Genomic DNA, 72,089 nt, shown 5'->3' on the forward strand with positions numbered 1-72,089 from the left:
GCCCCGACTCCTCTAGTCCACATGTCAAAGTATTGTTGGGCAAGATACAGAACCCCAAATTGCTCCCAGTGGCAGTTCCAGTGGTAAATGGTTACAGAGTGGCTGGTGGTACCTTGTATGGTAGCCTCAGCCACCAGTGTGTGAATGGGTGAATGTGACATGTTGTGTTAAAGCGCTTTGAGTGGTCAGAAGACTAGAGAAGCGCTATACAAGTGCAGTCCGTTTACTATTTACATTTTGAATCCTGCTGACAGTCATATCTCCAGCTGTACCGACACAACTGCTAACATGACTAGTAAGCATGCTAGTGAGAGTGGATGTAATAACCGTGTCAGGGCCCGTTGACCTTCCAGTGTAAGTGACATAGGCAGGAATAAAATCTGAACAAAAGTGGTCAGCTGGAGACGCATGATAGACACAAGTATGGCGATGTGTCATCCACTTGTGTTCGGATCACTGAAACACATGTTAACACCAGACATAAACAGGCTCTGCGTCCCATACCAGTTGTGACCAGTACAACAAACCTTGTGGTAGGTCCCGACCCCCAAGTTAAGAACCACAAGAACACGAGGGTATAGCGGGATTTACCTACAATCAGGACATGTGAGGGACAACCGCTGTGGGAACCCATGAGTCAAGACATGAGCAGCTAACCAAGGGGGAAGCCCAGCCTCACTGTCCTCATTACAGGCAACAGACCGTTGTGATGATGAAGCGTGATGACTCCTTTTATGTCTCATGTCTAATGGCCCTGTCATTACTGGAGAGTGTAAACAGGAGAAAACACTACATACAGACATGGGATTAGTCCTGGAGTAAGTGTTTGTTGTGGTTTGGAAAACCACAGGTTCATGTGTGTGTTTAATGTGTGTCTGAGCGAGTGTGTGCCATCTCTGGTAGCAGTGCTCCTTCTAACGCCGTAAATGCATTTGTTGTTGTGAGCCCCAGCGCGGAATCAAAGCGAGCTAGAGCACACGATCGCAGGTGTTCACGCTGGCCTTGTAAAAACTTGCAACACGCTTATTACAGACAAATGACAACTTGTTTCGTCAATCAGCCGTCACTAAACACATTAAGACTGATGGGAGAAAGCATGACAGGTGGTAATAATCCTTCTTCTGAGCTGTGACAGAGCAAATACTTTGACTGTAGAGGTTACTGTAGATGTACTCACAGCTCACACACTATGCTACATCAGCACAAAAGAACTTTCAAATGACTTAGAGGTGCACAGTGCAGCAGAAGTGCAGCAAGTAGTGTTACATAGTACTGTGAAGGCAAAGTTTATACTAGTTATGTAGTGGAATTCAAGAAAGCAAGCTTAAGATCTGCAACGTCATACTTTGATTTAAAACTGGAATAAAGAAATATCCCTGCTGGTTGTAGCCCTGAAGGTGTCTTTGAACAGATTATAACTTGCTCTTTTGAGGAGGAAGGCAGCATTACTCGGCTCCAAATCACAATAGTAACATTTCAGTCCAATCACAGGAAAATACTGTCAAAATGTTTCATCCACATAAACCCAACGACCCACTCCTGCAGCGTAATTTACCTCTCTGTTGGTGATCCGTATGTTTAGCAAGTTCCAAACAATCCTTCGTTTCACCAGTAAATGCCTTAAACACTACTTTCAGTGGAGCTTGAGAACTACAGTATGAGTAGGCAACTATGTGGTGAGAAAGTTGTGCATTTCACTATGTTGTGGGGAAACCCCACCAGAAGAAGTGTAATTTTTGATTTATCTGGCAAAGACACAACTGGAACTTATTGAAAATATGAATCAACAGAGCAAGTGGTTTGAGACATTTCTGTGGACGTTTTGATATATTTTAACACAATTTTTGTGGTCACTTCGGCTCTTCAAAGCCACTTCTCAGGCCTATAGGCGAGCACTGAGGGAAATTCAAGTGGAGTAATCCTTTAACTGTTTTCACATCCATTACACTCAGTTTGAGCTTCTCCAATCTAGACCCTATGCCATACAGGCAATGAACACAGAATGACTGTATCAGGGAACACTACTATTTCTATAAGATGTACTCTCTTTTACTATCAGTATAACTTATTGTGTTTAATAGTGTATTGTGTTATGTCTGTATGTACCTTTGATATTTTGAGAGATGCCAAAGACAAATTGCCACTGAGGTGGATAATAAAGTTATCTATCCATCCATCCACACATCTACATGTGTAGCAGTTTCAATAGCAGTAAGAAATAGGGCTGAAACAATTGTTTTCATCATCAATAAATCGCTTTGCCTATGTATAATGTAAGAAAATGGGGGGAAATGCATTTTACAATTTCCAACAGCCCAAGAAGATGTGCTCAGTTGCTCATTTAATGCACCCCAAACCCAAAAATATTCAGTTCACTATCATCTACGATTGACAAAAGAATCCAGTCCTCACATTGGACCCTGCAGATGTTTGGCAACTTTGCTTGAAAAATCACTAAAATTATTAATCGATTCACAAAATAGCTGCTTATACAATCAGAAGGGGATCAGAGGAAATCAAGACTCTGCAATATTACTGCATTCAGCAAAGACTGATGAATGATCTCTCGACATTTACTAACCCATCTGCATTAAGGAAGGTTTACTTCATTAATCCCACAAAGGGAAATTATGTTTTTTCCACTGTTGTATATACATTAGGCCTATATCCACAAACAGGTCCAAATGTACACATGAACAAACGGGATCTATTCACATGCATTATGTATGGAGAGAGTGAGCCAGAGTGAGGGGGCTTCCTAACAGACAGTAATGTTTCAAAATTTCACACAAAACCTCCTCTGGGAACCACGAATGTCAGCACAAAATTTGGAGTCAATCCACCTGCTAGATGCTGTTATGTTGATGTTGAGATATTCGATAGAATAGGTGAAATCTTTGACCTTCTGGTGGCGCTACAGGAAAAGTCAGGAGATCACAAAGTCAGTGGGATTCAACCTCCGGGGAGCATGCATGTCTCTACAAAATGTCATGTCAAACCATACTGTAGCTGCTGAGATATTTCAGTCTGAACTGAAGTGGTGGAGCAACTGACAGACAGCCACTGCCATCCATAGAAATTTTCTCTAGCAAAGATGAAAACACAACATTAATCTAACTGTTTGCAAATGACAACAGGCTCAAAGTACGGCACTAATGCGTTGGACATATAAGCACTGGTATTGTAAGACGTAAAGACGCAGGAAGAGTTTTGCAGACAAACACCTTGTTTGTTTGCTTGCCATCAAAACATGTCTGCCTCACTCTAGTCCTGACTTCTAATTAACCAGCGTCTGATTGGTTCTGGCACCCATGCCGCCTTTTAATGACGACCACTGATTCACAGCCCTACTCTGCTTCTGACTTACCACCTGGTGAAATAAACAAGAAAGTCATGACAATCAGGACAATTACCTTTCTTCTTTTCTGTCTCTTTTCTTCAATCACCTTAAAACCTCCCCTCTTCTCACCCATGTGATATACCTCTTTCTTTTTGTCTCTCTTTAGCTACATACATGTCTGGACTGTGACTGTGGCCTGTTTTTGCTGAATGTCAAACTTCATTATGGTCACGTGGAAGGTTCTCACTTACATGATGTGGTCTAGGAGTGCAGTCTTTTTTTTAAGATGAACATGTCTTAGCGCTTTGAATTTTCTTTGCATCTTAGAAAAATAAAAAGTTTCAAACACCTGCTCAGAACATACACAATCCTATAAAATAATCTGTCTTGATTGATTTTTTAAGTGGAGCAACCACTACTGAGACAAGTGCTTAACAAGTTAATTCAAGTGCATTTCAAGTGCTTCAAAGTGCTTTCAAAGATTTTCCAGCTCAACTATTTTTGTTCTCATCTCGTCTACTGCACCAACAAATGTCTTCATCGTCTCTGCATGGACTCTTTCTGCTTTGGTTTGTTCGCGTGTCTAGACAGAATGCATTTTGCGGGGCTTTGAGTCGACTGTGTATTGTGAACCTGTGTACCTGGGGATGGTTGGATGGCTGCACCACATCACAGGGCTTTGTCTGCCTGAGTTTGTTCTCTCATCAGAGACCACACATAATTGCCTTTCAACTCCCGTCGCCCTCTCTTCGCCTCCTCACTAATGTGTCGTGCGGGGGGAGGTGGAACGTCTCTACCTGCCGCGCTTCTATGTAGAGGATAAAGCTACGCAGGTCACCTGCTGACTGAGCGTGTGCAGAGAGGTTAGCAAAGGGGAGGGAGGGGGTTATTGGCCCACTTAAATCTGATACCTGAAATTGAACCTCAGGACATGGAACAGGACAGGTGTCTGGTTCCAACCATGGCCAAGTAATGGACGCCAGTGGTGGTGGTGGGTGGGTTGGTGTGTGTATGTATGTGTGTGTGTGTGTGTGTGTGTGTGTGTGTGTGTGTGTTAGGGCCTGGTGTGGGAGGTTACAAAATCCTCATTAACATTAGGAAGGAGCTGATGGAACTTCCCATGTCTCACTCTTTCCCCTGACCTCTCACCCTCATCTGACCTTTATGCAAATGTGTGTGCATGTGTGTGTACATGACAGTGTCCGTGTGTTTGTGTTTATGTGTCAGTGAGTGTGTGAGGTTGGAGGTGCATGCATTTGAGGCAGGTCAAGAGAGCACCAGAAGCTATCTTTAAAACGAAGCAGACTGTGAAGTCTAAAGCAGGTCTAAAGCAGGATGCTCTTCGTGCTTGCTGGATCTGGGAGCATTTTAGTGAAACAACCCTCGAGCCTCTGTTAACACACACACATGCACACCTGGCCTCCATTTTACCTCCTGCCTGACGCAATCCTGCACGTCATGGCAGCCGCTTCATAGATGTATCCCCTGCAGAGGATTTCTCAAGTGAACTTTGATTAATATGAGCCATGGTGGCATGGATCGAACCAAATCAGCAACTATTTCTATAATGGTTTAATTGTTTTAGTCATTTTTTAAGCAAGAATGCCAGATCAGTTCACTTCTACCAGCTTCTCAAATGAGGTGATTTGATGCTTTTGTTGTCATATATCATAGTAAACTAAATCCTCTTTGGGTTTGGACATTTGGTCAAATAAAACAAGCTACGTGACGCAGCATCTCTGGCTGTTTTTTAACCAGAAATGAAAATAATCATTACTTGCAGACCTCATGAAAGCAATGTGAGAGCAGGTGTAGACGTCTTTTAGTCAAGTGGATACATTTCAGCTGTGCTTCAGATCAGCAACAGACGACCTTATTTATCCCGTCTAGTAGGGCTTGGTACCAAATGCGGTACTTTTAAGGGTTCCAATCAAATGACGTCAGTACTACAGGATACCAATTTGTGTTAAATCAGTTGGTGCCAAATTCTGGTACCTGAAAGCACATCTGGGTGAGAGAATATGTGCCACGTTTCAGCTGCTTTGCAACCACCGTGGCTGATCGCAGTCACTCTAGACCAGTGGCTCCCAACTGGTGCAGCCACAGAGTTTGGATTTCTCCTTGGCCAACAGTTCAAGGTCTACCCAGTTTAATATATTCAACGTCATACTTGTGTTTGGCCATACCTTCAAGTTGGTTTGCTGTCTCTGTTAAGTAGCTGTCCATCAGTCACTCACTCTACAGGAAAAAACAGCACTTCAAAATAAAAGCTCACATGTTTGCGAGTCACTTAACTTCCACTAGTTGGGAACCACGGCTCTAGACAATAGAGGACGGAACAAAAGTAGGTCTCAGACGGGATGTGGCACAGCGATGCCAGTTAGAAACCTTCCCTATGTCTAGACCGCAAGCGTATCAGGCATGTTTTTTACTTGCACGTCTCACACAACAGATTCACACTCAGATCTAGGCTCACATCTCAGCTGTGTCTCATAGGCGTTTCATTACAACTTCATTACACACTCAAACTTATTTTTTTTACAACTGAAATTAAGTTTTTGTTATTATAGATTGTGTAAATTAACAAAAAGAAGATAACGTTGGGTACTAGTGCTGAATTCCAGGTAAAAGTACCAGTCACGTGAACAGTACTCAACCCTACTGTCTATAGTGATTAATTTATTTATTTAGACCCCCATCAGTCACTACCAAGGTAGCAGTTACTCTTCCTGGGGTCCACACAAGCAAACATTACCTCAGAGTCGACAAATATATAATTAAAAATCCAAGGCAAAAAGAAACAAAATACAACCCACAAATAGGAAAACTACAAAACAACAGATGAACCACAAAATAGTCAGAAATTGTCAGGGAAAAAAAAAAAGATAATAATAATAATTTTACAGCTCAAAGGTAACTGTAATACTACTAAAAACTACATATGCAGTGATTGAGAGTAGAAAAGACCGGGAAAGATTCACATTAAAGTTTGTACAGTTGATGTAACAAATGTAACAAACCCTATCTGCAATGGGCTGGTGCTCTCCTGAAAGTTAATTAATTCACTCACTTAAAAAGTTGAATCCATTATAATGAGTGTTTACTACAGACATTAGTGGACAGATTAAGCATAGAAACAACAAGAGCCTACAGCTACACGTGTAAACAGTTTTACAGACTTAAACACCTCTCAGAAACAGACAACGTGTCTGCCTCACGCTTGTATCGTCCTCTAATGAACCAGCATCTGATTGGTTCTGGCACTCATCCCACCTTTAATGATGACCACTGATTGGTCACAGGCCTACTCTGCTTTCAACCTCCTGCCTGGTGAAATAAACAAGAAAAGCCACAAGAATCGTCAGTCATCAAAGACCATTATCTCTCTCTCCCTGCCTCTCCTTCTTCCTTAGTCCTCCAGAAAACCTCCCCCTTCCTCACTCGTGCTGTATACCTTTATTTAGTCTCTCTTTAATTACGTACACGTCTGGAATGTGACAGATGTGCCAGTTTACACTGAATGTCAAACTTCATTATGGTCACTGGGGGTGGAGGGGGGGGGGGTGGGGGGGGGGATAATCGATTCTGAGATGCAACTTGATTCTCTCTTAAAAGATGACATCTCCATGCAGAAAAGTCACTAGTTGAAAATGAAAGAAAATAAAAATCTTCTGACACCTATAACAATTCTGTAAGACTGGGCTGTATGTTTCTTATGACTGAACCAACTGGGTGGTGAAATGAAGTGGACCTTAACATGTGTATCATGTTTACATTACTCTTTTTGTTACCAGTAATAATAAAAGATCGTGGAAGGTAATTCATTTGTTTATTTTAAGTATAGATATCATGCATAGAAGTCAAAAATTCAAATGCTTCAGGATGCATCAATAATCATTTAGCATTTAAGTCCCCCTGATGTTGCTTCCTCTGACATGTGCCTGTGTGTTGTGTCTCTAAATGTGTGAGCTGTGCACCTGACAGTTATGTTGCCTTTTATGTATGTGTTTTTAGCGTCTTGCTCCTTTTGTACAGCACTTTGGTCAACGTGAGTGGTTTCAAATGTGCTTTATGAATACATTTAAGATGAGCTGAGTCTGAATCAGAATTAAATCGTGAGGTGTCAATTAATTCCCACCTTGATGGTCAACTATAAGGTGCTCATTTAAGTAATGATGAATGTAGCATAGCAAATTATTGCTGGGCCTTAAACTACACAAGATGAAGATGTAGATTTACAACAACAACAACATATGCTAAGGACAAGTCATGTCAGTTTTATATGCCTTCAAAATAAAGCCACAAGGCCCCAACTGCAACAAAAACAGTACGTCTAGATTTTAAAGAGTTACTTTGAATTTAAAAGCATCCATTTCTGTGATGTTTGAGTGAGGAACTAAACACACATTTGTGTGACTAGCATTTTCTCTTCTTCTCTTTTCCCCTTTTTTGCCTTTAATTCTTTCCGAGAGTCGGATGGAAGGAACTATAATCATTAATTTATCCATCCGCTCGCTTTCTCTGAAACCAGAACTAATCCACCTGTTGCATTATTCACCCGGAACCAACACTCCCAGTCCCTCCATCAATATTTCAGTGAAGACCATGCACCTCCACTGGACAGTGTGATGAGATAGATGTGGAGGTTGGTATGGTGCATGGTGGACAACATATAGCTCACAGGCTATGATTCTTTATGCCCAAATACAGCAACACTTGAGTACCTGTGTTTAGCATTCATGAGCAGTATACAAATATTTAAGACATTCTTTACGACACACAGTAATGTGTCTTTGTGACTACATTTTTAAAGCTGTAAATTAAAGTTGAGATTAGATAATATCTTCTTTTTTTTGTTTTTTTTTGGCGAAACAGATATTTTTTAATTTGTCTTAGGTTAAAAAGACTTTCCCAGCAACAGATAGTGAAGACGGCCACATTCATGTATCTGAAAGGATCTATCCTGGTCAGTGAGTTCATTTCAGCGACACTCAGGTGGCTAACAGCGCGTTCACAGCCAGCCAAGTGAGGGAAATTACCCTTGCCTCGGTGAAATGTAATTTGTTATCGTGGCAAATGCATCATGAGAATTAGCATTCCAGTGGCAGTTGTGTTGAACATTTCAGCTTTCTAGTCTCCTGCATGAGGCCACATGGTAATTACTTCCATGTAGTTATTAAAATATGGAAGCTATCTCAGCATGTGGAAGCACTATTAGAAGAAGCTGTCAGTGGAGCAACATTTCAGAACTTCAGGTTTACATTTCAAAATGTAAACTCGGTCGCAGAGGCGGCACCATCTGATATGAGGAATTATATTTGTAATTTAAGCCATTAGCTGACAAATTAAGTATGAAAGTGGCTGCAGACGGATGCGATGAGGTTTTCTGATGTCAGACTTTGAACTGGTCTGATGTAGAGTACGCTCTTCGCTTAAACATGGCGGTTACTGCTTCTCCACATGTGCCATATAGAAACCAGGGCCAGTTTCATCGATTTAAAATCTCTGACTGCCTTGTTGGCCCTGCCACTGACAGTAATTCTTTATCCTCAACCACATCCAGCATCAGCCATGATGTTAGTTTACTCTGACCTTACAGAGCCAACACACAAAAGAAGCAACAAATACTTCCGATCGAGGTGGTCTGCAGCCATTAATAAAATCGACACCTGCTGCACACACTTCCTATGTCCTCTGTGAAGTCTGTGTTTCTGATTGTTGTTTGACTGTATAGCTCATTATGGCATCAGTGCTGTTGGATGTATCTGTAAGGCAGATGTCAGAGGGTTATGTCTGTTTCGCAGATGCACTGTTTGGTGTCTAAAAAGCAAAATATGGCAGCACTTTCCTTCAAATGTATAATTAGCTCCGTTATGACTTCATATTGAGTCATAATTTTCAACATGGCCCTAGGAAATAAACTATTCCTTCTCACTGTCGATTTTTACAGGACAGTTGTGGATGAAGAAGAACAGGAGGCCTTCATCAGACTGCTCTCTGTGTTGTTTGTTTCCATTGGTAGTGACCCTTCAGTCCTCTGACCTACACAGGTGCAGTTACTCGGATGGATCAGAGAGTCTGTTTTGAAGAATTCCCTGGTTCTGATATCTTTATCTGATAATCATTTAAATTAGTGAAACAAAAATGCTTTTGTGGTTCAAATGATGTTGCTTAATATAACCCTGTATTCATGTGGTGTCGGAATAATTGGGTAAACAAGTTCCTGACTGGAAAAATTCACGTGGCTGCCCCCTCAGGTCGGAACAAGTCATAAAAAATTAAGGTACATGAGTTCCAGAGTTGTCATAAACATGGTGGACGAAAGTTAATGTTCCATTGATGTTAATGAACTTCATATTGCAATTTTATGCTAACATGTAATTTGTAATATGGCATTAGGTTATATTGGTTAGTTGCTGTCCACACAGAGTAACCTAAATAAGTTAGAAAAGCGTATTTATTAACATCAGGTACAGCAATATTTGAGTAGTTTAAGGTAGCAAGCAATCAACCCCCCAATCCCCACCCCCCACCATAAGTCTGGAAGTGAACATCAAAGACAAGTAATTAATTAATAAATCTGGAAGTAAACATCAAACTAACCATAAAAAAATCTAGGTTGGAGTGATTTTTATTTATCTATTTATTTATTTATGGGCCATTCTTTTTCCTCAAAGTCAGCCTGAGATTCTCAGGTACACAATGACATCACCTTGACTTCATGTATGTAGCCTCCATGCAAAATGCTTAAGAGAAAAGGGCAGTGTATCTGTTACTTGGATTTGGAACATGAGGCCTATTTCAATTACTTTTGAGCGTTTTGTAATTGGTAAAAAAAAAAATCAAATGTATTTTGTAACAAGATACTTTACAGTGGAGTAATTTCATACTTGAAAATCCCCAAAATACTTCCTCTGTGATTCATAAAAGACAAAAACCAAGACAGGTCTGTGTATAAAACACTAGAGGGCTTTTATTTTGAAACAGAAGCTTATAATTTGTAACAGGAAGTGGCAGCCTTCACTCATGGACTCTCGGAGTATAGCTCCAGCACTAATGGTACTACAGCACTGGACCAGCTGTTGCGATCCAGGCAAAACCTTAATGTAAATACATGTTAACACGAGGAACAGCGAATTCTCCAATGATCAGTTCCTTCATTCATCACAACCCTGCCCTCTTTAGCTCTTGTCAGTGATACGTCCCCTCGTGAATGGTGGAGGCTGCACAGCTATCAGCCATGATCAGAGGCAAGTTCAGTCGATAGCAAAGTCGATTAACTGGCCAAACTACCTACCTATGAAACAACAAGTCTGGGACAAAATCACTTTGTAATATACAACGTTAAACTGATATTAACCTGCTGACGTTGCCGTGAGCAATAAAATACAACACATCTTCTTTGCAGTGTCCATGTTGTTTCCACATTACAACTTAAAGCTCATGAACACACTAAAGTCTGAAGAATGACTCGGGAAATTGGACCATCCGAGGAGCACATGCACGCAGCATACTTTAACAATAAGACATTCCTGTGAATGACAGAAACCAGATCGTCAGGACTTTAATATGTGACAATCGTGACGTTAACTGAGAGACATTATTACGTGAAGACAGAGCTGCCTTTATGTGTCCTTTGTAGCTTTAGGAGAGACGTGTTCGTGATTATAAACCTGACTATTTTTAGAAAATCAGCATGAGGAGACCATCAGAAATACTGCAGTGTGTGAATCATAAAATACCCTTAAACCAGAGCAACAGTCTTATTGTTCTGTGTCACCGTCTCAGAACATCTTTGTTTATGTGATCTGAGGGTCATGTCTCTTCGCTCAGGAGTCTGGCATACCTTCTGAGGCGGCCTGAGAGGGAGGTGTTTACTTGTGTTTCTCTTAGTGCTGCAGTTAACACGCTGATCTGTGTTTGTTTCCATTTCAAGAGTAGTACATTCCAAGGGAATGACAAAAATAATGCAGTCGGCGGGAAGGGCAACAGCGCCGAGCTTTAAAAGGACTCATGTTGATTAATTTAAAATCATGACATCGAACTGGAAACAGATCACAATCAAAGTGCTCCGCGTTATTTAGATCGTCACTGATGTTTTGCGTTCGCTGAGAATTATCTATTCAGCAGCTTGACCGTAACTGTAATGGATCTGTACGTTATCGCAAGACCTCCTTTTTGTCTGTAAGTGCTTTAATGTGTCTGTAATTAAAGTTAACTGCCAGGGCCATTTCTGCAGAGCTGGTTTGAAGACCATAATGCGTTCAAAGCCACCAGCTCAACCGCAATGAAACAATTAGAATCACTGAGCCGAACTGCTGGTCCCTAATGGCGTTCTCCTCCTAGGCATGAGCAATCAAGACTTATCCAAGGCATGACCAGCGGAGCCAGAGGGGACCCTGTGTCAGCTCATCTGGGCCACAAAGCCGCTCACAATCACTGATCTCAAACCCGCGTAGTTCTCTTGGAATAAATAAGATCATAGCCATTTGCTTTGGGTGCTGACCCCGGATCAGCACTTCTACTCCGCTCGACTTTGAAGTTTGGCCTCAGATTGCAACGGCAGTTTAAGCCAAAACCACGAGACAATGAGACTGACTCATTTCTTTCCTACAAGGAGGGGGAAAAAAAGATTTTGAGAAATGTGGCCACATCTAAAAAAAATGATATATTCATCATTAGAGAGGCAGTGCTGTAGCGTCATGACGTAAATATAAGAGACCCTCAACTATAACTATGTATGTGCAGCATCGTAGCTATGGTAACTCAGATGTGTTTGTACTCCTTAGTTAAAATTTTAAATCTCTTGTGAAACATTTTAAAAATATTTTTCAATTGCTGGAAAATAAACGGTCGTAAAATCATGTAATTCAATTTTGAGCTTTGTGTAAACTTTTGTCGAGCAACAAACATTTGAATCACAATCCTTTCCAGAGAGGGAAGCCCCTACAGCCTTCTTAAGTAGTTCAGGGGGGAAAAAGACGAATATGCGGAGCTTCGCTGCATCCAACAAATTGTTTTCTGGTGTGACGAAACATTTTTTCCCTCACGGACGACTGACTTCCAACATCTGAGACTTGTTAGGACTGTTACACAGAACAACAAAACTGCGGGGCGAAGCAATGAAGAGATCAGTCGGTAATTGATCAGCAACTGATAATTAGTCCAATAGTGATTCGTGCTTACTATTACAACACACCAGAGATTAAACTGTTTTTTAAATTTCAGCACAATAAAAGAAGGGTCAGAGACATAACTCTGTGTATTTGTTTTTGTGTTTGTGCATGTGTGTGGGTGTGTGTTGTGTGTGTTGTTATTCTACACCCCAAATTCAAGCCACAGAGCCACTGACCAGATGTTCCTTCTCTCTCTCTTTCTTTCACTCTATCTCTTGGCATTTTCTGTCTCTTCTTTGTCACTCCTTTGTTCTTTCCCTGAGAATTTCCATTTTTCCCCATTCATTCATTTAGATAGTGTCATGCCTTTATCGCCACATTTAGCATGCTAGGCACTATGTGTATCCTCAGCCCCAACTAATAATATATAACTACTTACAAAGTTCAACCAAAAAAATATCACGTCAGTGCAGCAACTAATGAGTATTGTCTGTTGATTATTTTCTAACTACTTAATTGATAGAATGTCAGAAAATTATTAGTTCATTACCTAAATACTTGTGGATTAATTTCTGCCCAGGGCCTCATTTAATCAACTAACTAGACTTACAATATATGAGAGGATGTTTTCATTTTACTGCAATAAGTTACATCATCTGTGATGACAGCAAAATTACTTTTAAAACTCAATTTTAAATCATTTTAATCTTTATCATCTTTTCATCTGCATGTTTGATATTTTTAATGGTGACTTTTTTTTAAAAAAAAAAATTGTACATATTTTAGTCATTAATTTGATCTTTTTATATCTTTTATTGCAAATCTGTATCCTTTATTATGTTTATATATTTCATTGCTCTGTAAAGCACTTTGAATTGCCCTGGTGTATGAAATGTGATGAACAAATAAAGCTGCCTTGCCTTGCTACACATCAGCATAAATGAGATATGGATGTGAAACAGAAATCTAATTTCCAGCTTTTCACACCATCTTAAATATCAAATTCAAGGACTTTTCAAGGTGTTCCAGTCCCAATTCCCTCAAATTTAAGGACCCTATATGGCATAGTTTTTAGACATGGATCAAAGTTAATTACTGTCACAACACTGAACATTTTTATGCAGAGAACTAGCAGGATCTACAGAAGCTTGTAGGCAACAATAAAAAAGAGTGCATGTACAATGTTAAAAGTATACTATGCAGGATTTTCAGTTGCTGTTTGTCAGTCAACCCCCGATTCACTCTCACCTCACTATATTTGTATTTTTCTGAGCTGTGTGTCTTGAATGCCTGCTGCTTACAGTCTAGCACCTGCTCGCTACCTTTTTATAAAGGCGTAACCTCACCTGAGCGCTGTGGGGTACATGCCCATAAACGTCCCAAACACAGAAAATAAGAAAATAAAGGCACAGGGTGAAATCTCTGCAGAAAATATAGCGCCAGACACTTCTAGTGGGTCATAAGTGATTATTCAGAGGGATTCCTTCTGTATGAGTCTGTATAGTATTTTTTGTTTGTTGAGAAAATCCTGCTTAGTATATCTTTAAGTAAAGACATATCAAAAGAACTTCAATTTCTGCACAAAATATATGAATGTAAGCACTTTCAATGATCCATGTCTTTTTATGTTTATTTTCAAAAACTTTAGGGCTGTAAATTTTTTCACATTAAATTCATAAATTTTAATGATTCAAGGACCCGTGGGAACCCTGTATACAGCGACCAAAATGCAGCACGGCTGGAGGCTGTTTTTCTTCAGATAGTATCATGTCTGCCTCAGAGAATCTTCTTATGGCTCACTCAACCCAAAAAATGTCTCAAAGCGTGACAAATAACTGTGGAAACTTTACGATATCTTAAAGCAAGGATGTTTGAGTACATACGGGATGGTGGAGAACTACATCGTAAAGTGCTGTCCGTGGTGCTGAACTTACTCTGCAGGTGTTGACCTGAACAAGTGCAGCACATGTATTCTCCATGAATCATTTGCTTCATAAAATGTCAAACCAGCAGTCTAAAACTAAACTACTAAAACATGAGAGAAAAATGACAAAATCTCACAGCCGACAAGCTGGAATCAGAAAATGTTTGCTACACGTTGACGTAAATGACAGACTATAGGCAGCATCCAACAATCCTAGTTAAAATTAACCACTTTAGAGTGCTGTGTATACTTAAGACATAAGACATAGTTCTGTTGGTGCATCGCCAAAAGGAATTATTCAAAAATCCCAAATCACTAATGCACGATGGATTGCCACTGAGGGGTTAAAAGAAGGAAGAAACCCAGCGGACCGTGATAACTTAAATCTATCTGCTGCATACTTTGGATAGAGGTTAGTAGTTCCAGTCATAACCGACAAACTCATGAGGAGAAGAGAGAGGAGGAGAAGCAGGGGCGGAGATATGGCTGTTGTCTGACAATGTGAAAAGGAAATTAAACAATGCTGAAACCAGACAGCAGACCTAGATTCTTGAAAGGTGAAACGCAGCAACACACGTAAAGTACAACTTTTTCCATCCAAACACGAAGAGATGTTTATCTAAAGATTAAGCTCCAAGTAAAGAAATCACTTGATAGGATCTGTCAAAATAGCTAAGGGGGACTCGACTCAGCTCAGAGTGGGTCTGTGCATCTTCACAGGGAAGAAACTTTGGCCATTATCAGGCAGAGGTAACTATGTGTCATGGAGGGTGGAGGATTCATAGCTTTCTTTAATACTGTCACAAACACTACAGGAGATAATTTTGCTAATGAGCATCCCTTCAACTGGAGAAGAGGAACTAATCAGGAAAATTAGTCAGAGTCACTTGTGTCAATAAACTAAGCATTTACAACAAGTTACATTTGGCAGAAAAGGCTCTGCTCTTTGGCTGAATGAACAGCAGTTGTAGTGATGGGGGGAGACATAGAGTGAGGTGTCAGGTTAAAAATGGCCGCGCTGCACACCTGCATGAATATGATTGGATGTTACGAGTCAGCTGGCAGCCGCAGAGCTCTGAATGAGCCAGTGATTGTGAAGCATGAATGAAGGAGCTGATGCCAATCAGCTAATGCAAGCGCAACTTCAGAGCTCTGCCTAAAGTAACGCTATGCTCATCTTTTATTTATGGGTGAACTATGAACTTTAAACTGCCATTCATTTGGGTTACGACCCTGGCAATCATTATGTACTGAAAACTAGTAGAGACTATGATATACACCTTATAATAAGGTAAGATATGGAGAATATCATGATATACCGGTACTTTACTTTATACTTTGATATCAATACTGCAATGCTATTTTTAGGTTGACTCTTGGTGTATTCATGAAATATTTACACAATGAAAAGTTTGATAAATAATCATCAGTAATGTGGATATAACAGCCTGTTAAGTTCAGACAATGACATCACTTCACTGTACTGCAGCTTTTAAAACCAGGAAAAGCCAACACAACATGATGATATCCAAAATCGAAGTTGTCACAGTATTGATATAATATCAATACATTGCCCAGCCCTACTTATAATAAGGTTCAATATTGTTCTGGTATTGACCAAAATATGTCCCAACACAGCCTGTAGAAAAAAAAAACACTGTTCAAAGGTGTCATTGAATTAGAGCTGCAACAAAAATCGTTTAGTTATCAACTATTGAATTAATCGGCAAATTCACTTTTCAAGGAAAAAACGTAACAAATTATCTGAATTCTCGTCTTAAATGTGAATATTTTCTGGCTTCTTTAAAAACTAAAAACTGAATATCTTTGGGCTGGGGACAAAACAAGGCATTTGAGGACATCATCTTGGGCTTGGACATTTTTAACCACTTTCTGACATTTTATAGACCAAACAGCCAATTGATTCATTGAGAATTGAGATTAATCAACAATGAAAATAATTGTTAGTTGCAGTCCTAGTCCTAAACTAACCTAGAGAATTCAAAACTGTCCAAAGGTGTCACTGAATGGATCACAGTCATTATCTTCTTCAGTTTGTGCCTGATTTTAAATAAAGCCAGTTTCAGACGACTGTATTAAAGCAACATTCTTGTAATGCACATTTAACATTTCAGAGCTTTGGATTTATTTGTTAAATGAAAATAAAAAAAAAGTTTTGTATGGAAACAGCAATTTGGGACCGTATGTACCAAAACTCAGATATCGTATCAGCGCTAGTATTGAAAAATTTCAAACAATACACAGCAATAATTGGGAAGACAGAAATGTTAGAACGATGGAGCTGAGAGCAAAAGGAGAGCGATATGAAGAAGGGTTTTCTGCCGGACCTGCTCTGCTCAACTGGTGGGGTTTTGTCTGGGAAGGGGAGGAGACAGAGAAAGGAGGGAGAGGGAGGGAAAGAGAAAACGGGGTGGGACAGGACCCCCCCCCGTACACACACACAAACACACACACGTACATGTGCACATGCACGCACACAAAAACGCACACAGCTCTTCAAAGCCAAGTGGTTTTCATAGACATCCAATTACACTAAGAGATGACATCTGGGGAACTGCAGCAGATAAATAAGGTGAAAGGAAAGACAAGATTCAGTCACCTCAGAGAAACTCCAGATAACCAGAGAGCGCACCGCTGATAGAGATAGGAGAGAGGGAGAGGCAAAGGAAAGAGGGAGGGGGCCAAAGGAGAGGGAGCCACACACAGGAGGAAAGAAGAGAGGCAACGCACTGCTCCAGCGCTCAGACTCCGAGAGGACAGAGGAGAGATAGGGAGCTCAGCTCACTGACAAGACGCGCGACAAGAGAGGGGAGAAAGACGAGATCTGCCGGGGCTCAGTTACACACTCAAGTAACTTCAAACCAGCTCCAACAAACCAAGAGAAACAAAGAGAGAAAAGAAGAGAAGAAAGTCTGGATTCTGTGACTCTTTTTTTTTGTGTGTGCCCTGCCTTGCGTGGATTTCTCGGGACATTTTATGAGAAGCAGCATAAATCATTGTTTTGACTTCCTGTTTTTATTTATTCAATTTGTTCTGAGCAGTTTGGCATCTTTTATCCAGGACTCCTCCGCCTTCCTGTGATCCACCTCCCTGGACTGGAGAAGATCAGTGGTTTGGGACATGTGTGTGGAGTAGATTTTTAGCAGTGTATATGAATGAACTGTGTGTGTTTGTCTTTGGATGTGAGAGAGTAGGTGTCTATTCAAACTTTTAAAAGGGATTTTGAGTGTGTGTGAGCGCGTGTGCGTGAGCAATCAGGAGCAAAGAGCGGCAGTTCTGGGAGGAGACGGAGGAGGTTGTGAGAGGTCTTTAAAGGCGAACCCCCAGTTGCTCCCATTGCGAGGTGATCTGAGTTATGGATGTTGACGCATTCCTGCGGCGCTTGTGAGGAATAAACAGCACCGGGGACTACAGCAGAGTCAGCCACAACACTGCAGGCTTCACCACCGAGAGCGGCTGCATCACCATCACCACCAATATTACCGATAACGCTGCATCACATCTACTGCAGCCAGCCATTCCACAGGTTTCAGCACCTACAGTCCCAGTGAGGTTGTGGGTCCCCAGACAGAGGAGGTGCAGTCGGTCGGTCAGGGGGAGTTTCTCCCACTCTCGTTCCCTCTCCCTGCACCCAGCTCAGCATGCCCCAGCCCCTGAGCACATCCACAGCTCTCCCAGCTCCACTACCATGTGTAGATGGACAGTGACACAAGGTGCACCGGTCGCCTGGTTCTCCACCTGCCCCTGCTACAGACCTCCTTCACTCATCCTCTCCTTCACCTTCCTCCTCCTGCTTCTCCTGCTCGGACCCTCCTCGTCCTCACCCCTGTCCACCACGCCGTCAGACTCTGAAGGGGACCACAATGCACCGCATGGGACTCCTCCTCACGCCTTCATCTCACGCCCGCCGCCCTCCTCATCGCCCGCACCGCTGCACGCATCCTCTGCGAGGTTGCCACGGGCGACCAATGTGTCATCGTCCTCCGCAACGGTTGTCGGGCGCCATGTGCGGAGCAGCTACAACCATCTGCAAGGAGATGTGCGGCGGAGGAAACTGTTCTCCTACCAGAAATTCTTCCTTCGCATTGACAAGAAAGGAAAAGTTAATGGCACCAAAAGCGAGGACGATCCATACAGTAAGTCCACTGAAAAATTATGTCTATCATTGGTTCCTTATATTTTAAGCTGGTTTTACGCATGAAAATCGATTGTGGGAATTTGAGGGTCATCTGGGAATTTTTTTAAACTCTTACTAGATGTTGAGTGATTTAATTTCCTCTTTAGACTTTTTACTTGCACTAAAAACTGACAGAAGAGCGCAAAGGGAAGTCCACATTATGAAGTCTGCTATGAAACGACATTTTTATGCCCGTAACCACCAAAGAGAACACTGCAGCAAATTATGGACTGGTTTTCTCCCACTGCGTCTCGTGTGTTTATCTGTAGAGAGACATGTTTCTGGTTTTCCATCCTGGGCAACCATGCACATTAAGACAGGTGACTGGGCAAAAGAACAAACAACAGAGCTGCGTGCTTTGCAGCCCTCTCACCATGTGCAGAGGTAGGGCCAGACTACAGAGAGTTAGAAAAGGGGGGAGCATGACAGCGGGAGAGGGGAGGAAAAAACAAAATGAGTAAGCCAGGAAGATAAAAAAGAGAGATGATCCACTGGAACCAATTAGAAATTGCCCAGAGAAAGTTCTTCGTCTTTGAGGAAATATCTAAAACACAGCTATTACCAAACCCCTGGGGAGAATGACAAGTCCACTTACTCCTCACTGCTATTGTGCTGCAGCTATAATAGTGGTGGGCATATGCTAAGTATGAGGTTATTCAGACTCAGATGTAAAGTAGTAACCATGCCATTCTTGCTCCTTTTTCTGGTCGCGCATTTTGAGGGCTGTGAAATATGATTTTAACCTTTATTTATCCTGAGAAGGGTCACAGAGCACACATGCTCTTTTGTCAGCACCACTCACATTCACACAGTTACACTCTTTCACGCTGGGAAGACTCCCAGCTCGTAGTGCTCCACTGTGGGGCACTGAGAAACTCCACTGGTACCTTTAAAGCACCTTGAGATACCTTAACTGTTGGATTTGAGGGAGGAAGGAGCATGAGTGCATGATGAATGCAAAGTGCATGCATTTTGTGGAATCTCTTGTAGGAAAAAATGTGCACTAACAATTACTGTAACAAGTTTGTTTTGCTTTGAGTTACTTAAAAACCAAACTGCATCACAACAGCTATTTGATGGCAACAGAACATCTCATCTCTACACTAAGAAATACACTTTTAACAACTTGTAAAGGTCATCATAATCATTTATAACTGATCCAGAACAGAAAATCAGCTGTTATCATTCTGTAGTCCACAACGTTATCTTCTCGTTAAACACATCTGGAAGTTCTCCAGGACTGCCACAGGTTTTTTTTGCTCTCTGCGCAGCTCAGAATAGCTGTATGGCCTGAGGGCACATTGACAGTAGTTGTTGAGGGAGAACAGAACATTACTCCCACATTTACCTGCACAGAGTTCCCCTGCCAGCTTGCTGAATGAGATGGGCGACGTCCAAAACACCAGCTAATTTCTTTAAGATTATACAACAGGCCCCCTCGCTGCATTGCTGTATGCGTTTGAATCTGCCACGGCATGTCAAGTGTGTGTAAGTCTGGGAATCTAATCTTCATAAATGGATCTTTATCACTTGCACAACTTCGTACACATGTCGTAGGTTTGTATGCATCTGTCTGTGGGTCTGTGGTGCTGTACAAGCCTCTCCTGCTAAGAGCGCACACACACTCGAGCACAGAGAGGCCAGTCTTGCACATGGCCTCCATATGGCAAAGCCCACTTTTATTAGGGCCAGGGCCAGTGTGAATATGTGTGTGCATGTGTGCGTGTGTGTGTGTGTGTGTGTGTGCCACTCAGACACCAAGGCTCTGCCAGACATGGCTGAAGGAATTTCAATTAGCGTCTCTTCCTCCCTCCCCTCGCCTGCAGTCCTCTCTGACACACACATGCACATGTGCACACACACATACACTTTTACACGCACATGCACATAAAGAGCTCAACCATTAGGGTGCAACGTGTCACTAACTATAATGGCATCAGGTCATGGCATTAGAAGCACAATCCATCAATTTCAACAGCTCTTGCCACTTGATTGTGGTGGGAAGTAGGTAAGAACTTTCTAGAGGGCAAAGGAAAATCTTGAATGTGAGGACTTGTCTATGGAGGCCAAACCTATCAGGTCATATTTTGTCTTGGCAGGATATTTAGTAGGTTGAGTTCCAGATTAAAAGAAGATAGGTGGAAATTTTGTGATAAACTAAAGGGGTCTGGCTGTGATGTAATAAATATTAACCAATGCATGTGTCTGCACACCATCCTTCTATATAGTTGGGTGCACGGTATTTGAATCTGTGCACAAGCTTGCATATACAGCAGTTTGTACCCTCATGCGCCACCTCCTGCTATTTTGCATGTGCTCTAAAATCAGCAGAGAACAAATTGTACCCTTCAAACTTAACCAAACAGAACATAATTTAATTCTCCTCTAACAGAGAACATGGATGTGGTATTTGACATACTAGAGATGATGTTTTTTCGCATGATCATTCCCGCTCAGAAGTTTCAATAAATGTTTGCTTATATTTATATGCTGAACATTACAACATTGCTCACTTATACTGTACAGTTTCAGAGCTGATAGAACCAAAACAAAGCTGTACACAGACTTTTGGACAAATTAGGTCTTTGATGCGTGTTTCTGGCCTTTATGTGCTCATTAAAAACACATGGCTCTTTAAAGATAATGCAGAAATCCTCGACTTATAAACAGGCACATCATATTATACCAGTATAACACAGTGTACTTAAATGGCTTCAATGTGTCAGAGCGAACTCAGGTGTTGCACATCCTTAAGTTCTTTGATCTACTACTCCTTTAGGAAAGCATCAAATTAAAAACCAGTGAGGAGGCAGTTGTTAGTGTGGTTATCATGGTCTAGTAGTCTGGTAATGTTCAGGAGGTCATATTGCAAATGAGCGTCATTAGATGGTGTCAGAGGTGATGAAGAAGTTTCAGCCCCAGCTCCGGGGTCGAGGCTCTCCTCCAGAGCTGAGCCTTTCTAATCATGTTGTCAAAGCTGAGGGCAGTACATCATTCAGGGTTTAGGGCCTGTATTGTGAATGTGTTCTCAGTGGAGCATGTCAGTGTTTGTCTATTTGTGGTCATGTGATCAATGCCCATCTATCCATCTCGCCTCACCAGGCCTTCAAAGTAAGGTGCTCTCAATCTGAGTATGGAAATCCTGTCGGGCCGTCATGTGATTACCATTGATCCTGCCCCTGACTGTAAGCAACAAAACTGTCCTTGTTCTCTTCCCTCGCTGTCGTCCACGGACTGTCACATCTTGTTTACAAACAAACGAATAAAGCAATGAAACAAATGGACATGTGTTTGCAGTTGGACCACAGACTTGTGGTTGTGCGTAGCTCAATTAGTATTGGATGGTGCCAACCTGACCACAGTTGGAGCTTTGATTCTCACTGTGGCCACCCGGATTGTAAAAGCTGACACACATACTTACTGTTAACATTAATCACAGCAGACACATTACCCACTGACATGAATGAATCGAGCGCAGCACGATTTATGGCAAGCCTAACACACGGGATATTATTCTGATTTAGTGCAGCTTTTCCATGTCCAGGCTAATTACACAGGTCTGCCCCCTCTGGTTTGACCTATACCTATTGACCCAAGTCAGGAAGCTTTGTCAACGCAAAGGTCAGCGCTACACATAGTGCATTGCTTTTGCAGGGCTCTAAATACCACATGCACATGCGCAGTAGTGCACGTAAAATCTGAGCTGTGCACGTAATCTTCAGCTCTACATGCACCGGTGCACGTGACATGTTAAAGAAAATATATCGTGTAGGGCTGCCAACTGTCACGCATGGACCTTGATGCCCACTTAATTGACACTTCTCACATGCCACACGTCTAGTTTCTCATGCAGTGAAAAACAAATTCACAACTGATAACTCTGCAGGGCAAAAAAGACGACGCTGACAGCTCACAAACAGACAAGTCAGAGCAGCAACAGCACCATAAAACACTATGGTCAAGCCAACCGCCGCCACAACCACAATTTTGATGCACATCTATTCCTGCTGTTATGGTAACGGTACTTGGAGGAGCCAAAAAGGACAAAGAAAGACTTTCAAATAATTTATTACAAATCGTAGTAAACAAGTCCTCTTGAATATGTGACGCCAACAAATATGAAGTCCAAATATTAGATCTGCTGAGAAGCTCAAAATATTCCTGTGACCATAAAAGATTTATAGTAGTTTCACTGCACATTACTGTAAAGAAAAAAGTCATCTCAAATGACACTAACACATTGAAAATGCTCATTTTTAAACTCTCATGAATTAAATTACGAAATGTTTTCCTTTGGTGACTTGAAATGTCCGTTGGATCCTGCCAAGTGCCGTGAAAGAAGGACAAACACACCAAATAGTGCAAAAGAAAACTTTTGGTGCATGTAATTTTTAAAAGGTATACACACCAATGTTTGTACACAGGACAAGGTACAGTAGGACAAAGACCACAAACCCTGTTTCTGGCTGTTCTGTTACTCTGCCACTGTGAGTTATGTGATGTACCGAGAGGATGCAAACTTCACATTCTGTCTGCAAAACTAAAAAAAAATGTCTATTTCCAATTATATATTCTACTGGAGAAAACACTGGACAAAGCAACTTTGTCTGTTTTGAGTCTAAGAAGTTTTGTTTTCCTCATATAATTGAAGAGGTGATTGAGCGTGTCAGTATCTTAAACCAGACAAAATATGGCTGATCACAGCACGCTTGATTCCAAAAAGTCATGTTACAAGTAGATTTGTATTGGAAGTGTTACAAAGATTTCACTGCATTGACAGATTTTTGAAACTGTTTTCAGAACATTTGACTATTGGGATTAGGAGATGGAAATGTTTGCAGTTACACTCCTGATTACAAAAAGCGAAATGCACCCCCCAAAAAATGCTGTAATCAGTCTCTTTCTCTTTTAAAACATGTGGAATGTAAATTTGTGTTTCAGGAACGTTTGAATAAGGTCTTCAAAACCACAACCACTTCTTCATCTCTCCCCTCTATATCCACAAACCTCCAATGACTCAGCAAGGTTAACGCAGCACAAAAATGTAGCAAGTCCTTCCTGAACATCTTGAAACCCGTCCCAGCCTTTTCCCCTTTTTTCAGTTTCCGTGTGTATTCTTTTGGCTGCCTTGATCTCCCTGCTTCTCGCTGCTCTCTGCGTGATGAGTGTGTTTAGGGTTCTCGTGGGAAAAGGTAACAGTGTGGCCCATAAAAGAGAGTTATGAGGAGGCACTGGATGCACCAGAGGTTAGTGTCAGCGTTGCTTTTCATTCAAAGTAACTCTGACATCTTCATGGACTCTTCTGTCCAACGGCCGTAAATAAAAGTGGTGCGCAAATGTCGCCGTGCGAGCTTGTTCAGGAAATACTGAAACCATCATCAAGTACTCTTAAAGACGCCGGAGCCAAGTTTAACATCAACAATTACATTCAGCTGTGCTCTGAAAACATAAACATATACTACCTGAACACACATCTCTGATCCTCCAGCTATACTAACATTCATTCTGCTTATGGCTTCACCTTATAACATCTTATGAGCTACACTCTGCTTGTATGGACAAACCAATCATTAGTTCATTTTCATATGTTACTTTTGGTTCATGACTCCTCCTACTGGAATCTACAGAGACAAACACTGTCAGTGTCCTGCAGAAACATTACATAATATACATTTCTTTTGTTACATAAGAGCTATGCTACTTTTCTATAATGAAACCAAACCAAAGCATTGATGACACTGTTGTAGACTTTGGAGAAGGACAGATTAACAGGCTGTTTACTGGCATTTACTAGAGGTGTAACGGCACCTCACACAAATTATTACATATCACTTTTAATGCTTCGAGGCTGAAACGTTCAGCTTGGGACAAAACTCAATCAGAGTCCCAGAAATCAGTCAAATATCTACAAAGGCGAGACTCCTTTCACTGAAATGTGCAGGTCACACTGTGAGACAGAGGCTGTGAAATTTACTGCTTTATAAATTTACAACTTGCTGTCTTTTAAAAAATATTAGACATAGTCTGACACTTTGGAAACTTCCAAAGGCTCCTATCTGAGCCGTTACGCAAGAAGTTCTCTGGCCCCGTATCGTGGCAAGATGTGCAGCGCTCATCGCTGTTTGGCAATTTCATCTCTGCATGACTGCAACAGCTCAGTGTGTTGTTGTGTAGTAATAAAAAGGCAGCTGTCAGCGCTCATTTGTAAAAACAATGCCTGTTTTTTACTTCCAAATTTGATTAGAATTGAGTGACTAAAATGTAGCAGTTAAATGCATATCTTCATCTAATTTTTTTGTTTTTTGCAAATCTATGATAAATATTAAAATTATTTGAGAACAAAAAAGTTTCCAATTCACAGCCGAGGCAAGATAAGTAAAAACACCTTTTTAACTTCTCATGTCTCCCTCCCAACCTTTGTCAGCACTATTTTCCATCTCCCACACGGGGGTGAATGTGAAGGTCCAGAGGTCCAGATGTATGCAGCCCTTTGACCCCATAACTGCCTGAGCAGAGTAATTTACGGAGCACGTGTGTGTTCATGCTTTGGATGTATCTGGGAGAAACATGCAGTGCTGACAATGATCAGAAAAACTCCTTGCAGTTAATAAAACGTTCCCATCAAGATGCTGGTTAAGATATTTCTGCATTGTTGAAGTGCAGTCATTATCCTTTTGAAAGCTCAGTGTTTTTGCCAAGAGTCGCCGAGGACAATGACAGGATCCGTCTCATTTTTCCATCACTGTTTACATATTTCCTATCATCACTGCTTGATATATTTTCCCATCAATTCACTCCTCTGTCCATTAATGTGTCAGCTACAACAAGGCTGAAATAAGAGCCAGATTTCTGTAGGCAGACCGAGGCGGCCCTGCCACAAACCCCAGCAGTCAGGCACCACCTTAAACAAAAGTCTTTCAGCAGCAAATCATATTTCTGTAAGATCCTCCGCTGCTTCGGCTCTCTGAAGAGAAAATGGCTCCAAACATCAAGAGTCGATTACTATCCACAAAGAATCTTAAGTTGGACATCTTCGTTTTGATGGACGGCCTTTTTCATTGTTTATGTTATGTGGAGGATTCTTGCAGAGTACAATCATAAATATCCTTGAGAGAGGACGAGAAAGAGGAAGGAACAGGGGGAGATTCTCTGACTTACGACTAGTTTCAGTAATCAACCAGATTTCTAAACAACCATCAAGATTTAGTGTGAATCATCATTTCCATGTACTTCATACGTGGTACACAAATCTGCTAAATGAGCAAACGTACTTCACAAATACCCTTATCTGGAAGTTAACTGGAAATTCTGGATACGTCAGATCCTTAGTCGTGTTCTCTACAAGAGGTCGTATTATCAATACAGAGAGGCATCTGCTGTACGGACGCAAACATGTTGCACATTCGGCTCCATTTCTGGCTCGTCTCAGTGCTGTCCTAACAATGATCCAACAGTTTGTTGTTGTCTAAATAACAAATCATTACATTTGGCAACGAGCTACAAAGCAGGATCACAGTAATATTCACTTTGGATTAAACAATGATGGGAAAGTTGTCCGCATCATTTACAGTTAAGAACCAGAAATTGCAGTATTCGCCGTGTCAGCCAGACACTTTTCTCCGCGGCTTAATGTCATAACGTTGTGTAATGTCAGCACAGTTGGAGCCAGCACTGCGTTGTTCCAGAGAGGATTTCATAGTGAAGAAAGGAAGAAACGTCTATGTAAAACAAAACTCAGATTATGAAAAATGTTTTTAGTATGTACGTGTAATTAAGCTGCTTCATCTGTCCATGACATGACCCTTTATTCTTTAAACCAGGCTGAACAGTGACCTCTTGTAGCAAGAAACTGAACAACTTTCTGACTCATATAAACTTGTGTGGCGATGTATTTCTCTGCAGAGACTCTGCCCTCTGACTGTATTTTCTTACTTCCTGTGTTCAGGACTTCAGGTGTGTACCCCCACAGTGCTCAGGTGAGGTGTGGGATTTATAAAAAGGTAGCAAACAGGTGGTAGACTGTAAGCAGCAGGCATTCAAGAGACACAGTACTGGGAAAAAAATTAAATATAGTGCGGTGAAACACAAAACAAGTGTAAATTTAAGTTTGGCTTTGGCTTTCACTTTTGCTGGTGAGACAGAACAATAACTGACTGTGTAGTTTACCTTTAATATTCCAGAAAACATTAAAACAATCGAGTCTGTTTTAGATCTATAACCATCTGCAGATTAATTGATTGGACGTCGAAATGAACCAGAAACTATTTTGATATTCTTTTAGACATTTTTAAATTCAAGTGCCAAACTTTCTTTGGTTCTCTGACAAAGATTTACTGCTTTCATCTGTTTTATATAACTGTACTTTGAATATATTTAAGTTTTGGACTGTCCTTAGGACACATTTAAAACTTAATCATCAGCTCTAGGGATTTGCAATAGCTAGAACGACTAATTGATCAAGAAAATAGTCGTTTAAATTGTTGTTAGATTAAACAACAGTGGACATAATGGTTAGTTGCAGCCCAAGTCCTTTACAAACTTCTTTTAGAAAACTGGTATGGCATTATAGTACGCTTCAGTAACTACGCTGAAAAATGCATTTGAAGTCTAATACCCAAAGTGTCATTTTGGTGTTGGCCTGGTGCATGTGAACAGGCAGAATTCATGGCCAGTAAAGCAGCGGGAGGTGAAGAATAGCACCTGTGACAGATAACATCCAGGGCTGCTGCTGCTGCCATATAGACACCATGTGCTGTAGGAAAAGCCCCCACCAAATACACACACACACACCTCATGTTCCTGCTCCTCCATACTCTCTCACTCACCCTTAACCCTGTTACACACACACACACACACACACACACACTGCATGAAAGTGAGGCTCTTAATGGAGTCATCAAAGGTAGAGCTGAGAGCTTAGAGCTGAGTCCAGAGAGGCATCTGGACAGCCTGGCCGTTTGAACAGAGCAGCCAGGAATGCCAGCTAATTACCCTGTATGTGTATGTATGTGTATGTGTGTGTGTGTGTGTGTGTGTGTGTGTGTGTGCGTGTGTACTGTATGTGTGCGAACATGAATGCATGTGTGAGGAAAGACAAAGGAAGTAAGAACAACACAGAGACAGAAAGACAGAAAGACACATGTGACAAACTGAATAATATTTGTGCATGTCGGTGCATTATATCTGTGGTGTACAATAACAAGATTTCTAAAGCTCACAGTCCAACGCCAACAACTCCGACCACAACAGTTGGGCAACATCTCACTGGCAGCTGAACTGTAAATGAAAAATGTGTGAAATGCAGACGACCGTCACAGCACTTTGCCTGAAAACATAACTCCTGCTGTGTCAGGCCCGTGAAATGTTTTGACAGAAACTGGCAGCTTTGGCACTTTATCATGTTACAAAGTCAACTGTGTTAAAGGAATCACAATATCTCAGGTGGTTATGCTCCCCCCCCTCCACCCCCACCCCCACCCCCCTCCTCTCCATCAAATCACCATTAACATCACTGTGAATTTCTCTTGGTTTCCTCCCAGCTGCTCTTAAACGTGTGTGACATAACTCGCTGCGGTCTTGCTGCGCCCAGTAAAGTGATATCAAATTATGCGGTGCTGGAATGATGAGCAGCGCAGACGGGAAACTCAACGCTATCTGTTGGCTAGACCTCTGGTATTTTAAACTAAAGGGTTTTCGCTCAGGTGATCCCCTTTTGTTTGATTTTTGGAATAATCTGGGTTTGTTTTTCTTCCCGTACCCCGGCCAGTTTTGAAATCACATACAGCTTGAAGAACAGCATGCGGTTTCGGCTATTTCTGTACAACAAGAGACAGTGATGTGAGTGTTCCTGTCAGGGAAGGAAATAAAACCATTATGGGGGCAAGAATAAGCTAAATAATACAGTGAGCGCAGGTCAAAAAGAACAATCCTACTAATGGAAAAAAGACTTGAGAAGAAACCCATTCAGTGTAGTGCACAAAAGGGCACACAATATCTGCTTAATCTAATTTATAACGCAGAAATTTAATACGAGCAAAACAAATTTTGAAAACAAATCAGTTTACCAAAAAAACTATACGTAAAAAAAATTGGCCTTATTGAAAATAAGAAACAGGCCTCTGTTTTCTCAGCTTTGGTCAAATCCTACGGCCAGGCGGGCTTTGATGTGGCCACTTAGCGCAGGATGATACTGTTGTCAACCACATCAGTCTAAACCAATACCTCAACGCTGCTCAAAACACATAACACACAGCACTCAAACCCAATCTCTTCACCGGCACTCACCAAGCACAACCGAGAAGTGTTTGTTCTCTCTCATTTCTCCGGAAATATTCAACCAAACATTAAAAACTGTACAAAGGAAACAGTTTAATCCTGTTAAAACCACGGCTTTGATGATGTGCACCAAGACGACTCCATCGCATGCCTTTTCCTCTTTGTTTTTTGTATCTATAGGACCAAATACAGCAGAACAGTTCAATATTTGCAACTGATATCTGATTTAATCACACTGGTGGTCTATTTTGTATTTTCAGAGTTCCTCTATTCTTCTTTTGTATCTTTGTTTTTTACTGGCTTGAGATTCCCTTTTCTTTTGAGTCTTTGGCGGTTGCATGGATGTAAACTCATGTCACAATGAATACGAGACATCGTCAGTCACTTTGTTGCTATAGTTTCGGAGAGAAAAATGATCTTGGTGTTTGGACCTCAACTGATGCAAATCAGATATTAAATCTTTCAAAAATGGCTTTTGCTTTATAAAAATGTTTTTGGACGTCACACTTATATTTCACATCTAAAAAAGGCGTGCGAGAGAATTAGTCGCTGCAGAAAAACACAGGAAAGTCAAAGGTTCATCCAAATATCAGAGTGTTGGACCCAGAATAAAAGAACCAAAGCATTTCCATTCTCCTCGCTAAGGGGAGTTCATGACACAAACTAGTCCGCGAGTGACAATATTTCACAATGGAGAGCGAGACCACTCCGGGCTGCAGGCACGCAGTAGACCCACTCACAGCTGGTCACCGTGTCGAGGTCAAATTGTGAACAACCGCAGTATAATCTTCAAAAAAGCCCCTGGATAAACAGTGGAAACATTTTCATAACCTCCCTTAACCTTTAGGTTCAGCAGGAGTCTCACTGACCGTGTTTCTAAAGGGGGCCGGGCGGGGGTCGACGGGAGGTCTGTGTATGTGTGTGTTCCTTGAGTGTGTGATGCCATTTGTGTTTGTGTGTGGATCTGTGAGCATGGCGTTATGCATATGTGCACGGTGGCACTGTTAAGAGCAGTAAAAGAAACAATGAGTGTTTAATTCATCTTAACTTGCAACTAAAGGTTACCTCTGACTTTGATTTCTATGGTATCACAGCAAATCATCATCTACAACTTGAAACTTCTGAATCCTCTTACAGTATTGTATCATCATAAAGTTTCCTGACTGACTAAACACATCGAACAACTAAAGTATAGTTGACTGAATAGATGGTAACATAAAGACAAGCCTCCGGGGGTAGAGAGGGCGCTAGAATATATCACTTAAGTAAAAATATTGTTACTTGACTTCGATATTCAAGGTTAAGTTGAGAACTACTTTGTTGCATCTCATTCTCCCTTTCATCTTCCCTCATTTCCTGTCATCTCTTCTTTGTTTACTCTCTTGTAAAACCTTGAAATACCCAAAACCATACTTTAATAAAAGAAGACAGATTTCAGTGAGAGTCAAGTGAATTTCATGCCAAACCACAGTTAAAAGCCTCATCAATGGGCTACAAAACAAATAACTGTAGACTACTCCCAAAAGTACTTTCCTTAAAACCAGGGATGTAAGAAAATGTCGATACACTCGAGTACCGAAATGTTATGTTTTGTGATACTGATTCTCAAAAACACCATCAATTTTTTAGTCAATAATTTATATGCAAAGGTGGCAGAGTTGTAATCTATCTTAAGCCAGACTTTTCCACTCCAGCGTGGCAACATACCACTACTTAAACAAAGGGAACACAGGCCTATGAAAGAGGCAGAGTCATAAAAGGCGCACAGCTAGCCCCTAAAGTTGGATTTATAAAACAACTGCAATATATCACCTTGCTTACAGTATAGCGATATATCGCAATATATTGAATCGTAACCCCCCTTATCACAATACATATCGTATCACCCAATTCATGCCAAAACTAGACCTCCTATGCTAGGAAGCCCTCTGTTACAGTATGGCAGAGTATGTTGGGAAGCTATTTGTCCTTTATGTCCACTCAGTCAGATTTAAACACTGAGGTTTACTCAGAAAAGAGAGACGAAAGCTTAAAGGTTTAACAAAAAGGAAAGATCATAGTAGAGTACATGGTAATGAAGCCTTTTAAAGAGATGATGAAGATAGAAGTAGGAAAGCCACAGTGATGAAATTTCCAACAGGTTAATAAACTCATAACGAAATCGGCGTTAGTCATTAAACCAGACACTTTACAAGTGTAGAGCGCTGTATTAAGTTACTGCTAATGCAAACTGAACATTCCCCACTGCTGCAGCTTCACATTAAAAGCATTTAAGTGGCAAAACATGACTTGTATTCTGAAGTAATCACAGAAAATGCAACGTGTTTGTCAGTGAGATTAGCACTACCTCTATCGTTCATTTAAATGCATTTACATAAAAAGACAGCTGTCATTTTCGACATTTGTTTAATGAAATATGCAGGGGGCCATGAAACAAGAAGTAGCAGCCAGTGAGCTGCACATCTCCAACTTCTAAAAGATGTAACCAACTCCTTTTCCTTCATTAACATTATCAGGTTTCCTATTAGCATAGAAATATTGCCATATAGGTGTTTTTGCTTTTCACTTTGACACCACATCCTCAGCCATCATCTTGTCGGTTAACTCTCCTTACTATCATGACTTGAAGTGAAATCTGACTCCTGCTACTCTGTGCTGTGACTCTGCTGCTGCTGTACATAGCACACACTTTCAGTTTGTGATTGTAGCGTCTGTTGTCCGACCAAGTGTTGAAAAACAGAAATAAAGGAATGTAAGTCAGAAGGTCGAAGAGAACCAGACGACAAATCAACAACAGCCAGCCGTGAAATGTGGATTTAACATCACTAACTGAAGACACAAGCAATCTGCAGTCTGCTTTTGTGTGTCAAAGGAAGGTTTCCTTTCAGGTTTATGGATTTCACAGGGTCACATTGGACTTTAGTTTTGGCTACAAAACCCTCTAAACATGGTGGTGGTCTTTATGAAGTTCTTAATGAACAGTTTCTCACTGTTAGAAGGCCAGGTTGTGTTTATTTGTACTTGTAGCTCCGTTAGTGTTACGGTTTGGGTTTGCCTGGCAAAGACCCCTATGAAAGTTGTACACACACAGGTGTTTGCCCTTGGTAGTTTCTGTTGATAGCGGAAAATGTCCGTGCCTTTTATATTAACTGAACCCTGTGCTGTTTGTGCTTTCAGTGATGGGTTATAAAACATTTTTTCCTTTGCACTTATAAACATAAATTTATGATTAAGAACCAGGGGGGAGAAAACAAGCTTTCCCTTCTCAGAAAAAAAAAAGGAAAAAAGAGGAAAATACATGAACAGACTTGAGTCACTAATAATGCTAAGTGTTGAATGTTAAATAGAAAAGTAAAGTTTTAAGATCAATGCAGGTCTTCCACCTTATGTGTGTATGCACATCTGTGAGCACAAGAACCTGATGAAAGGCTCTGTTACAAGCGCAGGTCCTGTTTTTTTCTGCCTCCTCACCATAAACCCTGTTGTTGCAATCTAAGCCTTTTGTTGCAGCCTGGCCTTTTAACTCGCAGGCAGACGGGCTGCTTCTGGTAACTGGTAAAGGGGCCATAAAAGAGCCCTGCGCTTTGGTTTTTCGACAAACCACATCAAACAGGAGGAGGGAAAAGGGTTTGAACAGGTGGACCAGCCTTTAGCGCAGCACAGACAGATCCTTTCCTGACAGATCACAGCTCAGAAATGTCAGCTGTGTTTGCAGCGAGATGGAACATTTTGAACCTGATAAGTGTTGTGTTGTGGTGCACGTCAGTGTGAGTAATGGACTTAACATAACAAGCCAACATGATGCAGTGTGAGCTCCGAAAATCCACTTTGAGTTTGGGAGGTTTAACAAGCCCTTACTGACCAAATAAAGGAACGGTGGGGATGGATTTAGGCCAGGGACTGCATTTAACATAAAAGAAACAAGGCCAAAAACAATAAAAAAAAGAAGATGGTTCATAAATGCAAAACATCAAATTAATTTTTATGCCATCTTTACACACTTCCAAATGCAAAACGGTCTCTCGTTCCTATTCCAAAGCAAAGACAAATACCAACAGACAACGGGAGATGTCAGTGACAGTGTAGTAGCGATAGCTGTAAAAGCAGCAGAGAAAAAGAAAGAAAGATGAGGACTCATAGCTCTTAAACACAGCCGTTTGAGGGCAGATGCTCTCAGATGTCTCCATCTGAAGTTTCAACCTCTCCTCAACTTTTATCCCTTCATCTCTCTGACTATCATAAAAATCCCACCAGGGCTGCAGGATGTTGCAAATCCCTGTCTGAGGATGAGAAACAAGGGAATGAGAGCAGGAAAGGGGCGCCTGGAAAGAAGACTGGTTTATATGAGATTTAAAAAGACATTTGCTTGACCTTTAACCCTTCCTCTCACATTGTATTTAGTGTTATTTGCTTCAACTGGTCACTTTTTCTTCCGGAGTTGCTTTTAACTGCCTTGCTGCCAAAGTTGGGGAACATGTGAAAATATGTGCAAAATCTACAAAGAAAGAAATCAAACATGAAAACAGTAATTATTCTGGACGTTTGCTTGAGACTGTGTCCGTTTTCAGTCTTTCATGGTAACCGTACTGCTGTATATCCTGCCAATTCACTCTTCAGAGAATTACAGATTGTTTTCTGGCATTAAGTTGTATATAATAACACATTACTCAAACAGAAAGCTGTCCAAATCTGTCATGCTAAAATCTCAAGAATGACAATGACTACATCTACAGGCAAAACATACTCTGGGTTTTACTGTCATTCTGAAAAAAACAATATTCCGGCTAATGGAAATGAATATTCCGCTAATTCCCATGAACGTGCAGCCATGCATACACTGATTGATGTGCCCTAACATGCTGTTTATCACGTCAAAATATGGAATACTGGAATGGCTGGAGCCGCTTGTGCCATTTGCTTCTTTGCATCAAAGTGCAAACACAGCGTCCTTCTTTCATTCCTTCAACCACCTTCTTGAAAAGGCTGGCGTTGCGATGAAACCTGTTATGTCCTAGTCTTTTATAATGTTTTAAAGTAGGTGTGTTGCTCATTCCGACCAGAATGGGCTTTTCTTTTGGGTATGCATCTCTACCCCACAGCCTTGCACACGGCTGGTCTGTGTACGACATATCCATGACAACGCACAGAGCCAACTGACAACAGGCAAGACGCTGTGTGTTGCAAACTGTGGTAAAAACTCCAACTGAGATGCATATTCTGAATGGACTGTCTACATGTCCAAAGAATGCTCCAAAAATCTGAACAATACCGGCATGTCCCATGTGTTAATCGGAAAATGTTTCATTGGAAAAGGCCTAATTTGGAATATCTTTAACAGAATATGTTGTTCACAAGACCCATATCAAATTTAGAATATTGTCATATTCAGAAAAATAGTGGAATATTTGTGTGCACATAAAAATAGCCAATATCAAACCTCTAGAGACTCTCTGGAGAGATCGTCCCTATTTCTCACTCCATCCTTCTGACTTTTCCTGCAACTATACTCCACTTCCTAACGGCCCCTTTAGCTAATCCTCTCAAACCCTTGATAGTTTTATGGCTTGGTGTAACTGGCTTTAGGATGAGAGAAGAAAGGGCCGGCGACCGCAGCTTAAACCAGTAATTGGTTCAGGCTTGAAAACTGATACGGACGCCTTGACCTCTTGCCAGATTGGCAGCCAGAGAGCCTCTCTCCGTCCTGTCCGTGTGCCCGCCCGCCTGCCTGCCCGCTTGAGCTCCCCTGGTCAGAAAAACAAACAGAGGACGGAGAAATGTTTTTTCCTGGCTTGCACCTCGGTCCCAGGGCACGCAGCCCGCGAGCTAACCAGCAAATGAACAGGGGGCAAGAGGCCGGTCTGAGGTCCGACTGTCACACAGTGAGGGGAAAAAAGAGACGGGGAGACAAGACTGGGGTTCACTTGTGCGAAAGAAACTGAGTTGATTCAGGTTTCTCCTGCAGTGTGGTTAAGATATTTTGCAAAAATATAATTAAGAAAGATCCATGTCATTAAACTACTGCTAATACTGTCAAATACCTATTTTTGTGATGTTCTCATAATCTTTCAAGTGCATTTTCATACTTTCTTGGTAACAATGTGATTAGTTAATTAAATCACACATATTTGTTGGTTTCAGCTTCGAAAGAGTGACTTTTTCCTTGCTTTCCTCTGGTTTATATCACTTATCTCTGTATTTTGTACTGATGTCAACAAAACAAACGATAAGAAGAGGTCACCATGCATGCTGGAATGTCACAGGCATTAATACTGAAATTATCATTAGTTGTGACCTTATTCAGCACCATAAATAAAATATATCTGGTATCAGACGAATGTAAAATCAGCAGGACAAAAAGAAAACCACAGTCTTCATCAATGCAACAATATCTGAAGAACCAAGCCGCACTAAGTTTTTAAATCTCTGTCTCTCTGTCCCCGCTGCACCAGGTATGTTGGAGATCAAGTCAGTGGATGTGGGAGTTGTGGCCATCAGGGGGCTCAGCAGTAACTACTACCTGGCAATCAGCAAGAAGGGAGAGCTATACGGAGCGGTGAGTAGCTGTTTCACAATGATCTGCACCTTTGAGTGAAGGATATCTATTACTTTATAATCCAAAATCTTCTCTTCTCTGGTGACTTTGGGTAACATGTGTCAATCTTAATGTATCAAAGTCTTGCGAAAGAGACACTCTCTCCCTACACTGGTGACCCTGCAGCTTTGAATTTTCTTGAATGCCTTTTAAAAACAATGGACAAGACTGCAAGACTCTCTATTCCAGAAATAGGAACCACAGTTAGTCAATGAGAGCTCTCCTCTCTGCTACCTACCTCTCCTCTCTGCTCCATTCAGAAACAGGAAACACAATCCTTCAGTTTCTCTATTCTGCTTCAGTCCCTCTGGGGAGAGCAGCCCTTGTTTCATCTGTTTTCTCTCTTTCTCTTTCCTTTTCTTCATCTCATTCTCTCCCTCCTTTTTTTCCTTTTTTTCCCCTCTTTTGCTTACTTTGAAAGACCCAACTTTCAGCGTGTCTCTCTGGGAGCCACACCACAGATGAAATGACACACGGTAGAAAAAGACAGAGAGGCATTCTGTTGCATGGCCTGAAACTGAATTCCCATGACGTCTTCTGCTCGGTGCAACACAAGCCATAGTAGCGCGGCGGTGAAGAGCATGGCATTCGATTACACTTGATGGGTTTGCACAGTGCCCTCTTTATCCGGCGGTAATCAAATGAAATCATTGTTTCATTTAATCCCCAGATTAATACACATAAGGGACACAAATGATTATGATTGCCTGTAGGTTAAACCATGATTCAATTTGTATAGAATTCTCAAAGAAAACCAACGAAGAAGGAGGAATGATGAATCCACTGTGTGGTCTCTGCAAAATTAATCACGTCCATAAGTTTTTCTATTAAAAGTAGAGATTGACATTTTAAGAGCAGTCCTGTAAGTAACTCAATAAAATGATACTGAAACCATCATTTTTCATAATTCATTACCATAATTTGATGTCACTTTAGATTACAGTATAATCTTCTATCTGCTTTTCCAATCATTTTAATTGAAAGGCAGCCAGCATGCACACACACACAAACTCACACACACACTGGTTGATCATACAGAGCACCAGCGTATGATAGCTGCACAGTGTCTGTAAAATATTCTCATTTTGCTTTGGGAACATTCAGTTTTACTTCTGGAACCAATTTAAACAGCTGTGGCCAGATACAGAGAGAGAGACTGGGTTATATTGTGCATGTGTGTGTGTGTGTGTGTGTGTGTGTGTGTGTGTGTGTGTGTGTGTGTGTGTGTGCGTGCCTGGCGAGTACATTTTTGCTCGTGAATAACCGCATCCAGTTAACTGGCTGTTTAAGCGACGTTAGCCTAAAGCGCAAGGGCAGCTTCCAGTAAACTGACAAATGTTACTCTCTCAGATCATTTTCTCTTTATTTACCAGTGGGTGGTCACTGCGGTAACGTAAGCCACAAACACTGTGTCACGATGCTCTTTGCTGGCACAGAGCCTGAACCTTTAAGACGTCACATCTCATGCTGACCTCTCTGCCCTACGACATCTCCCCTCCCTCCCCCAGTCCACTGACACACAAACATCCTCTGAAACAATTCATGCCCGGTTTTACAAATTGGCCTTGATTACATGGGGGACTGTGCAGCAGATTCTTAAGCAACAGCTTACCATTTGTCTATGTTGTCACAAGTAGTAATAAGTCATGTTGTTGCTGTGCTCAGTCAAGGTCTCAAAGAACAACTTCTAGTAACAACTAAATGTCATAGTAATAACGAAACTGAAAGATTAAAGGAATTCTTCAGCCACAGAATGACCATTTGTGTATTAGTTAGTTATGCTCTGTTACACTGAATTTGTAAAGAAAACTTTTTCTTGCATGCTTCCATGGAAAACAGCAACCTTATTGATCTATTGACTGATTGGGTACCACATTTAACAACAGCAAAAAAAAATGTTAAAACACCCATTTACAAACTCTCACACAACTCATGCAGTATAATCCAAGCCTCATCTATATGGTTGTATGCTCAGTACTTTCCAAACGTGCATTTCCACTGGAAAAAAAACAGTATTGCAGTCTGGCTGTGGAGAGAACATAGCTTTCACTTTCAGTTCAGTTTTAAATTGTAAGGTTTTAGCAAAAATGCTTGTGTTGGAAGTACTGAGCATACAGTATCACTGGATAAATGAGACTTGGATCATACTGCATGAGTTGTGTAGAGTTTCAATATAGTTTGGGTGTCAAACATGGTTCCCAATCAGTCATTAAATCAATATGTCGTTTTCTGCGGAGACATGCAAGAAAACAGTGTTATTCAAGAACTCAAGGTAATAGGGCATGAAAAAAACTGCATACAAATGGTCATTTTGTGGGTGAAGTATTCCTTTAAGAGAAGGAACTGACAACAAGATGTGGATAAGGAGAAGATTATGATTAAGTCAAAACTAGGCTCCATTAAAATGGGGAGTTAATAAAACATACAGCAAGTAAGCAGCCCCAGCTGTACAGTATAACAGCCTTCTGATTTGCAGAGTAGTTAAATATGAGCCTGAGAAATCCAAAAACTGTTGCATCATCGAGGTTCTGAAATCAAACCATTTTTACATGTATGAATCTGCTCTCAATATCATTAGGGGTCTTTTTTTTCTGACTAACTGACCCACTGCCTAAAATAGTGAGAAATGATGATTTCCCAAAGTCCAAAGAGATGCCATCAAATAGTTTGTTCTGTTTAACCAACAGTTCAAACCCAAAGATATTCAGTTTACTGCCATACAAGACAAAGAAAACCTTGAAATTCAAAAACTGAAAATAGTATCAACCAACCAAATGTTTCAAGTCTAAACATCTGACATTTACATCTTGTCTCTCCCCTACAGAGGGACTTTGGTCCGGACTGCCGTCTGATCGAACGCATCGAGGAGAACAAGTACAACACCTACGCTTCAGCAGAGTGGCGCAACAAGAGGAAGCACATGTTTGTGGGACTGAACGCCAACGGAAAGCCAATGAGGGGGAAGAAGACACGGAGGAAAAACACTGCCACTCACTTCCTGCCCATTGTGGTACAACCACGATGATTGGACATATCAGCCATGAAAGAGCTCTGCACAACGCAGGGTGTCGGACATTTTCTTTGGAGTTACAGCGATGGCTACATTTGACAGATCTGAATCAGATCTGAATGATGCACTGAGGAGGTACAGAATGGAAACCTATGGACATTTTATCTCTGTTTGATAAAGACATTTCTATTTTTAAAGAAAGAAATAAGATATATTGCTATACAATGTATATATTATTTTCTGTTTTAAGTTATCAAGTACATTGGCACAGTAGAAAATATGAAAAGAAATACTTCTGTGCCAAAATGTGATTAGTAACTCACATTTCTAGATTTGTGTACATGTGAAGTGCTTGACTTGGAAGAAAGAAAATGAAAAATATGTGAGAGGAAAAGAAAGACTAGAAGAGGATGTACTGATAGAAGGATGAACAGAGGAGAAGAAAAGGCATGACAAGCAGGAAATGAAAAGGAAGAGAGTCAAGAGGTACCAACACAACAGCAAGTCTAACACTATCATGTTTTCTTCTTTGAATTTATTTATTTTGTGTAATATTTAACAAAAAAAGAACAAAAACACAAAAAGGACAAATTCTTGTCTTTTTTTTTACCATTTATGCTTCTCTTTTTGAATACTAATCATTTAAACCTGAATAAATATAAAAAATATATTTGTCTTTAAGTTGTTTGAGTGACTTTGAATCCTTTCAGATGTTTTCACGGTTCAATTATTGGTTGTTCTTACTGTAAATACACAGCAAAGAGATAGAAATAAATACATATATAAACTAAACATTCAAGGAAATGCTTCAATCAGTTGACCCAGGCAATTGATTTACTGTATTATTTCTATATTACCATGCAAAGTGCTGGGAATTAAAAGATATTGTGACTATGCCATACTATTATACACCGACCAGCCACAACATAAAAACCATGGACAGATGAAGTGAAAACGATTGACCATCTTGTTACAATGTGATGTTCTGATGGGAAACCTTTGGTCCTGGCATTCACATGAATGCCACTTGACACGTACCACGGCCAATGGCAACAGCACTCCCCTATGGGAGTGGTTCCTCCCTGCAGGACAATGTGCCATGCCACACCAAAAAACTGCTCAGAAATGGCCCCAGGAACGTGACAAAGAGCTCAAGGTATTGACCTGGCCGATCGAGCATCTGTGGGAAATGCTGGTACTACACCTCACAATCCGCAAGACACCTCCAGAGGTCCTGCGTCCATGTCTTGACAGGTCAGAGGCTCAACTGTGGATCGGACTTGGCTTTTACCAGTCAAGACATGGACACAGGACCTCTGGGATACTTGTATATCCCATGGATCCTGGGCCAAATAAACTGCTCAGAAGTAGCCCTAGGAACGTGACAAAGAGCTCAAGGTATTGACCTGGATGATCAAACATCCGCGGGAAATGCTGGTACCACACCTCACAATCCACAGGACTCAAAGAATTCGACACCAGCGCCACAATGACAGAAACCACAGGACACCTCCTGAGGTCCTGTGTCCATACCTCAACAGGTCAGAGGCTTCACTGTGGATCGGACTTGGCTCTGACCTGTCGAAACATGGACACAGGAACTCTGGGGTGCTGGGACATCCCATGAATGCTCGATAAGATTGGGATCTGGGGAATTCAGAGGGCAGGTTGATGCCTTGAGCTCTTTGTCTCATTCCCTGGGCCATTCCTGAGCAGTTCTTTGTGTTTGGGTGGGTGGTGCGTCAAGTAGCATACGAACATTACATTATAACAACATGATCAAAGTAATTCACTTCACCTGTCAGTGGTTTTAATGTTGTGGCTGGTTGGTGTATACTCCAAGCAGATGAAGACCATGAAATTAGTTAAAAAGCCCATTACTGATCTGCAAAATAATGTTGACAAAGTAATCTCAACCCATGGTCTACTAGTTTTTCGGCAGCTTTCAACCACATCTAATGATGTTTATTGGCAGACGAACTTTTGCTCAGTTTTCTCGGATGGAACAAACCCTACAAAAGTAGGCCATGATTATTTTGTCAAAATTCTATTTCAAAAAGACCAGATGGACTTTTCTCGCTCAAACATTCAAATGTTTTGGCAACTCAAAAGCACCATACCAGTCTTTATCTACAGTAATCTCTAACAAAGTGTGATTAAGTCAGTGGAGAACTTTTAAAACCGAGACGTGGATCAGGAATCTGTAAGAGATTAGACTTTTGAAAGAAGCCCAGCAAACAACCTGGTTGATGAGTTCAGGGGTTTTCATTTCTCACTGCAAAGAACTCTCCCCTTACAAGTACACATGGCAAACATGGCTTCCTGGAGGATAAACACTGTCTTTTATGTGATAACAACAAAGACAAAACAGGCTTTAGAAATGGCCGACATACATGCACGCGCGCACACACACCACACACACTTGGGCGGCCGGGTAAAGAGGTGTGTGCATCAGTGTGGTCTAGCAGCTGGGAAAAGCCTCCTCCTTGACCTTACTTGTCTGAAACCTGTTGCGGTGCCCCCCTGAGACAGAAAGACACATGGAGCAAGACATATGGTATAACGTAAATATAACTCCCTTGTTTATCACCTGATTCTAATTAACTATGATGTCATGTTTTCTTTATTCCTCTCTCGCTTTCCCTCTTTCTCTTAAACGCCCTTTCTTGTGTTGTTGCTGTCTGGGTCCTGCCATTTCCCTCTGCGCTGCATTCACATTATATTTTCGTTGCTTTCTGAAATGTTGTCGTGTCTTGGTTAAGTTCAGATAGATTCCAGCAATTAGCGGGATCAGACCTAGAGCAAGGTTATCGCGCAAACACACACACACACACACACACACACACACACACACACACACACACACACACACACACACACACACACTTCCTCTGCCCAGGGCTGCAGCAGTTGTAATTTGTTCATTGCATCTATTACTCTCAACTCTCTGCCATCTGTTTTTGTGTGTGTGTATGGTAATTTTTGAGTATGATGGAATCCACCAGAGTTGGTCCATCCTGCTGTGTTTATTACAAAAAGGTCCTAGATCCTCTTTTTGTGCTCAGGAATCCTCTGTGCCTTACGCTCGTGTCAAAACGTGAGTAAGTATGATGCATCAGGGGGAGATTCAAATTTCCTTTCATCCTCCCAGGGCATCTAGTCCTTTGTTTATATGATTACTTGGGTGTTCTGTAAACGACATATCAAGTACAATTACTTTGAAATGTGTTCAAGACACTGATCCCCCGCCTCCTTCCCCCCCGTCTCCCTCCCTCATAAAGTTCAAGGGCTGGCATTCCTAAGCCAAGATGTCTTTATTATTTGGTGGTACAACTTCAGAGATCTACATATGTAAAACTTCCCGTTTAAGCCCTTATTGGAACGCGGGAATCTGGCGTAGATATTTGAGACAAATTCGTCCACTTGTTCATTCAGGGAACTTGGAATCAAGTCTGCATATATATCATGTGTAGCCCTCTTGGAATAGCTTGATGTATTTTTATTGCAACTTTAACATGACTTAATGTGCTCTAGCCTTTACCCGTAATGCATAACAAGGCCAGACTTAAAAAGCGGGGCATTGATCCAAGACAGATGTTTCACACTGATTATCAACCCCAATGACATCTGAGTGAGCCTGTTCAGCGGCACCAAGCCACGCATCATTTCTCCCATTTCTGCAGTGCGCCTAACATGTTTCTAAAAACTGTTTGCCAATGTCATTTTTTAGTGTTGTGCTTGGGTATGTTTGGTTAGTGTTTGGTTTGTTGAGGCATGTGGCGAGGCTCAGTATGCGGTTTCTGTTTTGACTACATCAGGATCTATCGGACCTGTGTCGGACCTCAAATGAAACGTACACCATCGGCTTCACACGTTCACAGCTCCTCTGTTTGCTCAGAGAGTCTTGTGGCCGTGCGACCTGACCGCAGCAGCAGCTGTGAATATTTTACTTCCCGGGGAGAGGGGGAGAGAGAGCCAGGGAAGCGGATAGAAAGAGAGAGAGAGGGAGAGTTTGCAAGCTTTGAATCGGAGAAAGACGTGTGGGATTGGAGGAGAGGTGAATAACTGAAAGAACCACAGTCCTGGGGGCATTTACGGCAGTCAAAGGGGGGAGGAAGGGGGGTGGGCGAGAAAGAAAGGGAGGAGGGGAGATGTTTGCTGAGAGGGCAGCAGTTTGGACGGGATGCCAAAGGGTGAAAGGAGGGGGTGAGTGGTTGAGAGGAAGAAGGGGTGATGGGGGCGATTAAAGGAGTTGCCAGAAAATTTGGGGTTGGAGGGTTGAGGGGTGGTTTGAAGGGGTATTTGCAGAGGTAAAGAGGGTTGGGGGGGCAAAGGGGCTTGGGGGCAATCACTGGAAGCAGACCAAGGGAGTTCCTGGAACCCAGGAGGTGAACCAGGAGTCCTCCTCCTCCTCGCATGTTCAGCTCCTTCTACTTAATTTCTTTCTTTTTTTTCCTCAACATTTAGTCCTTCGTAGCTCAACTATGGAGATGCAACGATTAGTCAACTAACTGATCAGGCGATTGACAGAAAAATAATTACCAACTATGTCAGAATCAGAATCAGAAAAGGATTTATTGCAAAGTAGGTTTTTACTTACAAGGAATTTGCTTAGATTTTTTGGTGCATACATACATAAAATATACAATAAACATTATGAGGAATAAAAATAAGGCAATATCACCTTAAATGTTCAAGTAATTTTTCATGCAAAACTGACAGAAAATGCTGTTTCCAGTCTTGCAAATATAAGATTTTCTGCTTTTTTTCATTTTATATCATATTAACAAAATATCTTTGGGTTTTTGACTGACAAAACTAAAGACTTCACCTTGGACTTTGAGGGACTGGGACAGACATTTTTCACTTTTTCTAACATTTTAAAGCTCTAGACATAAATTGAGAAAATAATGCAGATTGATCAAAAATGAAAATAATAGTTAGCTGCAGCCATACTCAACTATTGTCATTGTATTTCTCATCAACCCCTTTACGCCTTGCATGAAAGCTGAATTTATCAATATTCTGTATACCAACAATTAACCACAACGTGTGAAGCAAACTGGATCGTTTGTACTGGCAAACCCACAGTGAATAATCACAAAACTCTGTAGCTCCAAATGGCTTTTTAACCTCACATATCTCACTAGTTTGGTTTGACAGCCTGAATATTAATGGAAATCTCATCACTCCAACCAACATCTGTTAAAGTTCTGAAAAGTTCTGATTGACTGATGGAAAAGCCAAAGATCTTGTGGCTATACAGCCAGATATTTTTCTCAGATCATGGTGGAGACCAAAACAGAGTTAAAAGGAGAGTCATTCATTACTTAGCCAGAACACTGACTCCAACAGATGGTAATGCTTGGCAATAAAGATAATAAGCCATGTTAAAAAAAAAAAGTAAATGGACTTGCACTTGTATAATACTTTTCTAGTGTACATACTACTACACCTGCTATTCAATAAACATTCACATGCACTCAAACAGCCATTGGGAGCAATTCAGGGTTCAGTGGGGGGGGCGGGCTATCCCAGCTGACGTTGGGTGAGAAGGGGGGTACGCCCTGGACAGGTCACCAGACTATCGCAGGGCTGACACATAGAAACAGACAACCATTCACACTCACATTCACACCTACGGACAATTTAGAGTCACCAGTTAACCTGCATATCTTTGGACTATGGGAGGCAGCTGGAGTACCCAGGGAAAACCCACGGTGACACAGGGAGAACATGCAAACTCTGCACAGAAGGGCTTCCTCCTGGGATTGATCCAGGAACCCTCTTGTGTGAGGCAACAGTACTAACCACTACACCACCATGCCGCCATACTTACATTTAATTTGTAATTTAATTACACTGGTTGTAATCTTTGGGTGATTTTATTGTGCTAATTTAGTGGTCTGCCTCTGAAGAATGAGCAAGTTGCAGCTCAGTGGGCACACACTCAAACACACCTGCATGAATATATTGGCAGCTGCTGGCTGTTCGGCTGACAGTGGCCTGTTAGAAAAATTTTAACATATTGCTCAACCCTACTGTGAACAGGGAACTGTTTGCCAACATGTTAACCATAAAAACTTATTCACGCAACTACATTTTGTGGTTGTGTGTCTGATAGCTTGGTTCAGCGTTCTGCCCCTAGTGGTCAAAAGTGGTTGCTGTAATTATTTGTCATTTGTTTAAATCCAAAGTTTATTTTTTAGTCAGGATCCTCTACTCATTACTTGCCACAGATAGAATAAAACGGTAGCATTTTTTTTAATTTTTTACTCAAATGTCAAGAGGTTATAGAAAAAAATAGTCTAATAATTTATTGCCTTTTGTCCCTTTTGGGACTCTATACAACCTTACTTCAGTTCTTAGACTTAACTATTTAACCCTGAGTTTTTGACTCTTGTTGCCAGTTATTTGAAATGTTGCTTTTGTTGAAAAGTATAATTAAATGAAGATATTTGCAGATGCAGTAGCATACTTTTTAAAAAAAATCATTTTCCCCCCTTTTTTCTGTTGGGATTATTATTTTATTCTTTTTCATGAGGCTGCAGATAAACACCTTGGAGTTTAAATTTAGAAATAAGGATTATTGCATCTAATTTGTAATGCACACTGTCACATCAAGTAGTGCACCCCCACCTGCCCGTTGACACAAATGCACACACTGCTCTGCGTTTTCCGTCGCCCTCTCTGTTCTGGTTCAGAGGCGACCTGTACCTGGAGCAGAGCCTCAGCTCCAGCTCCATCTTCACATCTCCTGAGGGCTTCAAGTTTCCTGCAACAGGTGGCTCAAACATTTGCCTTGGCCTGCACTGAGGTGAGGCCTCTGTTTATCGATTCGGAAAGAGTGAGGAGAGTTAGGAGCGGGAGGGAAAGACAGAAATTAAAAAAAAAAGACGGGGGAAAAAAAACGTTAAAGCCTGTCAGCAGGAGAGAGAAATATTCAGGAAAAGTCACAAGAGTCCTGAATGTGAGTCACTCAAGTGGAGTGTGTTTCATGTTAATGCATTTGGTACATGGAGATAAAAACAAGAATGTAAACATGTATTTTGTACTAATATTTTAGTCTGGGCTTTGATAAACCTATGAAACATTTTCCAGAGCCTGAGCCAGAGCAGCCAAAACCCCCAAATTAGTCTCCTCTCCTCTTGCAGCTTTTTTCTCATCTCATTCCTGCCTTGCTTAATTCATCTTGGTTCTCCTTTCTCTCCTCTGCTCTGCTTTACCTCTCCTCTCCTTTCCTCACCTTTACTCCTCCACTCTCCTTCACCCCCCTACTCTCCAGAGGAATAGGCCTGCAGTCTAAATGAAAATATATTTGTTGTTTTTGTTGGCCTTCTCTGCTCCAACTCCACTGGCGTGATTTAGCCTTAGACCCAGGGTCGCTGGAAGCAGCTATGGCAGCAGAAAGCCTCTATTAGTCCTTGATCACTGGCTGCCTGACAGCAGAGTCAACATGCAGGGCATTAGGGCCTGACATGGGATCAAATAAAGGCTAATTTACTGGGTGTCTGTATATAGTAAAACCACATTAACCATTCCTCTCTCTGGTTTTGCTTTTAGATAATCAAATTAGCTGAAATTAATAAGTTAATCAATTAAATGAACAAGGCGACAGTTATTTTACTTTAGAAAACAAAAGAGGAAGAAAAATGCTCTTATAATGGGCAAATAGAAGGGCAGCTGATTAGAAATGAAAAATCAGTTTATATTAAATTATTGGATCATATTGATTTAATTTAAAAGGCAACATCACTGCCCAACCAGTCTATTTTCCCCATTGGAAGGTATTCACTGGTTTAAAAGAGGATTTGGTTGAACATCATGTTTACATTGCAGGGTAAAGATCTTGATATGAAGCACTAGAAGCTGTTATGATAAAGAATACCTTTACCATCTGCTACTGATTCATGGGGATTTCATGTAGAAAAGTGTCATCAAACAGATTAAAATCAGACAATCAGTCTCCCTGAGGGAACCTCAAGTTGCACAGACCTCCAAACTTGATCTGAAGGTGTTTGTAGGATGAACTGAATGCATGGAGACATCGCTGCTGAGAAACTAAATTTACCACAAACTCAAAGTGTTAATGCTGACATAACTATCCACAAGGTCAGCGTATCTGCCGTGCTGTCTCTGCTCTTCATCAGGAACCAAGTACCATTGTATTAAACACACCTCCAGTCAACCCTTTCCCCTAGAAATTACGTTTGTATGTCACAAAAATGCTTTCCTAATTACGATGTTGTGGCAACGTAAACCCTGCCTGGATTATGTTCAAACATCATCAATTCAGTTTGCTTTCAGGTAACAAAACACTACATTCCCATACCCCATAGGCTTTGGTAGAAGGTGGTTGGGGAGGAAGGCGGGTGCACAAAGTGCAGAACCTTGACACCAGAAGTTCGGGTTCACATCTAGACTCTCGTCTTCGGTCTATGCAACAAAAGCAAATTTGGTTAAGTTTCATTAGTAATAACTTTAGGGCTGCCCCCAAATAGTTGACCAAACATTAGTCGACCAGAAAGGTCATTAGTCAGCAAGATTTCATTGGTCGCTTAGTTGCAAAAAAACCCCCAAACAAACGTGAAACTCTATTAGGAGCTGCGCCTTGCCAAAATAAATCAAAATCTATATGACTGGACAATGTAGGAATTTAATTTGAAAGGACAGACACAGGAGGTGGCCATGCTCAGCAGTTAGACAGGAGTCACGTTAATTTCCAGGGCTGGTACCTGTAATTATTCCACAGGCTAGTTAATAACATGTCGGGCAGGAAATCCAAAGTGTGGGATCATTTTGAGAAGGTGAAGGACGAACCCAAGGTGATATGTAAACTCATCTTCATTGGTCGACTACAAACATGATGTATCATCTGAAACATGTCAGTAGCTACATGCCCATTAGCCACTTAGCACAATCATTACTGCTTTGTCAACAGCGTCATTAACAGGCGGCTCGCTCAGTGTGTGACGTGTACTTGTAGATAAATTCTCACCAATTCACTCAATCTTCACTGACCTGGTACACAACATATATGAATGGCGTTTTGCCTGTAGCTGGTGATGCAGCAATATGAGGAATTTTAATGGTCAAAAATGAACACGAATAGTATCCACTTTCATTTACCCTCTTAGTGAAAACTTTAAAACCACTGGCAGGTGAAGCGAGTAACACTGATCATCACTTTACAATGCAATGTTCTGCTGGGGAACCTTTGGTCCTGGCATTCATGTGGATGATACTTGACACACCACCCAAACCAACAACGCTGCTGACCAAGTACCCCCCTCTCTTAGCAACAGCACTCCCTAATGGCAGTCGCCCCCTGACCAGGACAATGCACCATGTCAATCCATAAAAACTGCTCAGGAATGGTCCGGGGAATATGACAAAGAGCTCAAGGCAACAACTTGACCTCCAAATTCCCCAGATCCCAATCTGATCGAGCAACTGTGGGACGTGCCAGTACCCCAGAGGTGCCCCCCATCCACAGTGGGGCCTCCTTGGATTGACCTTGACTCTGACCTGTTGAGGCATGGACACAGGACCTCTGGGTGGTGTCCTGTGGTGTCCAGCACTAGGCACTGTCAGCCGATCCCTTTCATTCCTGTGGTTTGTAAGTTGGGGCACCGGTACGGCCCATGGATGCTTGATCAGATCTGGATCTGAGGAATTTGGAGGTGAGGTCGATGCCTTCAGCTTTTTGGTCCTTGGGCCATTCCTGACCAGTGTTTGCAGTGCCATCCATGAGTCTTCACCTGTCAATGCCTTTAATGTTTTAGCTGATCAGTGTATATGTCACTGTGTACTTTGATACAGATCCTAATCAACAACTTGCAAAACTGTAACAGAGGTCCTCTCAGTCTCCGTTACGTTATCTGGTCACCGCTACATCCTAGTGATTTGTGATGTGCTGCCATGATCACTGTAAGATATTGCAAATAAATGCGGTTGGCTTCATCTCCTGCCTCTAACATTTTATATCATAAGTTTATGATTATGCAGCGTTGGTGGATAAATGTATTCTCTGAGCACTTTCTAGATCTTAGCCTGTTTGTTTTTTGATTTTTTTTTCATACAACACATAGCTGTGAGAATTAAAGCTACCTATACTGTTTGTTCTGGTCAGAGCACTGATAATATGAGGGGCTGCGGCTGAGGATGGTGTGTTATATGACTGGTGAGAGTGTGTTTTAAAGTAAGAACAGACTGACTGGGCTCAACATGAGGTGAGGTGGCTTAAGGAGCAAGTGGGTTTTTTTGTGGTAGTGTGGGGAGATTGGTGTGGTATAGACCTACAACAGGGCTGTGGCAGGAGTGGGCTATTTTAGGGGGCTGTGTGTGTGTGTGTGTGTGTGTGTGTGAAAAGCTCTGCATTTCTACGGAGTTAGAAGGTTTTAACACTGTAAAATGCAGGTGTGTGTGAACTGCGCATGGAAAGTAAGAGAAATGTGTTCGAAATATTCTCAACATGCTCTGGCCATCTATTGCGACATTCAGTGTTTTTGCTTTTTCTTTCTGAGTCCAAAATTTCACCCATGTTGCACCTGATGGTGCGGATCTCATGTTGATATTCTCTATGAAGGCTGTTTGCATTCTGGTCATCGTAGAAGAGCTTTTAATGTTTATTACTAACAAGAATAATGGTCACACAAAGAAGTGAAACACAATGAAGTCTCTGGGTCATGTTGAACCCTATTCCAGTTAACTTTTTGGTGTGTGACCAGTAAATAAATGTAATATATTAGGTTCTCCATCACACACTTTGCTAATAATTACATCATGTGCTTGGGAATCCCTTCTGCTCACTTATGTCTGTGTGAGTTATTAAAAGTGATTTCTTTTTTCAGTTTGTTCTCATTTACTCCCCCTTGAGCTTAACTCCCACTGGCTGTTACTACAATTGAGCTCATTCTTGGAGACTCTTGGACTACTTCACGACACACAAGCCAAGAAAATCAACACATTTGGGGGAAAAAAAAAGGAGGGGGGGACTCAAGTGGCGAGTCTTGAAACCTGTCATACATGATCATTTGCACAGACTGTTGGGCCCGAGTGTCCCTCGATCTCAGATTCAGCTGGATGGTTGGAATGTCTCAGTCTGGTATGGCACAGTGTTAGAGTGTGTGGTAATAAGCAATATGTGGTTTCGCACTGAGAGGGGTCTGTGAGGGTGCACTGCATCAGGGGTTTAGATGGCATCGCGGAGCCTTCAGCCTGGAGCCTGTAGAAACATCAGCTTTGGGATGTATGTATGTATCACTGTGAAGGGCTGTGCTTCGTCACACTGGATATCCACAAAGCTATAAACACCCGAGGGGGTCTCACGAATCAATTCAACACAGTTTCACAATAAAACGGATTTATAGTCACTGCAAGGGGTTAATGGCAGTAGATACCTGCGGTGCAGTCTTTTATCGCTCAGTGTTGGATTTTACCTGTTCATTTCAGAATGCTAAATGGATGTCTTTAATTTTGTTGGACACAACTCCTGCGTTTACATTCCTTTCACATTGTGATATGAGCGACACTAGGAACCTCTGCCTTGCTTTATCTCTTAATTCTGTGTGGTCACCGTATGTACATTGGTTTATTAAGCTATGTGAGAGCGGAGGTTGTAGTGAGAAGACGGTTTACAGAGGAAATCATTAAGCCGCATGTGTGTCACTGAAAAGGAGAAAGTAATTGAATCTTTTTCAACTACTCTCAACAATCTGTACCGGCATTAGACATTTGTAGGAAGAAAAACAAGACTGACCAACCACAGCTTTTGTAGTCCTCGTATGGTATCTCTGTAATTGCCTTGACAATGCAGTTTAATTTGAGGAGGCACATGCAACAAGACTGACCAACCACAGGTTTTGCGGTCCTCATATTTCTGTAGCTGCCTTGACGTGCAGTTTAATTTGAGGAGGCATAGATCAGCTACAGCGTACCTGCTGTAGGTAACAACATAAATTCTTAAACCAAAACATTTTTTCTGAAGATTATTATTGCAAATTTGTACTGTCAACTCATGTGTCAGGGCTGAACAACTGTGACAAAATGTCTAAATGCGATTACCTTGACTAACATTGCCAATTTGATATTAGAGGGAATGATCATTTTTACATCAATATTATCAATTTCATTGAATGACGGTGATTATGGCATGATTTTTGTGGGCATCTGAACCAAACAAAGTTGTATTGTTAAGTCTGTTGAATATGATGTATTTTTAATATGAAATGGTATTTTGACACACATTTTGACTTTGACAAATAATGTGCTTCCTGCTCTTTGAAAATAGCAGTAGGCCATATTATTAGTGCTTTTTAGTAATTCAATATTCATTTTCCAAAGTACTGATATTGAGACTCTCTCTTATTGTTAATATTTACTGCAGTCATTCTATACTGTTTTCTGCAACTAACCAAGAAAAGAAAAGTTATAGTCTTGTTATATTTATCTTTTAATGTAAATTTCAACCTGTATGTATTCAATGTCAATTTCCCCTCTTAGTATTAAAAAATGGCATCAAATATTTTTCAAGGTTTTGTATCAAAGTTACAAATTCCAGTGTCGTGACAACACAAATCAACTCAGGATTAACAAAGTAAAAATAAGTAATTATGCATTTTTCAGCCTTGAGTCAATATTAATACATACTTACTTATGAATCCCAATTTAACATCTGGTGATAAGACATGAAAGCTGACTGACTAGAGAACAGCTATTTCTTTTTTTAGGAAAAGTGGTGCTTTTATTTGTAAGACAAAAAGAGCATATATAGTGCATGATTTGTCAGCGTTACAATGTAAAAATAATTAATGAAATTCTAAAAATATTAAAAAGAATTGATTTATTTCTCTTTAAGCTGATGTTTATGACTATACACTATCTTTCTGGGTGTTTTTGGTTGCTTTGTAATGTGAAGGTACCCCTGACAAGTTTGATTTTTTTTTTTTTGTCGTAATTTTGATTTGGATTTGGGAAGATCTTAAACAACCAAAAAAGTTAAGTTCACAGATATTTTAAACATGCTTTTCTCTAACACTGATATTTTTCTGCTGATGATGTTCACGGGGTTTTCTTTAATCAGCTGCAGTTTTTAATAAATCAACATAACCTGCTTGGGAACAAATTTGTCGTACAGTGACCAAGATTAAATGGTATGTTTCTGCAAAATGCACCACTGTAAAACCAAAAAAGGTCAGGCCGTAAATTAACTCGCTAACCCACTAATCTTACTCGATGAGACGGGATACAGCCCCGACAAAATAACTCCAGCCACTTCTCTCCGCTCTTCTCTGCCTCAGAATAAAACAATGCCTGCTTCATTTCAACCAAGCATGTTCCTGCTGGGCCTCAGACCAGGGTAATCACAGAGAAGATGAGTCCTGTGATGGTTTGGATGTGGTGTGTGTGAACGCGCGCGCGCGCGCGCACGCACACACACACACACACACACACACACACACACACACACACACACACGTGCGCATATGTATGATGTGGTCCCACCAGTGCGGAGCCCTCAGGAACATTGATGAGGTTTTCAGTGATGCACTTTGCCTTTCAGCACCGTAGACGATGTCTCATTGATGTCATATTCCGCTCCATGCCAGTGTATCACCATAACTGATCTGCATTATAATACAGGTTAAAGATGCCAAAGGGACCTTTGCTGGAGTCTAAATCAGTAATTCATGAGAGAAGAATGTTTTGGCTATTTTGAGGATGCTGAACCAGATTTGTTTACACTGACATGATAGTCAAACCGCAATCAAAGGCAGCCGAATAAATTTACTTGATTAATTATAAACAAACCGCAGCCATCCTCGTGCAGGTGAGCCAGGACTGTAATGCTACACTACAACTTTGTTACAGTTTAGATTTTACTTTGTGTGCATCAACATCTGATCTGCACCAATTCATTATGAACGAACGCTGTAATTTAAACCTGCAGCAACACAAGAAGGAGAAAAATAATAAAGTGCAGCCTATCTGGGACAAGCCTTCGTTTTCATTTCTTAGTTTTACTATTAGTTTTACTAACAAATGATAACAGTGCAGAAGAGGCAGTGTGATCTCAACGGTAAGAGCACCCTGAGTGTACATATTACAGTAAAAAAAAAAAAAAAAAATCCTGGCAAATGTGAAACACATGTTGGCTCCATATGAAAGCAATAAACAGCTTCTGGCCCCATGTCCCCAATTCCAGCCGTCATACAGGGCGAGTGTAGATAATAGCAACGATGACTGCCCAGAACACATTTATTGCATTTAATTATTTAGTATGGTGCTTTCAAGTCCCCATGGTTATATGAGACACAATCATTCACCATTAATCACACAGCTTGAAATCCAAATCAAAGTCGTGTGTAAAGGCTTAGTGTAATCTTAGTAATGAGTTGATTTTTCTATTATATGATTGTCAGAAGTTGTTGATTGTCATACTGCCATGCTGACTTATGATGAGAAACTGACATGTAATATAATTTTTTATTTATATATTGGATATTTTTTTATAGTTTATGAATTCAATTATGTTCCACACCAACAAAACTATATTTGATCTTAATAGTTTTGCTTTTAAACAGCGGTCAGACTTGTACATAAGATCAGCACTGCACATATTTTATCCATGCAGGTGACTTGTGTGAATGCTGCTACAGTAGCTATACTGTGTCCTTAGCAGACACTGGCTGCCTAGCGCCTCGAGGGTGTCCCCACAGTCTGGCAACCCGATTCACACATGGACGCACAAATCACGGCTACAGCTTTAATAAATAACATTAAAGACAAAGCGTTCCGCAGCGCATTCTTGCTCATATTCCTCTAGACAATGTGAACAATAGCATCAGACATTAACTTCAAAAGTGAAGCTTTAAAATAAGAGAAAACAAAAGGAAAAGCCCTTCCTGAAAAGACCTGCCTTTATTAGACTGTCAAAGATGATGGCCGGCTAATAGGAACCGCAGGTCACAGGGGACTCTGCGGCCTGAGTCTAATGCAGTCGGCCTCACAGTCTCATCTTTACTGGTGGTTATGGCAGAGCGAGACTAGGATGGGCCACCGCAGTGTCACTCATAACACAGTGCCCAGACTCTGTGTGGGTACATGTGTGTGTGAAAAGAAGGCTTTTGTATGCGTTATAAAAGCACAAGTGCTGCTGTGCATCTGTGAGCATTGACAGTATGTGTGTGATTTGTCTGAATCCATCATGCTGAGCTGCAGTGGGACGACTGCCCGTCCCACCGTTTGATCACCATGCTATAGAGACTCTGCGAGGACAGTGGTGGTTTAGACTGGCATTTTTCGTCTATACCCTCAGGTCACCTACAGATCCAGATGTGAGATAGCTTGTAACCTACAGTGACTCTGGTGACGTCGGCTGGGGGGACCTCCAGCAGTTCAAAGTGTTTCGCAGCTGCTGAATTTGGCGGGAAGTGTTATTTTTCTGGAATTAGTTAACCCCTGTTGTACTTGTGTGTCAAAGTTGAGCTTTTTTTTTTCGGCTTTTAAACTTGTGTGTGCATGTGTTTGTGTGCATCCCGTAAAGGATGTCGGACTATTTCATAAAGGGCTCCTAAACGCCGCGCTGCTGCCAGCTGTTTGTTTAGAGAGAAAACAAGCCGCATGAGACAGAGGAAAGAGACTCTTCAATTTCCTTATCTCTGATTCTCCCTGGTAAATGTCCAATATCCTTGGTGTGTGTGTGTGTGTGTGTGTGTGTGTGAGCAGTCAGTCTTCTCCTGCAGACTCCAGCCTGTGCGACCTGCATTCACAAGCAGCCTCTTTTGCTTTGCTTTCTATAGTAACAATCTCCATATGGCGGGCGTTATGATGTTGTGCTTTTTCTTGCATGAAATGGATCGGATAGAACTGATGACGGCCCAAGCTTTTTCCAGAGCTTTCACAGTACTTTGCCTCACACACACATATACACACACACACACCTACAGTTGTTGATATGCTTATATCCAGACAAATATTGGCAAATGTACAGGATGTACAAGAGGATACAGACAAACACAATTACACTGTTCATATGCACATGCACACACACACACACACACACACACACACACACACAATAAATGTACATTTAAACACAGGCTTAGGCGCACACACACAACGCCAGCCAATGCTTGCTACAGGTTTGGCCTGATCGTGCTCACTTCCATGTGTCTTTCATAAGACAGACCTACCCCTCACTGTGTCTCACTCCTGCTCCATCCAACCTCCCATGTTTATGATCTTATGACTCCTCCTGTACCACACCGCACTGAGATGAGAGCTGAAGATTTAAAACAAGACTTTGAAATGAATTTCATCATCAAAATTTAACTTTTTGAAAAAGCCCTCTTAAAGAAAATATGTTAAAGAATATAAACAAAAAAACCCTCATCCATTCTGACACCTCGTCATAGTTTTAAATTTTACATTCACAATAGTTAAAGCAGGGGTATGCAGTTTTCTGGAGAGGGCAAAACAAGATTTGAAATACATCCTCCTCCTCCTGCAGCTCTTTTGTCTTCCCTCTCTGTCTTAAGCCCCTCCCACCACACGACTAAGGCCAACTGCACACACCTCATAGAGTATTGTTTACCATACTTTGATTTATTTAATCTGAGAGCTCTCTCTCTGTCTATCAAACCACAAATGACATAAGGTACTGTAGGGCTAGCTACCACACCCTGAGGACACCTCACTCTCCGCCCCTGTGGAACGTGGATCGCCGAGAGGGAGTGCAGACAGCAGTTTCAGGGACAAACCTCCGGTCAGTGGCTGCAGTAAATCCAGTTCAGTGGTCACAGTGAGCTAGCAGCCAGCAGCAGCAGCAGCAGCAGCAGGTCTGACTTTGAGTTGCTGCAGCTGCTGGCTGGGGGCTGTTGTCTGCCCTCCTCCCAGCGAGGTGGTCTGTGGAGGCGGAGAGTGAGGCGGAGGACACACGGTGATTCGATGCTCTATTTGGCTACATAAACGTGAACTTGAAGCCGCAGCTGTGAGCCACTGGCCGCAGTTAGCAGAAAGCTGGACTATTAACAACAATTTCTCTCCATCTATGAAATGCTTCATCGAGACTGACACATGTTTTGTTTTGTTTATTGTCAGACTCTCTTTGATGAGTCGGTCTTCCTTTTTTGGGTTGCTTTGCATGTGTTGGCAGAAGTTGCCATCATCTTAAGGGACAAGTGCGTACATTTGCATCTGTAAAACAGCCAGTAGGAACTCCCTCTGAATGACCACTGACATGATATGCACAAAGTTTACAGTAGGATATTTGCCCAGTAACACCATGATAAAACTGCCTACATCAGCTTCAACCAGGGTCAGAGACCCCTACTGTAGCCAAAAGCTACACTGCAACACTGTAAGAGCCAAAAGCAGAGAAAATCAAAGTGGAATCACTGACCACAGACTTTTCAAAACTATTGAACTCAGTCAGAGTTCAGCTTCCTCAATTTAATTTAGTTCCCGGCTATTTCAAAGTGGCAGATTGTAAGATGAACTGTGATAGGTTTACTAAGATAATAAGGATACCACACTGGCCCTCTCACTGCAAGCATATAAAATACTGCACATCACTGCTGCTGTTGCTGCATAGCCTCTGTTTATCTGATGTTCTTTTTTTTTTTTTTACCTGTCCTCAACTTGACTATTTGCTGTTTACATGCAGCTCTGCCCATGCTCTCAGAAGCAATGGAATATACTATCATTACCTCTCCTAGCTCACATTTCAAGTTTTCTTCTCTATGCCCTCTTCATACTGTAGCTTGCTCATCCTGCTCTGCCTGTAGCTGTCCTCACCCTGACATCTCTCTGGCTCTCTCTCCTCCTTTCTCTCTCCTGCTGTTTTACTAGTAGAGCTCTAGCTGCCAGATGTACTCTATAGACAGAGTTTATCTTACCTTGGCTTTAAAACTCAGGTCTTCCACATGATTAAAAAGAGTCAGGGACTGAGAGCAGACTTCAAAAGAGGGGATGAGGGACCTCAGGGAGAGAAAGAGAGAGGGACGGACTGAGTGCCTAATGATGACGACACGTTTGTTTTCATGTGTGTTCACTTGGTGCACTGACGCTAGTTGCTATCACTGTCAAGAAGAAAAAGTAAATCTTATTTTGTAAATAAAACATAGATACAAGAAGGAGAAGTATACTCAGATCCAGTTTGTGAAATACACCTGGTAAAAACGAATGCAGTCTAATAGAATAGTAGTTGCTATGTTACCTACTGTATAAGACAGGATTAAACACTGAACCACTTCTGTATCTGCTGGAGACCACTGAATAACATCTGAATGTTGCTGTCTGTTTTAAACAAGCGCCAACCTCCGGGGCTGAAAAATCAAGCCAACACAGAAGTGCCAAAAACTGGCCTCTTGAGGTCGGCTCCAAAAGTGAGTCAATCCCCACACACACCCATGTTAAAACGCCCAAATTGACAGCAGAAATTAACATGTTTACAGCCTGCAGGGTTTCCCAAACATTCTTTTATTTGTGGCAGCCCACCACAATGTCAGCATTTGATTTTCTATTGTTGGAGCTGGACTGTTCATTGGGAGTGCTGCTGGAATATATCGTTCAATTTTCACATTTAATTCACTTAGAAACAGAACGCTCTATTTCTTAGAATAACGGCACTTCCATTTTGTGTTGTTCGTTTTTCCAACCAACTGCATTCCTACTGAAACCATGCACCCCACAGCCCAGGTTTGAAAGTTTGCTTTCACTCGCCTCTGCAGCAGCTGCTCCTCTAACCCACTGATGTGACTTGATCAGCTCTGATCAATCTGACCACAAACTGACTGAGCAATTCTTTACCTGACAGCGCGATCACTCACAGACCGGCAAAAACCTCCAAATTTAGAGAGGAGACACAGAATGATCACTAAGGGACACACAAACCATGTCCCCAACCACCAGATACAGACCCTCATTCTGTGGGAAACACTGGACTGGTACAAAAAAAAGTTTTCGCCTTTAAAACTAATTTCCCGGAGGGGACATTTTGTATAACTCAGGCGTTTATATTTAATTAAGGCTTAAAGTAATGCCTTAATAAGGGCGTGGCAGTTTTAAGTGACAGGCTGTCTGTGTGGCATCACTTAAGTCCTCCACAACTCCACCCTGTTATCCAACCATGGTCACTTCTGGCTACAAAAATCGATGGCGATGGCCAGAATGCCACACTCAAGGCTTCAGAACAGGAGGCCACAAAACAATGGGTGACATCACAGTGGCTACATCCATTATTTTCAAACAGACTGTGGTTTTATATCATCACACCACAAACTGTACAAAATATTGTCCATTAAATCGGCGTGTACAAGCGGTTCCAACCCCCCAGAGCTTTCACAAAACACTCCACAAAACAATTTATGGATCACTGCAGAGATCCATAAATCCACGCACGAGGACAGCCAGATGAAAAAAAAGGCGGGATCCTGTTATTTACAGTGCGGGAGGTACCCTCCAGGGGGCCCTTTGAATTGTTACATGTATGTGGCCACAAACTTTGAGGTGTCTTTGACCTGTAATTAAACAAAGGTGGGTGAATGAGTGGTCCAGGCACCACACTGAAACTCCCCACAGGGTTGTGATGTGGTCTTGCTCCTAATTCCTGTTTGTGGACAAGTTACTCAGGCAGAATGGATGCAAGGCTGAAAATGGGAGGGATGGACGAATCCCACAGTGAATGTTGCAGCTTTGTTTATGTCTTCCAGCATGATTGCTCTATGTGGATCACTGCAGTATGGATACAGTGTGGAAATTTGATCCCAATCTGTTGCTTAATTTCAACGAAGCGCTGAATATCTGACAACGATTTGACTACGGCTTACTGGCAGGTTGTCTTATTACCAGAGGTGGAAACCGTCTCTTCTTAATCTCTTCTACATATTCATATTACCATACATAAATCAATAAAAGAACATACAACTAAACATTAACAGACAGAGCGTAAACACCACCTTGAATCCACAGATATTCAAGATGCAGCAACATGTTCAGTTAAAAATTATTAAAAGTTTAACAACACGTCCATCCCCATGTGAATAATGAGGGCCAGGAGCTTGATTGTGGATTTGAAACCCAAATCCTCTCTTATGCACCAAGTAACACACACGTGCTTGGGCTGACTGTAATAGGTAAACAGAGATGTTTGTTGGCTGAATATGACAGTGGTAATATGCAAATGTAGGGAGACATCTGGCCAATGTCAAGTGAACTGTTGGAAGCCAAGATTATTTCTTTTATGTGATGATGATTCACCTCATGCATCTGTTTGTGTGTGAGTCCAAGTACACCTGCGTGTGTTTAAACTGTACAAACGAAACCTTATATCTGATATCAAGTAATGGCTCGCTCTGTACACGTTGGAAGATTGGAATTAAAAAGAAGGTTTGGCAACAAGACAAGACGTCGTTACGTGTGAAGAAGGGAGATGGCGAACATGTTGTGTAATTCTGGAAATGCTGTTGTGTTTAAGGTGCATAAATAATGTCTGTTATTCCAAAAGAAAATCAAGTATAGACACAAAGCGTAAATTGATCTGATCCAGAATCAGGACATCTTATGTCAACAATATGCAGCTGCATATTCAAATGCTGCCCTCGCTCAGGTAGCATCACAACTTGAAAAAACTGAAGGGCGAGTTCACAAGAGGTTTGCGTGGCTTTTTGCGTCCGTTAAACCTGCACAAATAAGACAAAAAGTGTCATTCTCAAAGTCCTTGCAAAAGGTGAAATACACCCATACCTGCATTATCAAGCAAATAGTGTGCTTCTGTGCTGTTGCATCTATTCAAATGAGGTTAAATGCATACATTGGGAACAAAATTGGCCCCTTTCTATGCAAGTGAGCCACAAATGTAAAAGCGTCCAATTCACAAGATCAGTGCTAATAGCCACAAGCAGTTACAGTGAAATTAGTAGCATCTTCACGTCAGAGTTGGTGATAACTGAAGTACAAATCATGCCATCTTCTTTAACAATCTGAAGGTGTGCATATGAAAGCACAAACAACAATGACAGACCAGGATATTCATTCTTTCATGAATTTTCTGTGATCGCTTATCCTGTCAGGGGGCGTAGGAGGGCTGGAGCCTATCCCAGATGATATTGGGTGAGAGGCAGGGTACACCCTGGACAGGTCACCAGATTATCACAGGGATGACACATAGAGACAGACAACCATTCACACTCACATTCACACCTACGGACAATTTAGAGTCACCAATTAACCTGCATGTCTTTGGACTGTTGGAGGAAGCTGGACTACCCAGAGAAAACCCATGCTGACACGGGGAGAACATGCAAACTCCACACAAAAGAGCTCCTCCACCCCAGGTTCGAACCAGGAACCCTGTTGCTGTGAGGCAACGATGCTAACCACTGCATCACTGTGCCACCCAGACTACGATATTAAATACCAAATACAGTTTCTTTCTGTCACGTTTAATCTCCTTGCCTAAAGTTTTGAGGACCTGTAGCTCGCAGTCTGAAAAGGTTCGTTTTCTTTTTCTCTCCGCCATTGTTCTGCCTACTGTGGTCTTGGGGCAAAGGCAGCATTTATACTTTGCTACAAGGACAAATGCGATCAGATGTAGAAGGGGGAATTACACACAGCTGCAAAACCTGCAAACAGCATGTTTGCATTGTCAAAATATTAACACAATATCTTTTTGTGATTCTGACCTTGAGATGGAAACGACAGCAGCTGCAAGTGATGGACAATTCATGGTGCTTTCAGTAGCCACAACACATTCTTTGTGATTTCACCCATGAGTGTTTTAAACACGTTTGAGAGCCCAAGCTTGACACTGTGACCCCTTGAAAATTCAAGAACCCAAGCAAGGTCATTGGTGAACTTTGTAGTTGTACCTTGTAGCCTACCAGAATAATATAATCAATTGCTTTTTCAGTTCATTTGATACATTTTGCTGCAAAATAAATGAATAAATAAATAAATGGCTGTGGTGAGATAAACAGACTGAAAACTTGATCTTTTTAGATATTGACAAAGTTTTCCTTGGTGGAAATAATTTACAGTTAAAATAATAATATAATAATAATAATAATAATAATAATAAAAAAATCACAATATATTGCAATATATTTAATCAAAATACTCAGCATATCACAACATATTTAAAATTGCAATAATACTGTATTGTGACTTAAGTGTTACAATAATATCATATTTTGGATCCTCTGGTGATTCACATCCCTAATAAAGACCAAGAAATTGGTCTAATTCTCAAATTTATGTGGCGTAATGTTTAAAATGGTGGCTCTTTAAGGCGCTGAATTTTGGCCAGGAGGTAACATAATGGTTTCGCCAGCATAATGTTACTGATCATTTGATTATATCTAAGGCTGCAACTTAAATTCATTATTGATTAAACTGCTGAGTATTTTCTCAATTAAATCATTTGGTCTTAAAAAAAATCATAAAATTGCAAATAATAACGACAATAGTAATAGCACTTTACACTGGAATTAAAGAGGGAAAAGCAGCAAATCCTTCGTTTGGAGAAGCTGTAACAAGAGAGAGAGATTTATTGAAAAATGCCATAAATGGGGCGTCGGTAGCGTAGTGGATAGTGCCGGCGCCCCATGTACAGAGGCATTGCTTCATTGTAGCGGTCGCGGGTTCGAGTCTGGCCTGTGACCCTTTGCTGCGTGTCAGTCCCCATTCGCTCTGTCTCCTCATTTCACACACTGTCCTGTCAATTAAAGGCAAAAAGCCCAAAAAAAAACTTAAAAAAAAGAAAAGAAAAATGCCTTAAATGATTAATAAATTATCAAAAAACAAAAGCAAAACTATTTTCTGTTGATCCCCTAATTGATTAATCAACTAATTGTAGCAGCTCTCTCAGTGCTTCAATATTTTTCTGTGTTCTTAATATAAATAATCAGTATTCTGATAAATAAGCATTACTTACAAATGTCTCCTGGGACGCTAAAGTGAACAAGGCAGTTGAGGTTGAATTTACCAGTTACGCCAATTTGTGTCAATCAGCAGTTTGGATGGATGAGTGATCCGTATGAAAACAGACCGGCTTCAGAACAAAACAGATGTGTTTATCATTTTATTTCTTGATTTCTGTTTCAGCTCCGGTCAGATTGAATTTGATTTTGTTTGTTTTTTTGTTTGTGTTGGGTTTGAGTCCGACTGCTCTAACTTTTCAGAAGCCTCTGTTACGTGTTTGCTGCATTGCTGCAGCACTGTGGAGAGGATCCAAAGCAAGGCGTGCAGACATCTTTCCCAGATCTTAAACAGATACAATTCTAAAATGCTGCGTGTAAAATATCACATACAGCAGATTGCATGGCCCCCTATCATGGTTTCAGTAAGACATTACCACTTTGAGACATCACACAGTGCAGATAGAGAGGAAACAGAGAAGACAAAGAGTCGATGACAAGCGACAAATCTTATAAGCATCCCACACTACAACAAGTACCATAGGGCCCTGAGCAACCGTACATGTATGAAGTTCTCAGTATTCTCGCAGTCCCGCTTTTGACATGACACATGAGAGACAGAAGCAATGCGTGGAAAACTACAAACACCAGCGTATCATCCAAGTGTGAAGCATCTTACAGAGCTCAGCCTGAAGCCTTGGACCAACCTGCTCATCAAAGACAGAGGGGGAATTACCCTGGCTTGCTGAACACACACACCCATATACAAACACACACACACACACACACACACACACTCAGACAAACACAGACACAGGTCTAATGAGTCCCAGCTGTGAATGGTTGCGTGATACAGCAAGACAACAATTAATGTGGAGAGGAGGCAGGACATGTTGACCTACTAAACCAGGAGAGACGGATAGAGGAGAGGATGAGACGGAGATGGAAAGATGAGGGAAGGTGAGAGAGATGAAGACGAAGCAGAGTTAGGAGGAAGATCAAGAAAGTGCAGCAAACAAAGACGTTCACAGAGTACAGTAGAAAATGACAACCGTGTGTAACCACTAACAGATTACACCAAGATACTTCATTGTATGCTGTATTCTCTTGGCAAGAGAAAAGCGGATGACTTTACTTGCAGTAAACTTTATGTTAGATATATGTTTCTTTCCTAAGACCTTTATCAGCTGGAAAGAAAAAAAATGCTTAAGGTCTTAAGCTGAAACTTTGCATATCTAAAATTAAGTCTGCTGCAAGTAAAGGACAGTGTGCTGGAACTGAAGAACTGTACCTGACTGAGAATTACATCAGTTGAATCAGATTTGACCATTTAATATGGATACTCTGCAATTCATCTTTTGTTTCCATAGAAAGTTTAAAAATTTGAACAGGGCTTAGCAGGACATTCAGTAAGACAGGAGCATTCATGTAATATAGTAAACAAGCTAAAGGCCTAACGACAGATCAGAAATATGCAACGCTTTTTGCCAACATTAGATATCAAACAAAAGCCAAAGACTTGTCGTATTAAGTATCTGTGAGCTGTAAATACATCACTTCCAAGCTGAAAAGTAAGGTACGGTAAGGTAAGGTCCCTGAGAGGCAATTTGAGATACAGACAGTACAATACAAACACACAGAATCCAGAATGTCACACTGTCACACACTGTCAGGGGTAAATCATGGACAATTAGTGGTCACTGCTCATTAAAAAAAGCTACAGTAGACGGGCCAGAGGTTGATCTGTAATGCTGAGTGCTACATGTAGGGAGGGAAAACTTCCGGCCTAATGGCAGCATCTGCAACACAACATGGAGGGGCTGTTGAGAGTCTGAGACAACAGACCGAGCTTTAGCTGTGACTCTCTCTTTCATGATTAATTTCATGATTGTCCTATTTAGATTGAAACTCCACAGCTTGCTTGAAAAGAACAGACGTTAGTTTTCTTACAGATACTGCCAGTATTCGCATCAAAATTCAACTTTTCATCTAAGACAGTGCCCAAATACTTACAAAGAGAAAATTATGCTATCTCAGAGCCTTACGGTGGAAAGTCTCTCCTCCTCTGTGCCACTGCATCATGTCTGTAGCTCCCTGTGCCAAAGAGTAACATGAAAGTCAAGAGCACTCACCCCGCAGCAAAATCTGGGGACCAGAACATCCTCAGAGGTACACTGCACAGCACACTGACTAGCAAAAGAAAAAAAAAAAAAGCTGCTCAACATGACGTAATCTCAGTCGACTGAGGGCACTCCGACTGATGATTCAAATCTCCAAAGGGCAGCCCTAGGAAATTCTCTCTTCACTTGCTTTTAGACATTTTCTCTTACACACCTGCTAAACATACCGGTCTCACTCCCACCTCAAACACTGATGCTTGGTCAGTTGCCCTCTGTGTCAGATACAAACACACAGAGGTGCCCTTTAGCGGTGGTATGAGACATCGGGTGGAGTCATTTTCCGATGCTCCGAGCAACTATAGTATAAAGAGCAAGAAAGTTTGCATACGACGGCAGGGAGGGGAAGTGGATGGGTCAAACAAACTCCTGACTTTGACCCGGGAGATCACTGTTCATTTCACACGTGAAACCAAAAGTCAGTGATAAAGTAGCGTTCTATTATGTATAGCATGCTACACTAATGACGTATGTCACATGACACTACATTAGGTTAGTAACAAACATTACTTTTTTTAAGACAAACCATAGTGTGTTTTTCTAAACCTAACCACATGGTTTTGTTGCCTATACCTAAACAAACATTTACCTTCACTCCAAGTTTATTTTGACAAGACTATGTGCAATCTGAAAGCACACAATTCATGTAAGAAGCATGAACTGCCTGAAAAATCTGTTAATGTCCAAAGCTGACACAAGTGTTGGTATTTGACGAGTTGAGAGCTAGAATGTGTAGTTCTACAAGAAATCAAATGTGTGCATGAGCCTTCACCGTCACACTGTATTCTCTAAAATATTAAGTGAACTACTGCAAATAGTCTCATCCTAGCAGCTGTTGGCAGGATGAAAGTCACTGTCATCTCAATCCATCTTGATAAACTCCATACTGAAGGGAAAAGCCACTCTAAAGAGAATCACCATATGCTATCGTACAGATCTGACACAGCTCAGATAATCGCTGTGAACAGGAATACGTCTCTCACAAAGCCTGAAACCAGAGAAATTAAGAAGGAACTGAAAGCTGAATGTGTGTGTGTTTTAACTTTACTTTGCATCCTTTATTTCACTGGGGTGTTGACATCTCCGAACCAGAGAATGTGCCCATATCCCTATAAAAATTTCCCTCTGTACCGTCAGGGCCTATAAAGTCAGTTTTTCATTATCTGTCAATGGAGCAATTGTTGGCTTTGTAAGTTAAAGTTTTTTGACTCAACATTAAATACAGCACGTTTGTGGGGATCAGATTTTAGTGTGTTTAACCTCTGTCTGGAAAGTCCAAGTAAAGAAAAGCTACAGTTCGCTGTTCACATGTCAGATTGTACAATTTGGAAATTATTAATTTTCCTAAAAAGAGGAGGTGAGATAAAAAGTGTCTCCTCCAGAACATAGATGATCAGTATTTTTATAACTCATTCATGCTGCATGTGGTAATCAAGTTAAGCCCGATTCAGTGTGAGTTTCCGTGTTTTGGCAATTTGGAGGCCTCATGCAAAGACTGAGATGAGGCCATGAGTGAAAACATGTTTGTGAATAAAATAAGTAATTTAGGAAGTTGTCAAGTGCAGTAATAGTGAACCATTTCATGAATGCTTCAAATTTTGAAGCCCTTAAATGTGGCCAGATTCAAACATAGCTACTGATTTCCAATTCATGTCAACTTTAAAGGAGACGGAGCTTCAGAGAACATACTCCAGCTCTGCTTGGTTGGAAATGGAGTCAAGGAAGACTAAAACTGCAGGCGAGACCACAATAATAACACCACATTTAATATTTTGAGTGAATATGCCCAAAAATATATCTTAAATAAAAGGAAAAGAATGTTGTCTGGGCTTACACCAGTTGGACTGGGGAGAGTCAAATTAATAAATGTCAACATTGCTGCCAGACAACAGCAATGTCTCAGGGTAGGAGCTTTTTTTCTCATTGAGTAGACTAGAAGTGTTCTCCTCTGCCAGTAATACTGGTTGTATTAGTGTTTAACTGGCAAATAGTTAGAAAAGGAAAACCTGAGAATCAAGAGCGCACACTAAAATAATAAATCATTTAGTTGTTGCACAGCACCTTGTTTTAGGTTGGGTGTATCTGTAAGTTTAAGGAAGATGTCACAGTCCATTGACCTGAATGGCTGATATCAGTCAAAGCTGTAGTTTTGTTACCTGCTGGACAATTCTCAATCAATCAGCAACCTCCCGGGCTGAAAAATTAAGTCAATGCAAAAGTCATAAAAACTGCAGTTCCAATAATGGCCACTTGAGGTTGGCTCTAAAAGCAAGTCAATCTCCATAGACACTCATGTTAAAATGCCCAACTTTACAGCAAAAATAAACATGTTACATACAAAATAAAGGTAACAAAATAGCTACCTAATCAGTCCCCCCAGGATTTAATGGCCTGTGTTTAGGATAGCTCTTGCCTGAAATGTCCGATTTCACAGCAGCTTTTTTTTAAATGGCATCTGATCATCGATGAGCCGGTGAGCTACTCTGCTGCTCCCTCTGCCCAGTTAGCATAAACTAACACAGCCGCAGTGGCTAAAATCCAACATGGAGACATTAAATAATCCAAACAATCTCACATACTGAAACAGTTTGACTCTGTTGTTAAATGAGCTGATAACTGTTGGATAACGTTAGCTGTAAGGTGCTAACACTTAGTCCCGTCACTAGCCCCTTTTACACTGCCTCTTTAAGGCAGGAATTTCAAGCTGTCATCCCGCCTTGTCAATCTGTGATAAAAGGCACAATCACGGACTGGGAGGACAGAGTTGTCTCGCCTTTAAGCTGAGGTAGTAACAGCACCGAAATCACCTCTGTATAAAAGGAACAGCTGGCAGAGGAGATCATGGTGTGATGTTTTAACATGTTATGCGAGTGACCCACTCACGACAGTGAAATTTAAAAAAGTAGCTGATAGCAGTTAGCGGCTAACTAAACGAGGAAAAACAGAAGCTGAAAATGTCTGGAAACTGGGGACACAGTGATGTCCAGGAGCTCCTTACCCTCCAAGGAGAGGACGAAATTGGTCAACATATAACAGAGATGATAAATGATTATCACTATTATTGTTAATGCCATGGCAATGCTATTGTTACTGTTTAGAAAGCGCTGCTAACGCATATATTATGTCACACACTAGAGGCCAACGCTGTTTTGTTACATGTCACACCTGTCACCCCTCTTTCGCTTTTGCTATGCTGCCATACCTTCTAAAAATCAGACACTGGGGTGGCGTGATGACCACAACAATGAAATCAAGTAATGGCATCTAATAAGCAGACTATAGAAACTAATAAAAAAAAGATATGTTTGGAAAGGTAACACAAAGCATAGACCCAAAAGATGCAGAAAGAAGAGAGCGAGCCAAACTGCATGTGTGAATGAGGAAAACTACATGGGAAAATTGTACTTTTTCCAAAGTGAAAGAGTTGTGAGAAAAAACTTGGTGACATCATTGTGCTATACTGAAAGAGTTTTAATGACTGTTCTCAGGGATGACTTTCAGGGGGTTTTCTGCCACCACAAAAACGTACTAATGCGGTAATGCTATACCCTTTCCATCAAAGCCCATTAAAATTCTAGCAGGCCAGTAAAAGCTCTGGTTGTTCTTTAATGTAAACAATAAAAAAGACAATAAGGAAAATGTTAACCTTTTAAAAATAGCTTCATGATTTTCTGGCTATACACAAGGATCAGTCTCCTCCTCTTAATGTAGCCCTACACTGCACCTGTCAGCAGGTGAAAACATAGCTGGCTGAGATAAACATCTGCCAAGTTTGCATTGCTGACTCTATAAAACAAACAAACAAATAATGCAATAATCACCTCCCCACGAACATTTTAAGAGGTGAAATCAACCACAGCGCAGCACAGCCACAGCAGCTGGTCAAAACTGGTCTGAACACACACATCCAAGCACACATGACACACACAAACAGGCAGGCACATAAATATATAAACTCTCTGTTACGGTTTCTTATGCTTTCCATGCAAACACACGTGCACGCACACTCACTCAGCACACACACTCACGCTTTGAGATTTGGCCACCCAACACTCATCTAGCTAATAAAGATTTTGGGCTGCAGCCCAGAGAGGGGCTGGGTTTGAGGGGCTGGGTTTTTTGAGGCTGAGCAGAGTAAACAGAGCTTTAAAAACAATAACAAGTCACTTGTGAAAGATTCTGAGTTTGCAGCGTCTCTGTGGACCAATAAACTTTGTATTTAGCGGGTGACTGTATTGAGACCTCAGGCGAAATGTGCAGAGGTGTTTGCATGTGAAATACAACAGGGATCAGACAGTCTGGTGTCATCGACAAACACACACACACACACACACACACACACACACACACACACACACACACACACACAAATGCATGCACAGACAGTCAGTCACACACAGACTCACACTTTCAGCCTCCGAAAATACAAAACAATGAGAATAATTTTGAGTGTCAGCAATTTAGCTGCTGATGATTCATATGAGTCCCTCTAAAGTAGTGACGTTGCTGGGTATGCATCCTTCACCCGTGATGCATTAAAATCTGTAAGGACACATAAACTTAATGTTAATGTGCATCCAGGGAACACAACATTAATTCCCCTGATGCTGTTACAATGTAAACAACAAATCCTGTTGAAATCAAATGGACAGTAGCATTGCATGACTTATTCTGAAACATTTTTCATGTCACTGTAACCACTGAGAGTGAAACTTGTGTTTTAGGTGTTATTATCATACTGTCAGCAATGTGTCTGTGTTTATGTTCTCTGCACAGATTTGACCACCTTGGTGCACAGTGTCTACTGCATAACACAGAGGTTGCCAGGGACTGTCAATAGACAATAATCTTATTAATACGTTCATAAAATGTGTGCATTCATTGAACATGAATTCATGAACATGTGGGATATTAGTACAGACACTGATGTAATCTTACATCGCAATGTCTGCTCTGACAGCAGAGGCTACTGTCCCTCATGTCAATGACCCAATGATGCTTTACTATCCAGGGGATGTGCCATCTTGAAAAAAATATCAACAGCAGTGTCCCCAATCTTCACCAGGAACTAACTACTGTATAATAAAACCTTTCAACATCACTGCTAAGGCCATGTTCAGACAGACAATAACACTGCATGAAACACACAAGGTGCTAAAGCAGAAGGCATCAGGGAAAAAAAGGGTCTGATCCTGCCTCAGCTTTTGCCACAACACAATGTTTGTAACATCAATGGCAAGTATTATCAATTTCTTAAAATCAGATTCTTACCTAATTTTCAATATTCAAAATAAAGAGGATTTTTTTTGTCTTTAAAGTTATCTCTCGTCTGGTTGTACACATACTGTACATGGTAAGACTGTCAAAAACTTTGCGCCTGTACTGCCTTAATATGCACATTCAGCGTAAACTATGCATCAAAACATTAGGGTTTTCCCTGGGTTTTTTCGAGACCAAGGTGGCAAAGGCCTGTGGCAGGGAGCATCTTCAAAGCTATACTTTTAGATACAGTCCCCCCCTCTACTAAACATGAAAGGAGGCCCCCACATGCTTGAGCTTTACAGTCTGACTTGTATAATCAGAACAGACAAGTCTTGTGATTTTCAGCCTTCTGTGATTATATTTGCCTTTACAGCAGGCACATCCTGACAGCTGAGATTGTTACTGTCAGGTATTGTCCCCCCTCTATCAAATATGGGCGGCAGTAGCTCAGTCCATAGGGACATGGGTTGGGAACTGGAGGGTTGCGTGTTTGAGTCCCCGTCCGGACCAAATATGGAGTGTGGACTGGTAGCTGGAGAGGTGCCAGTTCACCTCCTGGGCACTGCCGAGGTGCTCTTGAGCAAGGCACCGAACCCCCCCCAACCGCTCGGGGCGCCTGACCAAGGCAGCTCCCTCACTCTGACATCTCTCCACTTTGTGCATGTATAGGTCCTGTTTGTGCATGTGTGTGTCTTTCGGACCTGTGTGTAATTGACAGCAAGAGTGAAAAAACTGAATTTCCCCTCAGGGGGATTAATAAAGTATATAAAATAAATTAAGCAGTTTAGAAAGGCAGCATGAAACCTAAAATTATCAATGGTTTTTCCATCTTTGGTCCTAAATCCAAAATGCTTCCACACATTACAGATGATGGTTTGTCATTATTATTTGCTCAGCATAGGTTGCTAGTTTCCTCCGTTAACAAAAAGGACCATACCATAGTTTATTGATAGGCAAGAGGGAACAAGTGGATCAAAATGATTTATGTACATTCCCAGCTGTCTGTTTCTCTTACATAGTCAGTTTTGAATTTGGTCTGTCCATTGCAAATTTAATGTATTTTCCCATGTTTGAATGGTCTAACTTTGAACAGAAGTGACAGCCCTAATACACCCACAGACACACAAGCACATACGCAGCCATGTTCTGTTCCACTGACACACAGGTCATCCCACCTCACCACAGTCTCCTCAGACTGAGGGAGAGATGAAATAATGTTCACACTGACAAAGAAAAAACACACTGTCCATCCAAAGAATGAGCAGGGAAAACAGGCGAGCGGTGCAGCTAGTGAGGTGGAAAAGTATTCTTCACATACAAAGAATCAGCACAAAAGGCCAGGCACGCTGGAGACTGGAAGATGTAGCCACAAAATCCTGGCTCTGAAAACCACACAAAAAACAATAACTGTTGATCTTTGGAGGCCAGAAAAAAAATGCTCCAAATGTGTTTTAATGCAAAGTAGTAAAATTAGAATGTCTGTCTAGAAATATCTGCTGTCTCTTTCCTAATCCGAAAGAGCAGTGCCAATATTAATACACCTTTTAGAGCACAGAGGCAATGTTATTTCATCTGGATATTGAGTATCTGTGTGCGGGAGTGCCTGCGTGTGTGCGAAATTACATCTAGGAACAGCCGAAATGACCCCGAAAAGCCAAGTTTAAAAACCACACACACACAATGGAATCTGTGCTATGTTTGTTTTGTTTTGTTTAATTCCAGACCCCCAGTATGAGGGCTGACAGAACAGTGAAACGGGAGCTGAACAAGGGCCAGACACAGCCAGGACTGAGACCAAAAACTACTCACTGACACCTTCCTAAGCCTCCACTGAGGTGCACTTTATCTGTCATATTTACAGCAATCTTGAAACCATCTCTCAGCAGAGCTTTCCTCAACAGAACATTGAACTGGGGCCTGTCTGCACTAAAGAAGGTCATTGTAGGATCTCCTCTTGGTACCTTGTACTGCAGAAGTGATAACGTTTACACTAGAGACTAGTTTTGAAGAGCCATTAATCAACTGGTAACCATTACAGAACCACATAAACCTCTCTATCTTTCAGGATTCTTTTAATAAATTGATTCAAAAGTAACTTCTTTGTATAGTAGTGTCATACACTGTACCATAAACGTACCTCCGTAGACCAGTCAAGTTGCACTTACAGTTTACATCCATGTCTGTGAAAACATGGATACCTTGCACACATCTGCTACCCTCCAGCACAGGCGATCTATATAATCAGTACAGTTTCCAAGTAGGAACCCAAGATTAGAGTCTCCAATTCAGTATCTGACCCAGTGCCTCCATTCTGTTGCTGAGATAAGATGTTGACTAATGGGCAGAAAAGTGTTTTTTGCAGAACATCATGATGTCACAGTAAAGTTGACCTTTGACCTTCTGCATTTAAAATGTCATCATTTTATCATTTTATCCTATTAGACATTTGTGTGAAGTTTTGTCATAATTAATGTATGAATTCTTGGGTTACGACAAAAAACATGCTTACATCTTGAATCCAAGTGAATCCAAGTGGACGTTTGTGCCAAATTTGTTAGTGATCTTGACCTCTGACCACCAAATCTGTATCAGTTTATTGTTGAGTCCAAGTGGATGTTTGTGCCCAATTTCATTGAAATGTTTTTGAGATATCACTTACACAAGAATGAGACGGATGCAAGGTCACAGTTACTCTGGCTTTTCACCATTCATTTTTCAAAAACATATCCTTTTGGGGGTTGCGGGGGGGCTGAAGCCTTTCCCAGCCGCTACTGGGCGAGTGACAGGGGTACATTGACATTCACATTCATACCTATGTGCAATTGAGAGTCACCAATTAAACTATCCTGCATGTCTTTGGACAGTGGGAGGAAGTCGGAGTACACAGAGAAAACCCACGCTGATACTGGGAGAACATGCAAACACTGCACAAGGGGACGTTTGTGCCAAATCTGAAGAAATTCCCTCAAGGCTATCTTTAAGATACCATGCTCAGAAGAATGGGATGAACAAACAGACAAACTGACGTACAGAGGGACAGACAACCTGAAAACATAATGCCTCTGGCCATGGCTGTCGCTGGCACGGACGCATAAAAAGCCAAGAGAGGTTGTGGAATGCAGCAAACTCGCTGCTCAAACACATCTCACAGCTGAGACCAGCGGAGAATTTTAACATATTGCCCAACCTAATAATAATGGATGAAATAAGATGGAGAGAAAAATCTACTATCATATAAAAAAACACATCTTTTAAAACACATTCAAGAAGATCACC

The 72,089-nt window shown here is 41.3% G+C and overlaps 1 protein-coding gene across 1 annotated transcript; it reads left to right on the forward strand.

Moving 5' to 3' along the window:
* The first annotated feature begins 16,676 nt into the window (after positions 1-16,676).
* On the forward strand, positions 16,677-39,093 carry LOC125878550 (fibroblast growth factor 5-like). Its single transcript, XM_049559827.1, has 4 exons — positions 16,677-16,749; positions 17,791-18,537; positions 35,303-35,406; positions 38,270-39,093. The coding sequence occupies exons 1-4, from the start codon at positions 16,677-16,679 to the stop codon at positions 38,468-38,470; spliced, it is 1,125 nt and encodes a 374-aa protein (XP_049415784.1). The 3' UTR covers positions 38,471-39,093.
* The last annotated feature ends 32,996 nt before the right edge of the window (positions 39,094-72,089 follow it).

Source organism: Epinephelus fuscoguttatus, linkage group LG18 (genome assembly GCF_011397635.1).
Source record: "Epinephelus fuscoguttatus linkage group LG18, E.fuscoguttatus.final_Chr_v1".
Taxonomy (NCBI): domain Eukaryota; kingdom Metazoa; phylum Chordata; class Actinopteri; order Perciformes; family Serranidae; genus Epinephelus; species Epinephelus fuscoguttatus.

Excerpts from the sequence above, each read along its gene's own strand:
- LOC125878550 (XM_049559827.1), top strand. The coding sequence starts at position 16,677 with ATGGAGCTGAGAGCAAAAGGAGAGCGATATGAAGAAGGGTTTTCTGCC. Across the intron at positions 16,750-17,790 it reads TGCTCTGCTCAACTGGTGGG|GAATAAACAGCACCGGGGAC; the intron begins GTTTTGTCTGGG and ends GGCGCTTGTGAG. Across the intron at positions 18,538-35,302 it reads AAGCGAGGACGATCCATACA|GTATGTTGGAGATCAAGTCA; the intron begins GTAAGTCCACTG and ends CCGCTGCACCAG.